At 41.1% G+C, this 70,255-nt stretch overlaps 5 protein-coding genes across 7 annotated transcripts in view; 3 read left to right on the top strand and 2 right to left on the bottom strand.

Moving 5' to 3' along the window:
- Window positions 1-9,913: 9,913 nt before the first annotated feature.
- Window positions 9,914-27,112, top strand: LOC139303115 (rho GTPase-activating protein SYDE1). The gene is made up of 14 exons (XM_070926832.1): window positions 9,914-10,114; window positions 16,353-16,639; window positions 16,923-17,436; window positions 17,618-17,959; window positions 19,203-19,398; window positions 20,127-20,290; window positions 21,740-21,859; window positions 21,991-22,079; window positions 22,336-22,473; window positions 23,091-23,217; window positions 23,660-23,835; window positions 23,985-24,243; window positions 24,397-24,690; window positions 24,955-27,112. The coding sequence occupies exons 1-14, from the start codon at window positions 10,030-10,032 to the stop codon at window positions 25,140-25,142; spliced, it is 2,979 nt and encodes a 992-aa protein (XP_070782933.1). The 5' UTR covers window positions 9,914-10,029; the 3' UTR covers window positions 25,143-27,112.
- Window positions 27,113-29,265: 2,153 nt separating this feature from the next.
- Window positions 29,266-33,154, top strand: LOC139303620 (protein phosphatase 1 regulatory subunit 3C-B-like). The gene is made up of 3 exons (XM_070927464.1): window positions 29,266-29,467; window positions 30,048-30,484; window positions 31,956-33,154. Exons 1-3 carry the CDS (start codon window positions 29,454-29,456, stop codon window positions 32,540-32,542), a joined length of 1,038 nt encoding a protein of 345 aa, XP_070783565.1. The 5' UTR covers window positions 29,266-29,453; the 3' UTR covers window positions 32,543-33,154.
- Window positions 33,155-39,896: 6,742 nt separating this feature from the next.
- LOC139303579 (ankyrin repeat domain-containing protein 1-like) lies at window positions 39,897-48,754 on the top strand. The gene is made up of 10 exons (XM_070927430.1): window positions 39,897-39,910; window positions 40,590-40,641; window positions 41,943-42,014; window positions 42,736-42,867; window positions 43,542-43,649; window positions 44,699-44,797; window positions 46,725-46,823; window positions 47,139-47,237; window positions 47,645-47,743; window positions 48,671-48,754. The coding sequence occupies exons 1-10, from the start codon at window positions 39,897-39,899 to the stop codon at window positions 48,752-48,754; spliced, it is 858 nt and encodes a 285-aa protein (XP_070783531.1).
- A 2,032-nt stretch (window positions 48,755-50,786) lies between these two features.
- On the bottom strand, window positions 50,787-63,088 carry LOC139303384 (rac GTPase-activating protein 1). Its single transcript, XM_070927173.1, has 16 exons — window positions 62,998-63,088; window positions 61,672-61,874; window positions 59,990-60,129; window positions 58,173-58,245; window positions 57,666-57,719; window positions 57,465-57,563; window positions 55,688-55,832; window positions 54,838-54,980; window positions 54,004-54,165; window positions 53,347-53,442; window positions 52,874-53,072; window positions 52,350-52,455; window positions 51,950-52,082; window positions 51,699-51,813; window positions 51,407-51,518; window positions 50,787-50,832 (listed from the first exon to the last, which is right to left on the bottom strand). Exons 1-16 carry the CDS (start codon window positions 63,086-63,088, stop codon window positions 50,787-50,789), a joined length of 1,917 nt encoding a protein of 638 aa, XP_070783274.1.
- A 5,061-nt stretch (window positions 63,089-68,149) lies between these two features.
- The window catches only part of dpysl4 (dihydropyrimidinase like 4), a 14,439-nt gene continuing 12,333 nt past the window's right edge, over window positions 68,150-70,255 (bottom strand). For 2 of the 3 annotated variants that reach the window (XM_070927490.1, XM_070927491.1), the window contains exons 12-15: window positions 69,215-69,300; window positions 68,935-69,114; window positions 68,432-68,597; window positions 68,150-68,241 (exon numbers count right to left, since the gene is read on the bottom strand). In XM_070927490.1, coding sequence (XP_070783591.1) covers window positions 68,150-68,241; window positions 68,432-68,597; window positions 68,935-69,114; window positions 69,215-69,300 — 524 coding nt within the window. Of the gene's footprint in view, window positions 68,242-68,426; window positions 68,598-68,934; window positions 69,115-69,214; window positions 69,301-70,255 lie in introns of all 3 variants that reach the window. The other variant, XM_070927492.1, reaches the window with a different exon arrangement.

The raw sequence follows: 70,255 nt of genomic DNA, 5'->3' as shown, positions 1-70,255 counted from the left end.
CTTCTTCCGTGTTGTTTAACATCATTGTGCCATGAAACCCTTGTATCTCAACAATTAAAATTATAACATTAATTTGGAAGAAACTTCTTCAATCAAAACCACAGAAGAAGAAGAAGAAGAAAAAGAAGAAGCTAAATGAGCTCAGTTCTGCAGTGCAATGTATCTCATGTACATATTAATGTATACCGCTAATTTCATTTCCATATATATATGTATATATACATATATATATATACATATATATATGGAAATACATTCGTGCTTAAGAATTTCATCTAATTATTGACACAAAAGCCAGAGAAAGGGATAAATTAAAAAATCAATGAATCAATTTGTGCCGGTAATCGATACTTACAGGTTTGGTCTGTTCGCACCTTTATGCTGTGTGTTAATTGATTTGAAGAATATTTCAGTTTACTTCAGTGTTAAAAAGGGAAGAACACGTGAGGGCAAAATAAAGAAAAGATCGTCCTGCAGGTCGTTTCCTCTCAAACCTTAAAAACATTCAAATATTAAACAGACAAACTGAATTCAGATCAGTTTCCAGGTGAGAAACTGATGAACTCCTGTTTTTATTTCATTGTGGCTTTTGGTTTAAAGCTGCCGCTGCTCTTCAGATCTGATGTGTTTTATGATTTGATGTCATTTACATGAAGACAAACTCAGTTACATTCAGCTGCGTCTTTAAAACTCGATCCATCAGCTGCAGCTGATTGATCAATGTGACATTATGGGATGGACGTGATGAATTATCCTCATGTTTATTTGCCACACTTTTACATGGGAATGTAGATTTATTATTTTATCGTTTTATCAGATTTTATTTTTGTCCTCTGTGGTTATAGCCTTAAAATAGATGTTTTATCTATGAGATTCTGGATGAGTCGAGTAGAAGAACGGAGAAAAGATTAAATTGAGTCTCTACATTAAAACATTTTGTCTAAATTATGAATCTGAGGGTTTTCAGTTAAACACAATTTTATGAGCTATGACATTTTTTATGAGGAAGGAAAAAGTATTTTGTGAACTAAAAAATCCAATAAATTGACATTCAATCCACCTTAAATTAAACCATTTAATGCAACAAATTAGAGGCCATATACAGGTTTTGGACTGTTTTAGGAGCATTTTAACACAAAATCTATTAAAATGTATTAAATGTATTTCATCATCGTTTCTGTTTGTTAAATTGTTTTTGTTTCTGTGTCTTTTATTTAGTTTTAAAATTGAAAAGGTCTCTTTTCACAAATGTTGAAGGTTGAATAAATTACAGTTAAGTATATTTTCTGTTTTATTTGACTTTAATTTAAAGCCTTAAACCTGTAAACGAACAGAAGGTTGATGTTGAACAAAATAAGTCAAATTATAATAAAATGAAAACATTTATGTCACATTTCTTATTATATAAAAAACTGATGACAAATGAAGAAATATCATTTTTAATTGAATTATTGTTGTGTTTTTCCACAGTTTATCATCTGATTTACAGACGAGTCGAGTGGCAAGCGAACGAGTCACAGTGCTGCAGAGTGTGTGTGTTAAACCCTCCTCGTCTTTATTGTGTGTGAAGTGTTTCCTTTTGTGTGTGTGTGACAGTGCGAGCGCTCAACACACACACACACACACACACACACACACACATTTGCATTTAAATAGCGACATCAACCAGCGTTCGCGACGGGTTTCCCAGATGTCACGGCAAAGTCAGATGGGCCAGCTGTCACACACACACACACACACACACACACACACACGGCTGACTCGGTAAAAAACATTCATTCATTCATTCATTCAGTCAGTCAGTCAGTTTAAACTACAGGACCGTTTAAACAGTGAGAAAACACACAGCCAGTGTGTGTGTGTGTGTGAGAGAGAGAGAGAGAGAGTATAAAACACAGCAGAAACACGAATCACCAGATCAGACCTCTGTTGAACACTGACGTGATCTCAAACCTTCATTATTTAAAACTTTCAACCAACACACTCAACAGATCGACTCTGGTTCAAAACAGACAAATTGAAATACAATTCAATCTGCCCCCAAACCAAGTTACAATACAGAGTGACGTCACCTCACCTGTCATTTTTCAGCCAATAGTAACCATTTAACAAGGTCAGAGGGAGGAGCTCAGGTAGGAAGAGTAAAAGGTTCAAAACTAGCAGAGCAAAGAAAAGGAAGCTGGCCACAGTGGCGATTGGTAAAAGTAGTGACACACCACGACACCAAACATTTTGAGCCAAACTGTCCCGAGAGTATGGAAGTTAAAAAAAGAATAAACGTAAAATGAACAAGACCAAAGCAGTGGAATCGACATTTTAAAGCATGACTACAGTGATGAAGTCACTAATGAACGCTAACATCAGTGTCTTTTCTGCTCCAGAAAAGCTTAATAAATCCAACAGCCGTCAACTTTACAATACGACCTCTATGAGTTCACCTATTTCATGTAAAAATGGTCATCTTGTCTAATCCATAAAAGTGGTTTCATTCACACTTGTCAGGAAGACTGTTTTTTGTCACTCTAAATGATTTTGTTTCTGTTTACTTCACACATTCTCCCTTTGATAAACATTATCAGTGATTATGCAGATGACACAACTGTATATCTCTGTTTCACCAGATAACACGAGAGATTTTATTTGTAGGATCTAAAGTAGACTATCTGGCTGACTATGTAGGACTATGTCAAATTATAAACAAATTCTCTACATCCATGTTGTTTGCCACCTATACCACCTACATCAGACCTCCATCATCTCTGAAACACATCCATCTCTACCCTTTATCATCTCTACTGCAAATCATCACTAAAATCAATGTCTGACCTCCGTCACGTCTGATTCTAGATCTCATGTCTCATTTTGTATTTTGAGCTAAACCTGCTCTCCACCCTACATCCTCTGTAAATTACATTATTGTTATCTCTAATTTTAATGACTCCTCTCTTTTCTTTGATATTTTACATCTCCTTTTTTATGTCAGACCTGCAGGATGTCAAACTGTTTACATCATAACCTACATCATGCCATTTACATGTTAGTCAAACTATGCTGTCTTAAAGTCACTTTATCTCACTAACGTCTGGCCTTTATCTTCCCAAGTGTGATTTAATCTCTTTTTACATTTTAAAACACGATTTCAGATCTGATGTTTGTCACGTTCTTGAGGAGAATCAGACTTCAGTCGGAGCTCATTGAACTTTACAGGGACGCAAAGCTCGGTCACCTTCAGTCTGAACAACACATCAGGTATAAAATCAGTCAGCTGGACTGAAATAAATTAGACATGAGGCTTAATAAAGTTTATAATCAATCACGTCACAAGGATAAATGTTAAATAAAATCAACTCAGTTTTGAAATCAATCAAATCACAACAATAAGTGAAATCAATCCAATTCATCTGATTTCAATCTGGTTCGAAAGGAATCACAATGGAAATCAGCCAAATTACTAAATTCAGGTTGTAAAATCTCCTTCTGAACGGCCACATTCGTAGAGGTCGGGTGAACAGCCAATAGGAAAGTTCTCTCTCTGAAACGACCTGCGATTGGCTAAAATCTCCCGTCATGGGGGAGATTTTCTTAGGCCTGAAAACAGCCATGAGGAGGTGCAGAAGTCTAGTTTCCTCTCAGACCGCTTGAATTACAATATACTGAAAGCTTATTATAGATTTTCTGCCCAATGAAGCCAAAATAAAATAAAATAATAAAAGTAAAACTGCTTAACCCAGCTTTAACTATTAATAATTGTAACCACTCACATCATTAATAAATCATGCCTGAAATAAATCAAATTAAAATAAATGAAACTAATTGAAATAATTTCATTTCAATAAATTCAATATCCAACATCCAACAGTCAGTTAAGATTTAAATTGTTTAAATCAGTTTCAATTTTAAATAATTTAAAATGTCACGTTTAATGATATTGACATGATGTGTTGTGTGTTTAAATATGAAATTGAACCAGCTGTATTTAAAGTGAAGTCTGGTTGAAATCAGTCTAAAATCAGCAGATTTATCATTACATCATTCCTGACGTTGTCACAACTGAACTCAGATCAGATTCATTAAATCAGATTCTGTTTGTCTCAGCTGTCAATCAAACTGTTTGCTGTGTCTCATTGGAAGGAGACTAACCGGTTGATGCTGCTGATCAGTCATCTTTTTTATTCTTCTGGTTCTTTTTTTCTTTCATTTTTCTTTTCTATTGTTTGGCTCTAGTGTGATTCATTCTGTTCTGAATTTTTCTCTTGTTTCTTTTATTGTTTTACTCTACTATCATTCTATTTTACATCATTTTATCAACTCAATTTTCTTTTATTTGACTGGATTTGATTCATTCTCTCTGTTTAATTTGTGTTATTCTATATTTCACTGTTTTCATCTGGTTTCTCCTCATGTTCTCGTTTCGTCCACTGTATTTTACTTTAATTTGACTCTATTGTTTGACTCTACTGCAGCTTCAGTGGGACTCAGCGAGCGAGTCAGTAACAAAAAGAAGAAAAACAGACAAGAAGCCATAAAAATGAAAATAAAATGAAAGGAAACAAAGCGGTCGACCTTCAGCTCCATACAGGAAAACACTTTCAGATTCAGCGTGTGTGTGTGTGTGTGTGTGTGTGTGTCTGTGCGTGTGTGTGTGTGTGTTGCAGTGGGATTTCCAGTCGTCCCAGTTCGGGGAATTCCCTCCATCCCAGCAGAGAGACGGGCAAGCGAGGAAAGAGTGACACCAAGAGGAAACAGAGAGAGAGTCAGCAGCTCTGATCAATGATTCATTTTTATATTTTATATGTATTTATTATTATTATTATCAGAATGAGATTGAAACTTTAGAAAAAAAAGAGAGAAGAACTGGATCAGAGTTGATTTTATTTCTACAGCCTCAGAGGCCTTTACAACATGTGACTCCTTCTGTCCTCAGTCTCGATCAGATAAAGAAAAACCTGCTGTGACTGTACAAACTGTGGGTGTTTAAAGAAGTAGATATATGAAGATATAAGATGTATATATGTGTAATAAATAGAATATACGAAATGAATGAAAGTATGATTTTATCTCTCTAACAAGTCAAATCTCATGACCTTATTGAAGTAGTACAAGAACTCAAATCCTCCAGCTGCTCTCTTGACTGCATCCTGGTTAACATCTCTACTATCTGGGACTTTGCAGATCTGTGGTCTCCAGTCAAGAATAACAACCTGGATGCATCTGTAATAAGCAACCTTCCTTTGGTGTGGTAACAATATCTTTCATATGTACCAATCAGGTTTTAGATGACATCATAGCACGAAACAGCTCTAGCTAAAGTTCTTGTGTTACTGGACATCAAAGCGGCCTTCGACACCGTAGACCATGAAATCTTAATTCACAGACTCCACAACACCACTGGATTATCTGGCTGGGTGTCATCCTGGACCTAAACTTTGAAAAGCACATATCGAATATTACAAGATCATCATTCTACCAGCTGAGAAATAAATTTTTTTTTAAAAAAAGTATAAAACGATTCATATCACTAACCGATTCTGTGAAACTGCTTCATTCATTCATTTTGAACAGATGCGATTACTGCAGTGGATAAGACTTCATTAGTCCAATGCTTAAAATCACTTCTCTGGCTTCCCATTCAACAGAGAATTCACACAATCCACCTACTGGTTTTTAAGGTACTACATGGTTCAGCTCCCCAGTATATTTCTGACTATGCCCCCATCAGACCTCTTAGGTCTCCAGACGGTGGCTTTCTGGTTGTACTAGGATACGATTAGGAGCTGTGGACTGTGGAGCCGCCATCTGGAAGGCAGAGATGATGAGCTGCAAACTATAAAAAATGTATCTACGTTTAAAGCTCAAAACCTTCCTTCCTTCCTTCCAGTCTGGTCTGGCAGGCTATTGAGCCCTCAGTCGGGTCTTCCAGGCAGAGACCCCGCCCTCCAGTTTGTTCTCTGTGATGCTTCAGAGTCGATTAAAGTCATTCCGGCTCTTTAATTGAACCTGACATATTTCTAATTAATTAACAGAGGAGGTTAATGAATTCATGTTTGACTGGTGGCTCCAGATGTCCAAACCTTGTTTGTCCTCTATTTTTAACCTCCAGACTTTTATTGTGAAAGTGACAAACGACAACGAAAGGACAACAAAAAGTTAAGAAAAAATAAAAGAATCTGTTCTCTGAAACTGAAATCGGATGACAACTCCAGGAAACAATAAAGACAAATAAACGTCTCTTCAGGACAGACAGGAAGTAGACGTGGTCTCTATAGAGTAAACAGCTGTGACTGTATGAAGGAAATAAAGCACAGACATATGATATGCTATAAATATTAAATAGATGAATTTTATTTTGACAAGAATGATAATAAGAGAAATAATATTCACTTTGGTTCGGCCTCGTCTTTCTTTATACGTCATCTGTGCGACCTTTATATCATTCTATTCAATCCAATTCAATTGGAATGATTTTGGTGAAATAAAACTAATATTTAGTTGTAGTTTTTTTGTGGTTTTATTTGATTCAACACAAACTTTTCTTTTCTGTTCTTTTCCTGTGAATCACCTCTTCTTCTTTTCTTCTCTCCTCTAATCCTCTGACAAGCAGTAGGGGATTATGGGAAGGTTTAACACCAACATGGTGACAGGAAGTGGAACCTTTTCACATTGAAATAAAAAGTAAACACCATTTTAAAAAGAAACTGGAATGATTAGTATCAGCTTAAAGTTTTTAGAGTTTTAACTCAGTGATTTCTATTTATTGTGTTGGTTTGTTGATCTCTTTCCTTCCTGAACATCAGTGGAAACAGGTCCTGGACTTCTGTGGATGTGAGTGATTTAATCCTTTTTTCTTTTCATAGAGGTGAGTGTTTGTAATAATAAGACAATCAAACAATCAAATAAATAAAAGATAATACAAAATAAAACAGATAAGGTATTAAAGACATGAAACGTGAACATAATAAAATAAATGATTCAATAAAATAAACAATGACCATAAAATATTTTAATCAAAAGTATGAAGAGGTTTCAAGTTTAATTACTGACCTCATTATGTCAAATGATGTCAAAAGTAAAAATACTACATGTATACTGCATGTATTATAAACTCACACACACACTTTACAGTATTATACTAACAGGAAATGACTCAATATATTTAACAAATATAAAATACGTCATATTTTATTTATGTGTTTCCTGAGATCCTCATGCAGCTGTTCAAATATCTGTAATTTACTGCTGTGGAGGATCGTGTCTATCAGCAGAAACTGCCTTCAGTGACCGTCATGAGTGTTTGCTGGTGTTTGTCTCCATCTAGTGGACAAACTGCAGGCATGATGAAGCTGCCTCCTCCTCCTCTTGTTTAACTCTTCATTTCTTCATGGGTGTTTTACTTTCTGATCCTTTACTGGTGAAACTTCCTGCCTCCAGAGTGACATGACAACAGTGAGACACGAGATCAGATCCTGCTGAGTCAGATAAAGCGGATGTTTGTATTGTTCTCTGCAGAAACAGGTAGTGAACGCAACCATAACATATCACCAGCTTTAAAGTGATGTTTATAACATGTGATCATCCAGCTTTTTCAGAGCAACCCAATCCGGCACGGTGCTGCAGTGGTTAGCACTGTCGCACGGGAGGAGCAGGGTAGGGCTGGTTCGGGGTTCGATCCCTGGCTGGTTCGGGGTTCGATCCCTGGCTGCCCTGTCATGTCGAAGTTTCCTTGAGCAAGACACTGAACCCTATGTTGCTCCCGATGGAGACTAGCACCTTGCATGGCAGCTCTGCATGGCACCTTGCATGGCAGCTCTGTCGCTATCGGTGTGTGAATGCACCGTGCACTGTCGCATGGGAGGAGCAGGGTAGGGCTGGTTCGGGGTTCGATCCCTGGCTGCCCCATCATGTCGAAGTTTCCTTGAGCAAGACACTGAACCCTATGTTGCTCCCGATGGAGACTAGCACCTTGCATGGCAGCTCTGTCGCTATCGGTGTGTGAATGGGTGAATGTGATTTAACTGTAAAGTGCTTTAGGAACCATGAAGGTTGAAAAGTGCTATATACACACGCGGACAAAATTGTTGGTACCCTTCCGTTAAAGACAGAAAAACCCACAATGGTCGCTGAAATAACTTGAAACTAACAAAAGTAATCAGACATTGCTTTTGAATTGTGGTTCAACAGAATCATTTTAAAAAACAAACTAATGAAACTGGCCTGGACAAAAATGATGGTACCCTTAACTTAATATTTTGTTGCACAACCTTTTGAGGCAATCACTGCAATCAAGCGATTTCTGTAACTCTCAATGAGACTTCTGCTCCTGTCGACAGGTATTTTGGCCCACTCCCCGTGAGCAAACTGCTCCAGCTGTCTCGGGTTTGAAGGGTGCCTTCTCCAGACTGCATGTTTCAGCTCCTTCCACAGATGTTCAGTAGGATTTAGATCAGGGCTCATAGAAGGCCACTTCAGAATAGTCCAATGTTTGGGTGTCTTTAGCTGTGTGTTTTGGGTCATTATCCTGTTGGAGGACCCATGACCTGCGACTGAGACCAAGCTGCCACACTGGGCAGCACATTTCGCTCCAGAATGCCTTGATAGTCTTGAGATTTCATTGTACCCTGTACAGATTCAAGACACCCTGTGCCAGATGCAGCAAAGCAGCCCCAGAACATAACGGAGCCTCCTCCATGCTTCACAGTAGGTACAGTGTTCTTTTCTTTGTATGCTTCATTTTTGCGTCTGTGAACATAGAGCTGATGTGACTTGCCAAAAAGCTCCAGTTTTGTCTCATCTGTCCAAAGGACATTCTCCCAGAAGCTTTGTGGCTTGTCAATATGCATTTTGGCGAATTCCAGTCTCACTTTTTTATGATTTGCTTTCAACAGTGGTGTCCTCCTCGGTCGTCTTCCATTAAGTCCACTTTGGCTCAAACAGCGACGGATGGTGCGATCTGACACTGATGTACCTTGACCTTGGAGTTCACCTCTAATCTCTTTGGAAGTTGTTCTGGGCTCTTTGGTTACCATTCGTATTATCCATCTCTTCAATTTATCATCAATTTTCCTCTTGCTGCCCCATCCAGGGAGGTTGGCTACAGTCCCGTGGACCTTAAACTTCTGAATAATATGTGCAACTGTAGTCACAGGAACATCAAGCTGCTTGGAGATGGTCTTATAGCCTTTACCTTTAACATGCTTGTCTATAATTTTCTTTCTAATCTCCTGAGACAACTCTCTCCTTAGCTTTCTGTGGTCCATGTTCAGTGTGGTACACACCATGATACCAAACAGCACAGTGACTACTTTTCACCCTTTGAATAGGCAGACTGACTGATTACAAGTTTGAAGACACCTGTGATGCTAATTACAGGACACACCTTAGTTTAACATGTCCCTATGGTCAAATTATTTTCAATCTTTTCTAGGGGTACCATCATTTTTGTCCAGGCCAGTTTCATTAGTTTGTTTTTTTAAATGATTCAGTTGAACCACAATTCAAAAGCGATGTCTGATTTTCATTGGTTAATTTTCAGTACATTTTTATTTATTATCACTTTTGTCAGTTTCAACTTATTTCAGTGACCATTGTGGGTTTTTATTTCTTTAACGGAAGGGTACCAACAATTTTGTCCACGTGTGTAAGTGAGACCATTTACCATTTATTTTATTCCTTCAAACAAAGAATGAAAACTTAATTAAAGACAGAAAATAACCTTAACGTGTTTCTGTGATTTCATAACATTTAGGACTCAGGACTACATTTCCCATGAGTGCTCTGTCTCCTTCTCTCCCTGTGGAGGGAGGAGGGTGGGAGGAGGATCAGGGGGAGGAGGAGGAGGAGAGGGGGAGTTTGGGAAAGAATGTGTGGAATTCATTTCCTGTTCTGCAGCTCTCAGAGTCAAAGTGAACGAGGAGTCGGAGACATGAACTGAAAACTGTGATCTGAGCATGATGAAGGAGCGCTGACTCCTCTCTTCTCCTGCTGGATTCTTCTCCTCTCCACGAGGACTGAGAAGGAGGAGGGGGGTCCACCATGGCCGAGCCTCTGCTGAAGAGAACTTTCTCCAGACTGAGAGGCAAAGACAGATCCAGGAGGAAGACGGATCCCAAACTGAGCGGTGAGCAGCTGCAGACGTTAAACAGAGTTAAAGCTAGTGTTTGTGAACGCTGCTCAGTGTGAACAGCCAGTTCACTAGACTGTAACTTCACACGTTCTCATGACTTAAAGTCAGATAAACCAACAAGTGACAGATCGGTTCCTCAGTTAGTTTGATACTAAAACAAAAGAAGTAAAATGTTGTTGAACACAAAACATCGATCGGCTCCTGAAGGTTCTCATGTTTGAAACTGAAGCAGTTTATAACTTCATGTTCTCACTCTGTCAACGTCTGTGTTTCCACGCTGACCTGAGAGACAGTCTCATGTTCTCAGCACTTACACACAGGTGTAACTGTAAACATGAGTTCTACTTAGAACATTCATTGAAATCCTGGAAGGTTACAACACCTGTTTCATTCTTTTACTGCATATATTCTATTATAGAAGCTTCATATTATATTAAAACATATTTACTGAAGTCACCAGACAACTGTGACGTCCTCCAGGACACCTCAGCAGCTCAACAAGTGACTGTCGTCCTCTTTAGAATTCAACTGCAGAGTCCTAAAGACAAGACAGACAGTCAGACAGACAGAGACAGACAGGCAGACGGACAGACAGAGAGACAGACACACTCACAGACACACAGACACAGACACACCTGTGGCCAACAGGTATGTTGAAAGTAGCAGTGTCCACCTCTGTAGTTTAGCTTCATCATTCCTCATCAGAGGTTTTAGTGGGAGAGTTGAAGGGAGGTGTGAAGGGACAGAGATACTGTCTTTCTAGGTCTTTGTAGTCTCGCTGCTGATTGGTGATTGCTGATTTATCACCAACATGGTGAGCAGGTGAAACTGCAGCAGTGACACACAATTCATGGTTCAAAAATCTTCCTCCTTTTCTGTTTTAGTCACACCACTTATTTTTGTATTTAATTCCATGTCACTGTGTATGTAAAAGTATGTACATTTATACTGTGTATGTGATTACCTCAGTGAATAGATGTAGATGGGTTATGGAATGTCCATGAATGTAAGGAAAAAAGGTAAACCAATAAAAAGTTGGTGACAAAAAAATCGCACTCCCTCTCAGAGTCAAAATTCAGACACAGACATGAAACACACGTTGAATCATTCAGTATGATTTACACTTCCTGAGGAGACATTATCTCTGATGTCCATCCAAAGTAAACCTCCAGAAATACAATTAGAAATCAGAGAAAAAAGATGCTGCAGAACCTGCCTAAGAATTATCCTGTCAAGTTTCAATCAAGTTTCCTTCAGTATCACAGTGATCCAGTGAAAATTGTCTGTACATCCATGGCTACACTGCAAACAGGAGCTGCTAACAGCTAATTCAGCATACTTACAGTGGGGGTTCAGTTGTCATGGTTGTGTCTGAACCACAGTTGATCTGGAGACGGACTGAGACTTTTTCTGCAGCGGCGTTCAGGGAACGTTCACACTCAGTCAGTTTAGTTTGAATCTGGAAATATTTCCTCTAAAATTTGACAATATAAACTGTTTTTGTTAACCAGAGACCTCACCAAAAAACTCAGATCAGGTCTATGACATAATTTCTTGTCGTTTTCAGGAAGATTTTCCATTGTTATGTTTATTTTTAGACCTGATTTGTTTTGGATCAGAACTTCAGGGTCAGAGCCTGTTCAGGTTCAGTTCAGGTTCATTCAGCTTCAGTGTTTCTCTGAAACACAGACAGAGATGAAGTTGTTGTTTTCTAATTGTGTCTATAAGAGCATACCCTAACCAATACACAAAATAACAGCCTACACAGCTGTGTGGTAATCTGTGATGTCACTGCTGAGTGCTGATACTCTCTGGTACTGTGAGCGTCATCAGTAGAAGAACACATGATCCAGTGATGCTGCAGGTTCAGATCTCTTCTGTGTTTTATCAGAATCACACTGAACAGCTGCACTGAGACACATTTACAGAGAGTGGGAGGTAGCATGATGCTAGGCTAACAGTTCCCCCTGCTTCCAGTATTCGTGCTAAGCTAGGGTAACAATATCCCCCTGTTTCCAGTCTTTGTGCTAAGCTAAGCTAACCATTTCCTCCTGCTTCCAGTCTTTGTGCTAAACAGTGCACTAAACTAAAAAACACAGGATTACAGGATCCATAATGTTACAGGTCAGAGGTTACAGGTCATCATTCTGTTTAGTCTGTGAGTCTTTGTCCAGCATCTGACTGTGTGAGTCTGTGTCCCAGATCTCTCCCTATTTACTATTTAGTGAGTCTACAGGTTTGTAGTACTGAGCGGTCACATGTCTGCTAAACTTTGTCACACAGTACTGAGTATCACTGTTTAAGTCTGTAACATATTTGGTAACATATTAAGACGAGGAAGTGAAGGTTTTTTTGTAATGTCAGAGTGCGAGGATATGACTATTTCCTGGAGGCAGTGCATACCAGTAGCGCATGTAGTGGAAAGCAATGGAACGTAATGGCACGTAATGGAAGGTAATGGAACATGATGGCACGTAATGTAATGTAAGGCAATGGTACGTGAGGGCACGTAATGTAAGGTAATGGCCCCTAATGTAAGGTAATGGAACGTAATGGCACGTAATGTAAGGTAATGGGACATGATGGCACGTAATGTAAGGTAATGGCACCTAATGTAAGGTAATGGAACGTGATGGCACGTAATGTAAGGTAATGTAAGGTAATGGCACCTAATGTTAGGTAATGGCACGCGATGGCACGTAATGTAAGGTAATGGCACGTAATGGAAGGTCATGGAACATAATGGCACGTAATGTAAGGTAATGGAACGTGATGGCACGTGATCGCATCTAATGTAAGGTAATGGCACGCGATGGCATGTAATGTAAGGTAATGGCACGTAATGTAAGGTAATGGAACGTGATGGCACGTAATGTAAGGTAATGTAAGGTAATGGCACGCAATGGAACGTAATGTAAGGTAATGGCACCTAATGTAAGGTAATGGCACGTGATGAATCAGAAATCAGAATCAGATTTCTGATGGCACGTAATGTAAGGTAATGGAACATGATGGAAAGTAATAGAGTGATGGAAGACAAAATCTACTGTTGTCCTTCTGTGGGAAAATATATTCTACAGTTTATCAGAAGTCAATATGAGACTGGGGGTGGCAGTATCTCAGTCCGTTGGGGCTTGGCTTGGGTGGTCGGTTCAGTATAGAACGAAGCAGAGAGGTTTCAGATCACCTCCTAACTGAGGAGTCCTTGGGCAAGGCACCAAACCCCTAGCTGCTTCACCCACGGAGAGAATTTAATCTAAACAGATCGTAACTTTGGAGGATTTCCACCTGATTTGTTAAAGAATTCACATATTTTCAACATGTCAGACGAATGTTTCTCAAACCTCCTCAGTCACAGTCACTGATTGTCTGTCTCTCCTTCTATAATCTACACGTGGTTTAATGTTCAGCTTCCTGCAGGCAAACTGGGTCAGCTGACCATTTCCTGTCATTAGACCTGTATGTATGTGTGTGTGTGTGTGTGTGTGTGTGTGTGTGTGTGGTTACTTCCTGTTTATCTCTTTCTGTTATGTCGCAGTAAGTTGGACTGAGTGAAGATTTTTGATATAAACTGTTAAATCTCACACACACACACACACACCTAGTATTGACGGTGTGTGTGTGAAGCAGCAAATATGAACAGAAACACAAATTCTTTGAGATATACGTTTTTCAGAGCACCTCAAGTACAGTACAGTATAAAGTATACAGTATACACCGTATACAGTATAAAGTATACAGTATAAAGTACTTGATTCTCACTAGAGCTAACTAAATTGACTGAAAATGTGTTTCTGTAGGACGTCAGACACATCAAGTCTTAAAGCTCGCCTTGTCTCTAGATCATACTGTGTGTGTGTGTGTGTGTGTGTGTGTGTGTGTGTGTGTTGCTGACTGCAGGCTTTGTGTGTTTTTGTGTATTTTAAGACTGATGAATAGTGAATAGACAGCAGTGTGTTTAGCCTTAAATACAGAGAGTTCATTGACATCTGCACAGTCACAGCTGTTTATTCACCCCCCCCCCCCTCCTCTTTTCTCACTGATCAGCATTTCTCAGGCTTCTGAAAAATTAAAAACAGATGGTTTATTATTATCACACACACACACACACACACACTCGCAGTCCTCTATCAGGTCCTCTATCAGGTCCTCTTTGGCTTCATTCAGATGACAGGAAGTGGAGGCCGACCCCCCGGAGTATATCACTTCCTGTCTGGTCCTGTATCCAATCAGTTAGTAGTTTGAGTCTCAGAGAGAAGCCACTGTACACGACCTGCTCAGCAGGAGACAGCAGACAGACTCAGGTAGAGACAAGCTGCTGAACATAGTGGAGCATTTAGCAGCTAAATAGCCAGATATTTCCCTCAGGAGGTGGTGGAGACCAGAAACTGAGCTAACAGAGAGTGAGGACTGGACATCATTCATCAGGTGACACAAACACAACTCCACATGAAGGGTCATGTTGCTCTGTCATTGAACAGGTGCCGTGGGTCCTCGAGAAGTTCTTTGAGAGGTTTCATGGTTCCTTGAGGTCGTTCAAATGGTCCTTGAGAAGGTCTCAGGGTCCTGGAAGAGGCTACAGTGGGTTTTGAGGTTACATTGGGTCATAAAGAACTCCCAGTCAGTTGTCTTTGATGAGGTTGGAGAGGTCATCAAAGACCTTCAAGGGATCCTTGAGGAGGTTCCAGGGGTACTAGAGTGAGTATCAGTTCCGTTGTTATGGTTACCTGCAGGTTACCACACCTTTAAGGTCTGATTTTGTGGTTGAACTTTTGACCTGAACTGTAACTGATGTTAATAGACATCTGCCAGAGGGCAGGATTATCTAAAATGATCACCTGTATGATCTTAAACCAACTAACAGCTTCTGTGGCCATCAGATGAATTAAAGTACAGAGCAACGTCTGACACAAACACACACACAGAGGGTTTATTCATGCAGCTCAGTCAGATACTCAGCATACTGTGTGTCATGAGGATCACACACACACACACACACACACACACACACACACAGGAAGCAGAGAGCTGGAAGAGAGAAATCCAGATGTTCAGGATGTGAGAGAGAAAATCTGTGGTTATAATTAATGAAGTGCTGCTTTAAATTTTCCAGTTTCTTTCAACAGCAACAGCTGATGTTATTATAGAAGATCAATAATGACCAAAGTGTACTGCAGGACAGTCTGATGTCTCAGACCAGAGTCCAGACTGATGCTCCATGTGCTAAACCACCATCTGATTATGAGTATGATTTGGTGTTCAGTTGTAACTCTCTCTCGTTCTAAAGAACGTAAGAGGACTTCAACATGACACATTCAAATCTACCTGAAAATGCAACAGCTTGTGGAGCTCACTTTCCTGTCTCTAAAATCAACAATGGTACCAGGTCCTTGGGTGCTCTGGACCTCCAGCATCCACGTAGAAATCAGACTGTGGGGTCACTTAAAGATGATCTGAGGAATGGATGTGCCAAAGAGTTTTAACTGTGAGATAAACCTGAGTTGATTTCTGTGTTTGACTTCCTTGGTCCAACAGTCGTCAGTACTGTGGTTTCATACATGCGACATAAAGAGCATAATTTCGTATCACCGAACTGCAGCCAGGAATGTGTATTAAACACTAAGCTTTCAAACCGAGGCTGGACCAGTAACACATCCTGTTCATTTACAACAAGTATTTAATAAAACATACAGACAGAGGTGGAAGGTACACAGGTAGAGGTTGTAGAGACTTGCAGTGGTCACTGACCAGCAGCACTGGTTAGTCACAACAAGCGAGTGATTCTATAATGGATCTCGCTTTGTACTGATCTGAGCATGTGTGTTTGTGGGTCGACGGATGTGAGCTTGAATTGTTTCCATTAAATATTTTCTTTGTTGATGACTTTTACTTGGTTGGTAGTAGTTTGGTTATCTGCCCCAAGGTGTTTCTTTTGACTGAAAAACTGATTAACCTGATACTATATGTTGAGGCTTCATGTATTTATACATTCTTCGGTCCCAAGGGCATCATAGTAGTTTTGTAGTTTTGTCTTTAACAAACTGCCACATAGAAACCAAAAGACTGAGACAGGAACAAAGAGCCACAAAATAACTCACCACTGAATTCCTTCTCTCTCTCTCTCTTCTCGAATTTCTTAACACCACATGCAGGATTCAATCCAACCATGAGAATGCTAATAACAGCTGTGTGTGTGTGTGTGTGTGTGTGTGTGTGTGTGTGTTTCCTGCAGATGTTCCAGTCAAGGCTGACACTGTCCTCCAGACTTCTTCATCACCATCATCACCATCAATGACGACAACAAGAACTCCAGCAGTAGCAGACCCTGATCCCCCCTCACCCCCACATAACCACATCACAGTTGCTAAAAAACAGTCATGGACACGGCAGGCCTCTGTGGCTCCGCCCAGCACCCTGCCGTTAGGCTCCACCTCCAGAACCTCTGACCGGGAGCGACCATCAGGGATATCCCAGGATGCATCTGGGCAGGCCTGGAGTCAAAGGCTTGCACAGGATAAGGTACAAGATAGAAGGGTTGGTTTAATTTCCTATGTAAAACATAATGATTACAGTGTGTTTATTTCATGCAAATATGTGTCACATCAGTCCAGTGATGACTGAATTCTCCTTCTTGCTCTGTTCTTGGAAGTTTTAGAAAGCTTTATTTCTACATGTGCTCCGTCCTCCCTCCCCCCGTCTTCTTATCCTACTCTTAGTGGTTTAATCACTCCTTTTTGTTCTCGTCCTGGTAGTTTGACCCCTCCTTTCGTACTTTGACTCCCACTTCTTATTCTACTCCCAGACAGAGCAGTGCGGCGACAGGATGTGCGTCAATCTGGCCTGGGATATGATGAGCACCCCCTGTGCTCCTGTCAGATCTACAACAGTCCACCAAGAAGCCCTCCAGCCAGCAGGGGGCTCCCCTGATGTGCCCGCCACCTCCGTCAGCACTAAGTCTGGCCAGCGTGCCTATCTGCAAAGCCTGGATCGCAGCAGCCGAGCCTGGGTGCTGTCCTCAGGAAAGACCCAGGCTTTAGACGAGGCCTGTAGGCTGCAGGAGGACAGCGTCAGCAACATCTGGTATAACCCGATCCCTGAGGAGGAGGACGCAGGAGGTCCACGCAGGAAGGAGGAGATATGGAGGAGGAGGGATGAAAGGGAGGATGGAGGAGCAACAAAGAGGCCAGGAGATACTAGAGCAGAGCTCGAAGGAGTGTTTGTCGGGTCAGCAGAAAGTCGTAGAAGTGACTGTCCACTGGAGGGCACCAAACCAAGTGTTAGCCACTACACTGATGACATCTCAACAGAGAACACAGGTAAGAAGACCTGACTCTACCTGGTGATTCTGCATTTCTTCTACATTCTCTTACATACTACACCACACTGTACCAGGTTTGCACTTGAAAACACATGGGTCAATTTGTGTTTGCGACCGGTTTCAGGAAAATAGATCCAAGTGTGTCTCAGTCTTTGTGTGTGTCTCTATCTCTCCCTTAGACTGCCCCCCCTCAGACTCTAGCCCCACCTCACTAAAGAAAGGGGGCATGTCCAGCAGTGTGATTGACAGGCTTAGATCCCCTGGTACAGTGAGGAAACTCTCCCTAAAGATGAAGAAACTTCCTGAGCTGCGCCGCAAACTCAGCCTTCGCTCCTCGTCTCGTGCCCATCGCCAAGGAAACCACAGCAGAGAGGGTGGGGACGAGTCGACCAGTAAGAATGCAACATCATCATCAGCCTTGTCCAACCAGAATGTGATCAGCAGATATCACCTGGATAGCTCCGCCCCTCCAGCCAGACCACTGCGACGATCACCGAGAGGACGCTCTGCCAGTAAAGGAGGTGAACATGTTTATAACAGTGTCAAGAGGGACATAATTCCATTGATTTTTTCAGTTAGATTTTATTTAAATAGCACCAAATTGAATTTATGTAAGGGCCCTTTTCATAGAGCAGGTCTAGACCCAACAGGTAGAAGCAAAAACACAGCCTTTACTTGAAACAGGCAGGGTTTGGTACACAGTAAAGCAGATGATACAGGAGGGAGTAGGAAGAGACGTAGTCAAAAAACCAACAGATATCAAAAACACAAGGAACTCAAGGAAAATCGCTGGAACGCTTGCACAATAGACAAAGACAAACTGGCACAGAAGGAGGGGAGAACACAGGTTAAATACACGCAGGTGAGAGACTAATGAGGGACAGGTGAAACTAATCGGGGCGGGGCAGGTAATCAGGAAGGCAGGAAACACACAAGGGCAGGAATTGAAGTGTCTGAAACGTGAGGAGAGGTAGGTACTACAAAATAAAACAGGAAATGTGCAACACAAAACATGAAACATGAACAAAATAAAACAAAACAGACTACCACACAGGACGAGACATTACACCAGCCTCTGGGTGTGTGATCAAACTAATGCTGCCACGGCAACAGGCCCCTCAAGAGAGAGGGAGACGGGGGGCTGGAGGAAAGAGAACATACAGTAGCACAATGTAAGTTAACTATAAGCTTTATCAAAGGGAAAACTCTTAAGCCTACTCTTGAATGTGGGGAGGGTGTATATATATATATATATGTATACACACACACACACACACAAACACACACATGTATACAGTGTTATTGTATATATTTTTATTTTTCACGTAAATATTGTAAATGTATATATTTTATTTTTATTTTATATCTATTTATGCTACTTTTCTACTCTTGAATGGGAGCACATGTAACTTTATAATTTCCCCCCGGGGATCAATAACGTATTTCTGATTCTGATTCAGCAGAATCAGTCATAATTTTCAATTATAAGAAGTCATCTGATTTGGATCAACATCCAATGCTAAAAAATATCCAAACAGGCTTAGATTTTAGATTTCCACCTAGTTTGACTTCCAGTTGTTCTCAGTAGTTGTTGTCTCCATCCTTGTTGTCTCTGGAGGAATCATCTTGTCTCAGGCCGGAGGTTTGAGCCTGTGTGTCCCTTGAAATTCACAAGCAAGTGAAGCATGAACCTGCTCACCTATATCCAAAGTATAAACCCATCAGTTAAACTACCAGAATGTAAAGTTCATGTTTTCCTTTTAGGTTATCTTAGTGATGGGGACTCCCCCGAGCTGCTGCCACGGCAACAGGCCCCTCCCTCTACAGCATCCCAGGAAACAGCATGTGACATCAGTTCTTTCCGATTGTACGTGGGCTCTGATCCACAGCGATGCAGCCAGCGGGTGACAGGTTTACTGACTGTCCATCTTCTGGGCCTGGAGGAGATGAAGACCAGCAGGTAGGAACACACCACCAACACTAACACCTGGAGCTAGCTAATGGCAGCTATTATAAGGTAATACTTGCTTGAAGATTGCTGGTGATTAGCAGGGTAACATTTTTTGTAATATAATTAGATGAAGAAAAGTGATCTACTGAGAGCTGAAACTCTACTGACTTTGTATTTGCAGAAATAAGTTGGAGGTTTTCCCATTCACTTCAATACAGATCACAGGAGCATCTAGTGGACATTAGAGGAACTGATTGTTTCCTGTAGAGCTGCTATAGTAAATGTATAACGAGTAGAAATTGATTGTGACCTCTGAGTCAAACAGCAGGAGAGAAGTCAACAACGCATCACAGAGAGCCTTGCATTAGTTAATTTCATAAAAGAACCAGATATTTATGCAGCTGTTATTGTATTGATGATTCAATCGAAAGAGTTTCATTCTGATCCAAGAGCTGCAACTGTGAGTCACTTAACATTGTCCATGAGAAACATTTATGGGGACTTTACTGCAGGATCCAGAGCCGCCTGAAATAGCTCCTCCTACATTACAACTCTATTATCTTCACTGGAAACTTAAATATTTCTTTGCCACAAAGTTATGTTCAGGACTTTGACACCAGAGACCAACACTGTCTCATCTGTTGTTGGTTAAGATACCAAAACATGTTGGTTAAGGGTCAGGAAAGTGACACAAAAAGTGACTCCCTATCTTTCCCTGTGGATGTCTCACCTCTCAGGTCAGAGGGCAGTAAGGAGGTCTTCCTGGCCATCCAGATTGATGGGGTAACAAGAGCGAGGACCGCCCTCCTGACCCTGCGAGCCTCTGCCCTCTCGTTGAACCACGCCTTTCACCTAGAGCTGGAGAGAGCCCGGCAGCTTCGCATTGTGGTGTTAACACCAGGTACTACTGCTGTGTGTAAATTAGTTTTATTAATGCTACTTATCCCACCACTGCAACTATGAATACTGCCAGTACTAATAATAGTATTACTACTAGGACCAGATCACCACAACCAGCAAAATATCTCAGTAATTATACGTCATGAAATGTCCTGATCTAATTTCTGTTCCTCAGAGGATGAACCCTTTAGATTTCAGTGACCCTGGAACATTTCCTCTAGCGCCACCCTCAGGACAAACTTTACATTTTTAGCTCCACAGCTGGTTACTATTTTGTTCCAGTTCTTGGTTGGTAAAATGTATCATCTGCTGTGATGAATACATTAATGCAACAATAATTATAATACAATATTACAATATATATTATTCTGAAATTGCCATTCTGCACAATGAGTGCTTTTACTTTTGGTACTTAATTGATGCTAATGCTTATGTGCTTTTACTTGAATTTTGAATGTAGGACTTTCGTTTGTAAGTATTTCCACACTGTTGTACTGTTACTTTCTATGAGGAGTTTTCAGGAAGTGACATACAACAGACTGATTTACTGTGATTTATAGTCATATTTAGAATAACGTTACTATCTGTAATGTTCCTCCTATATTTTATGTGGACCATTGGGACCATTATGACCATTACGAAGCAACCAGATCCATTTACATCATTTATTGTTGGCTAAAATCAATGCCGTTTGTCATAACATATCAGTTAGTATAATGGATCACATTAGCTGGTGAAGTAATTTGGCAAACTGGCCAACTGATAGATCCACTCAGTATTTATAAGGTTAGCCAGCTAGCTGTAACTTAGCTGCGCTGCATGGATCTGGCATTGGTTGCCTCATAACATTAGCTGATATGAAGTAATTTGTAAATGGCAAGCTAGCCAATTTACCAGCGAGATCAACCCCAGGAGTCTGGATGAATTAGCTGATGTTATCCACTTAAGACAATATTTTGCTACGTTAGCTAGCTAGCAATTCGTCCACGTTTGCAAGTAAGCTACGTGGATTTCCATAGTGCATGCATAAGCACATGCATGCATAAGCGCGTGCATGTGCGCATGCATGGATATGCGGTACACTTCAGGGTCCCGGTTTGGAGGTTTGAAAATATGATCACCCTACGTCACATCCAACCGAGAAAGTCGGGGAAATATCTTTAATAATTTTTAAGTTTCGTTACAATCCATTCACACATGGCAATAAAAAATGATTAATACATGTAAATTGTTACATATAGTACCTTTCAGTGAAATATCTGAGTACTTCCCCCACCTCTTACTTTAGTTACTTGCAATGTAAATGAAAGTAATGAATGTAATGAAAATTGCTTGGGGATTTGAAAGGAGCCAGATTTGATAAATGTTACTGTACTCAAACTACAACTAAAGCTTCTTGAAATCCTTTGTGTGATCAATCTCAGTGTTTTATCTATTTCTGTCTCTGCAGCCAATCCACAAGCAGTGGGCGGGTCTAAATCAGGGACAGATCAGAGTCAGACTTCAGGTGGTCCATCCAGAAACAGAGTCTGCTGTCTGGGTGGAGTCTCCATCCCTCCACTCTTTAAAGGTTCACTACACTACAGTATTTTACTAATTAACCATTATTGTTTGGATGTATAATAATGGTATTCTGGGTAGAAAGAACAGTCAAATTCTGCTCAAGAGGCACAAATATTAATGACTATACTTTTCTCTCAGGGAGTCGAAGTCAGCAGCTCTGTGTGAAGTTGGAGCCCAGAGGGCTTCTTTATGTCAAACTGTCGCTACAGGAAAAATGGGACACACAGGTACACAGTAATACTACTAATATTGCTAATTTAAGTGGTAAAAACAACAGTTCAACAGCTCCACCAAACAGCTCTCAATCATGACTCCACAGTATGATATGATGGCCCAAACAAAGAAGACATTAGTGAGGAAATACGGAAGTAATCAGATTCAGAGTTTGATTTCACCGGTCCTGAGCTGTGGAGTCCTTATCACAACGGTAACTAACATATTTGAACTAATCCTTATGGTAATTGTATTACTTTCTCCCCACAGCCTAGCAGTGACACATCAGTGCCTGCTAATGTGTTTGGGGTTGAACTGCACCATCTGGTGGAGAAAGAAGGATCTGCATCCCCAGTCCCTCTACTGATCCAGAAATCTGTGGCAGAGATAGAACAAAGAGGACTGAAGGTATCTGCTTACTTATAGCTATCTATTTTTTCCCATGTTTAGCTCCACTACTGGTAAGATAAATCATCATAGACCTTGTTTGAAAAATAAACATTTGGTTGTTTGTTCTGTCTGAAATTAAGATGTGAAAGAAGCTTAGAAGTGAACTGTGGAAAAAATGTGCACAGAGACAATTTGGGGTCACAGACTTTTCATGTAGCAACATTAAATGTCCATTAGAGGAACTTAAAGTTAGAGATATTTCAACTCTTCAACGACTTCAACTCTCACATTAACAGTAGGGGGGGGGGGGGGGGGGGGGGCCAATCTCCCATCCACCCCTGCAGAGATCTGGTGTTCCAGAGGTGACAAATCCAGGTAGCAGTACCAGGATTTGTTGGTAGAGGTGACTCCCTCTTGGTCATGTTTTACAGCAAACACAATTGGCTGTGGTATCAATCCATTTTATATATTTGAATAAAAAGATAAAATATTAACAGTAATAGCACTTAATTACACTGCATTGTGTTTATGGTTGATTTTAACTGGTGAACACTTCCAAGGTGAGGCAGAAGGCATTTCTGCAGAATTTCACCACCTCTGACTGCTGCTCAAGACCTTATCTGTCTGTCTTTCAGGTGGTGGGTCTGTACAGACTGTGTGGTTCTGCTGCGGTGAAGAAGGAGCTCAGGGATTGGTTTGAGAGGAACAGTTCAGCTGTCTGCCTCAGTGAGGACCTCTACCCTGACATCAACGTCATTACAGGTCGGTAAATACACAACTGGGTGACTTGCACCTGACCCTAATGACTTAGACTTAAACTTAGGGGGTGTGGTTTAGTATGGCTCGTGTCAGAGCCACGATGGTCTTTTCCAAGTCATCAAGTCAGCAAGGTCTGACATTTCCTCAGTGAATGGGACCTGAATGGGACCAGTCTCAAAAGACCATAATAATTTGTACTTCACCTCAATGACTCAGGCCTGACCTCGGTGTCTCAAACACGATTAATTAATTACTGCAAATACTGCAGGCGTTGCTGGTATTGGTATGGTCCCTTGGATTTGTGCTTGATCATTGCAACATGATCGTGCACGACATAAACTTGATCTTCAAGACTTGAACTTTAACTTTACGACTTGGAACTGAGCCTTAATGTCTCCGAATGACACTGATGACTGATTGTACTCAGTACTGTGTGTTTTCTCAGGTATACTGAAGGACTACCTGCGGGAGCTGCCATCTCAGCTCATCACCAGGACTCTGTACCAGGTTGTCAGGGAGGCCATGACCCTACGACCCCCACCTGCCCCACCAGCGACCCCTGATCCTCAGCTCGCCCAGAGCACTGTGGAGCTGCTGTCCTGTCTGCCGCCTCCAGAGAGGGTAACACAGAGTACAGCTACGGAAGTACTACTGCAGTACCACAATACAGCATTCTATTATGTCCTACTGTAATACGGGGTTAAACTGTAAATGTTGTCAAAGCAGGTTGTTCTTTGGCCACATTTGTATATTTCGGTCTCTCTGTATAGGCCACCCTGTCACTCTTGCTAGACCACCTCAGCCTGGTGGCATCCTTCAACTCGTCCAATAGGATGACATACCAGAACCTTGCTGTCTGCTTCGGCCCGGTGCTCCTCACCCCAACCCAGGAGGCCTGGAGGGGGGGAGGGGGAGGGAGGGGAGGAAGAGGAGGAGGGAAAGGATTTGGTCATGGTGAAGAGATAGCAAGTGCGGTGGATTTCAAACGACATATCGAGGCATTGCACTACTTGCTGCAGCTGTGGCCAGGTGAGAAGGGAGGTGCTACAGAGCAGGAGACAGTGGCAGAAACAACCTCATTAACCACAGGCTCCACTCACTTTTATACTCAAAACCACCTCACCTTTAACAGATGTCACTTTGCTCAACATCTTATTTTGCTGCTCATATCTTCTTCCTCAGTGCCGACCCATCGAGTCCCAGCAGATGACCACATTGACGTCTCTCCACCTCTATCCCCTGGCTTTACCCATAACCCCCTGGGCCAGCAGCAGCGGCATCCTGCACTGCGATTGGCTCAGCCACAGAATGCTGAGGAGGTGGTGGTGTCACGTCGAGGTCGAGTTGGTCTGGCGCGGCTGGAGAGCCCACCACCGATCAATCGGTACGCTGGAGACTGGAGCGTCTGTGGACGAGATCTTCTGTCTGGACAGGAGGCCGATTATGATGAAGTGGCAGGGAGTGAGAGTGATGGAGGTAAACAGATAAGCAGGACAGTTTATCAAATGCATTTTGACCCAAACCAAGATGCACCTTACAACACTGGAAACTATACAGTAGAAAAAATTATTCATTCCGGTAGTATAGAGGAGTCAATAGAGTTTGTAAACAAAGTTTCAAACACTGAAACACAGAGAAAAATTGACTTCATCCACATTTTTGGACTTATTCCTATAAGATGATCCCTGTTGTGGTCCTTCCTTTCATTCTCACTCCTTCTTGTTGTTGTTGCTGTTTCAGGCACCGGGGATGAGGAGGAGGAGAAGAAGGAGGTGTGGTCTTCAGGAGTAGAAGGAGGAGGTTTGTACGTGGACGAGTTCATGGATTTTGATGCACCATTTAACTGTCGACTCAGCCTGAAAGACTTTGACACTCTGATCCACGACCTGGACCGAGAGCTGGCCAAACAGATCAATATCTGTCTGTAGAGGAAAAGGAGGAGGAGAAGGAGGAAGAGGAGGATTGTTCATCAGTCTGCCATGTTGAATAAAGTTGAGGGTGACTTTAAAACATTTGTTTCAAAGTCTGAACTGAATTTTCTAACCATTTAATTTGACCTCAATGAAGTTCCAAAACTTTACGAGTCTAAATTATAAATAATTATTTTTGTCCTGCCCAGATTTAATGCAAAGGTACCTCAACAGTACTGAAGATTATCAAACAACTACAACAGAATATAATTATTATATCTGATACAGCAGACTGACCTCAGTTCAGCTGCTAGTTTGATCTCTGACCTCCTCACAGCTTCCTCTGATCTCTGCAGCAACTGAAGAGACTTTTTCAGCAACATAACTGTCATCAGGAAATTAGACTGAAAACATCACAAAGAAAAAGTATGTTCATATTTTATTGTAAAAATGAGAAAACTTCAGATATAAATGTTTGAAACTGTTTTCAGCATCACAATTTTCTTGATGAGAAACTTTAAATCCCATAAAAATGAGAATTGCAAGATATTAAATCTCATATTTATGGGGTTTTAAAAAAAGCTGTTACTTCATGAGATATATGAGATTTGGAAGATATAGTTGGTCAATGCCTTTAATGCACTTCCATCAGCAACGAGTTGGAGGAGAGTGACTGTTTATTCTGAGCGAGCTGTATACCTGAACGCTCTACGAGGATTTTAAACTGTGTTTCCTGCGTCTCTGGATGTTCCCTGACTTTTGCTGGTCATCATGGAGGACGAGCTACAGTCTGTGCCAAAAATCTAAATCAAACCAGATTAATTTATTTCTCTGATCCAAAGATACATGCAGCTTCAGTGTTAATATGAAAGAGGAGAGTTTCCCTCAGAGGAACGACAGGAATACAAACTTTAGAGAACCACACTGTTGGTTCCCTCTTTATAATTGTATTATTATTATTATTGATGTTCAGATTTTCTAATGGTAAAGACCCTCTGAAGTCACAGAAGTGAACTGAACTGTGTTGTTGTTGTTCTGGGTATCAGGGTCGGATCATGCTGGATCCAGTTGAATCCTGTTGGACTGTATAGGGGCTGTTTGCACTGTTGAAGCCATAATTTCACTTGTTGAAACTTTAAGTCGAAGAGCACAAACTGCAGAACTCATCACTCTGCTGCTTCATCCAATCAGAGGTCCCCTCATCAGCTGACATGGTTTTATATTTATTCCCTTCTTTTGAGAGACTTTTGAATGTGATGTGATGTGACATCTCCAGAGCAGTGGGAATGTCTGAACCTGGTTTTTCTATCAGATATGACCGATATTGCATGTTGAGCTTCAAACTGATCAGAAAAAACCCACAAACAAAATCACAAAACTTGACTTGTGCAGAAACAAAGTTTAGATCATGTTCTGTTACATGGTTACTATTCATGTAATAACCTCATGGCCTCAATGCCCCACAGCAAGCGCCCCCTGCAGGTTTCTGTTGGTCCAGCACGTTTTTGTCGCTCCCTGAAGGTTTCTGTTGGCCCCTGCAGGTTTCTGTCGCCCCTTAAAGGTTTCTGATGATCCTGCATGTTTTTGTCGCCCCCTGAAGGTTTCTGTTGCCCCTTGCAGGTTTTCGTTGCCCCTTGCAGGTTTCTGTTGGTTCTGCAGGTTTCTGTCGGCAGGTTGAGCAGAGCGATGTGAGCTGCAGTAGGTCTTTAGTATTTTCACGGTACAGAGTTTCTCACTGTGTTTGTGAAGCCACAGAAGGAAAATTATGCCATATTCAGTGTTAATTATGATGTTGTTTTAATGTTTTCTGTGTTTGTTGTCATTTGACAGTATTATTTGTTTTGCACAACTTCAATAAGCACTTACGTTTTTTATTGACGATGACGATGTTTCTATGCAGATGATGTAACCAAAGTGTTGAAGCACAGTTCCTGCTGGAACAGAGTCTGCTTTATTAACCTGACCAACTATTAAACACATTATTATTATCATTATTGTTATTATTATTATTAACTGAATGACCAGGCTGTAATTATTAATAGCTGCACGACAAAAACCCAATTTCTGTTTGATCTCTTTGCACAGTTCAAACCCAAATGTGTTCGTTATTATTTGAGAGATAAAGTAAGTATAGTATGAGGATGTGGAAATATATTTCATAATTAATTATATGCCAATATGAAATTAATTTGGTGCTTTGAAAGCACAACAATTCTATTGCTGATGAATATTTGGTAAGAAAATGCAACATTTGCCTGATTTAATAGTTGGGAGAAGTTTGCCCTCAGTATTTTCTGCCAGAAAGCCTAACCAAGTAGTTTTGGTGGCTAAACCTAACCAAACTGCAACTGTTTCAGAAAGTCAACTTCTGGCTTCACACTGGACACAGACTACTGTGTTTGACCCATTTAATTTAGTTTTAGTTAGAAGATAAAATCCTCCATACAGGACAACACACAATAATGATAGGAGGTATTACATTAGATTTTAACATGTGCTTTATTATTATTGTTATTTATTTCCTTGCTTTATCCTCGACGGATGTCCTTCTGACTGACTGAATGGATTCAAACAAGTGAATGAATGATGAAGCTGTAGTGATCAGAACAGAGTTCATTCTTCTTCATACACTGAAATGTGACACAAACAACTTCCCAATGATGAGAGAATGATTAAAATGATCAAATGTTGTAGAAGCATAAATGATAAAAACAGACTCATGAATTTGTCCAACTGAAACAAATCTCCGAACAGCCTGAAACACTTTAACATCATGTCAGTTAATGAGGGTTCACAGCAGACCAGTTCAGGCTGCAGCACCTTAAAAGGCACTGTGCTCCAAAGAGTGGAGTCTTTGTGCCCTCAGGACTGTCTGACAGGACTCTCCACCGTTTCCGGCTGTGGATCCATTAAAAGTCTTCTCTGTAGTTGATGCGGTGAGACTGTGCCATCCACAAATGATTACAAAGCTTTTATTTTGGTGAGTAGTTTTGATCAATCAGACAGTATTTATTTTAACAGGTATGTTTGAACAGGTGTTGCACTCAGGGAAACATGTTTTACTGTTGTCTGGCTTCAGAACTGCAGAGTGTTTTGGACAGGACGTGTACAGGTTTAATCCTGGACTGGCAGGAGAAACATGGTGAGCAGGTAAAGCACACTGCTGGTATACAACAGCAACCAGCAGTGGAAGAAGTACTCAGATCTTTTACTTCAGTAACAGTATTAATACCACAGTTGCCCATCAAAATCTTGAATCTAAGAAAATTTGTTGAGACAAATGTTTGGGAACCTCATTAAAAACATTTATAATATCAACATTGTACTGTATTGTACAGTACTGGTGCTCCCATTCAAGAGTAGAAAGTAGCAAAAAAATTAGAACTAAAAGTATGTACAAAATATAAAAATAAGAAATAGAAAATAAAAAATATACACATTTACAATATTTAAGTGAAAAATAAAAGTAAAAAATATATACAATAACAATGTATATATATACACACACACATATACATATATATTTACATACATATATATATACATACATGTATGTATTGCACTGAAAATTTAAAGAATAAATCATAATGAGGTAGTATGTGTAGGAGCAAATATCAAAATTAATAATTTAATAAATTATTAAGAAGTTAATTGTTACATGTTTTCATATTTTATTTTTCTACACTTTTGTATTCACTGACAGTTCAGCCTGTCAGTCAGACCCAGGGTGTAAACCCAGTGCGTCACTCGAGAATAGGCTCCACCCAGCCGTTATGTGAATGTGCGAAAGCGCTGTATTTTTTTTGGCTCCTCTCTGATTGGCCGAGAGAGTGAACAACTGACGGTTCAGAGTGCTGATTGGCTGGTCTGTCTGTCTGTCTGTCTCTCTCGCTCTCTCTGTCTGTCTCTCTCTCGCTCGCTCTCTCTCTGTGTCTGTCTGTCTGTCTCTCTCTCTGTGACTCTCTCTCTCTCTCTCTCTCTCTGACTCTCTCTGTCTGTCTGTCTGTCTGTCTCTCTCTCTCTCTCTCTCTCTCTCTGACTCTCTCTGTCTGTCTCTCTCTCTCTCTCTCTCTCTGACTCTCTCTGTCTGTATCTCTCGCTCTCTCTCTCTCGCTCTCTCTGTCTCTCGCTCTCTCTCTCTCTCGGGGGGCGTGTCGGAGCGCTTTGACAGGGACAGCGGCTTCTTCTCCTTAAAATGGCTGAAATATAAAACCAAAAGAAATTAAATAAAGAAAAGAAACAGAAGCAGAAACACCTCGTGCTCGCTGTTGTGGTTTGTGTTGGACTGAGGCGGATTCTACTGGATTCTCCTGAGATTGAAACTTTTCAATGAATTGCACCAGGTGAGAGTCCGAGTCCGATATGAAACTGCGCCACAGCAGCTTCCGGTACTCTCAGTCAGTTTGCTAGAGTCTCTGTAGTCTCAGTCTAGTATAGTCTCTGTAGGGTCAGTCTGTTAGAGTTACTGTCTGTTATAGTCTCTGTAGTCTCTTTCTGTTATAATCTCTATAGTCTCTGTCTATTATAGTCTCTGTAGCCTCAACCCATTGTAGTCTCTGTAGTCTTTGTCTGTTAGAGTCTCTGTCTCTTAGAGTCTCAGTATGGTAAAGACAGCTCAAACAAACTGACCTGAGAACAGAGAAAAGTTTAAAGGAGCTCAGAGTGAAACAACATGCTAAACTACCTGTAGTAGTCCACCTGTAGTAGTCTAACTGTATCCCACCGGTAGTAGTCCACAGGTAGTAGTCCACCTGTAGTAGTCCACCTGCAGTAGTCCACTGGTAGTAGTCCAACTGTAGTCCACCTGCAGTAGTCCACCTGCACCTCTCCTCTCCTTTCCTCTCTCTTCCTCTCCTTTCATCCCCTCTTCAAACAGCACCAGTTCTTCTTCAGGTCTTACCCATTGTCTCTCTCTGTTTTCAGGGTCCTCCACATCCTGAGCCCTCGCCACGGGGGTCCATCTCCCATCATGCCCGTCGACATGGCCATGAGGATCTGCCTGGCCAGCTCTCCTCCTCTGCGCTCCTTCCTCAGTAACTACGACAACCACTGTTCTTCATCAGCAGCCACTCTGTTGAAGCGCTGTGAACCGTTGCGACCCTGTCTGTCCTCCGGTCGCTGTGGCGACACCTTCAGTAACAACATCGCCACAGCGACCTCGACAACAGCGAGCTCAGAGATGGGCTCGTCGTGGCTGAGGAAGAAGAAGAAGAGTGTGGTATTTGCAGACTCTCGGGGTCTTGCGCTCACCGCCATCCACGTCTTCAATGAGGCAGAGGACGACCCGCTGACTGAGCTGCAGTTCCACCTGACGGAGATTCAGGACGCCACAGTCAGACGACATCTGGAAGACAACAAAGGTGACTGAACTGAAGAGCAGCTAATCATTGATACGCAGCAAGTAAACTTTATTAGAGCTGAAACGATTAGTCGATTCATCGATAGTCTCGCATAGCCAGAGCTATCTCCACACTTTGGAGAAACCCGTCGTCATTCTGGGATAGAGAAAACGCTCTGGCTTGTTTGTATTTCTTTGAACCAATCACAATCATCTTGGGCGGCGCTAAGCCCAGAATGCAGCGACGGTGCCCTTGCAAAATAGTGTCGGGGGGGAATTTTTGCACGAGGGGAGGTGAGCCACGCACAAGAAAATGCCACATAAAATAGTAAACGATGTATGTGGAGTATGTGATACAACTTTTAGTGTTAAAAAAGACAAACATATCCTGATCATCTGTGTCCTAGAGGTGAAGCCTACCTATACTTTAGCTCTGGAGTAGCTCCCTGGACCCGTTAAACCCACAGATGATCCAAATCTTTTTCATTTTCAGCATGTGGGCTGCTAGCTCAGAGGTTGTTGATATTGTTTCACTTAGCGATGGGGACTTTGAAAACAGTAATGTGCAGATAGCTGAATGGGAGTAGAATGGCAACTGAAATAGTCACCAGACTTATCCCAGCAGCCTACATCCGGTGAGTCAAACTAACAAGTCATGAACGGAAACATATTCTGCAACCAATTTGATTTGTTATAAGTTATATGTTTCCTCACTCATTTGCTGTTTCTCCAATTTTATAGTAAACTGGATATTTTTAGGTTTAACATTTTTATTTTATTTATTTGAGGCCTATTTGAGGACTACACGTTTCCGTTCTGTTAACCTGTTGGCTGTTTTTGAATGGGAGATTTGGGCTATTACAGGGTGGTCCTTAAAAAGTCTTACAATGTTTTAGCTTCACATTTACTAATAAAATGCCTTTTAAAAAGAATTAAATCGTCTTAAATTCTGCATCATCTCCATTCTCTAACTAATTACCAAAAATCAAAAATCGTAGTTCTGTCTGTCTGTATTTACCATAGATGTTTTATATTTACACATTCAAATAGCCTGATAAGAACTACCTGGAACTATCTGAGGTCTTGAATAACATGACGATCAAGCATTTTGAACTTCCTTGATGCAACTCTCTCTCTACATGGCTCTGCTGTAGCCATGGCAGTAGCCTACTCCGTCGCTATGGTTGCTCCCCTATTCAGTTCTGGCAAACCAACTCTGATAGATTGCTACCTCGGACCCCTGATGCTGATGTCAACATCCAACCAGACTCTGGTCCACGGTGTCTCTTGTCAAGCTGGTGTTGTTGATGTTCTTATTAATTCTGTAATCTGAATTAACCCAGGATAGATTTGCCCCAAAGAATGTAATCTGAAATCTCTCTTGATCAAACAATGATTAAGGCTCTTGAATACTGTTAATTATTTAGTTGGTAAAATGGATAATAATGTATTTTTATACAAACTGACCCTTTTCCCTTATTTTCATCTTCCAGACGCTGCAGATTGTGGTTCAGGCCTGGTTCTGGACTTCACCCAGCCGGCAGCCGACTATCTGGACCTGAGAAACCGGCTCAAAGCCCAGCAGGTTTCTCTGGAGACCTGTTCTGTCCAGGAGCAACTACTCTCAGGCACTGTTCAGGTTCGAAACCTCTGCTTCGACAAGTCCGTCTCAGTCCGAATCACCTTTGACTCGTGGCGGACCTTCCAGGATGTTCCATGTCTGTACTTGAACAACGTTTATGGCTGCCCCGACACAGACACCTTCTCATTCTCCGTCTCGGTACCGGAGGTCCGTCAACCCTCCAACAGAGTGGAGTTCTGCATTCAGTACCAGACTAAGGACCATACCTTCTGGGACAATAACCACGGGAATAACTACCGGCTGGCAGTGGTGGACCCAGACAGCAACCTGACTCAGATCATTGAGAGTACTGCAAGGCTGGAGATCCAGAGTGACCGTGGCAGAGAGAAGAGAGAGGAGATGAATTTTGATCCCTTTGGAAGTCCCAGGACGTCAGCAGGGATCTTCCCTGAGTGGCAGAGCTGGGGCCGTGTGGAGACCAGTGCCCCCTACTGGTGATACCACCACAGGACAGGTTGTTTATGTTGCAGTCACTCTGATTTTGTTCCTATGTTATATGAGATTCACAGGACCCTCACAGCACAGAAAAGCCACATTATATCCTCTGGAGGTTATCCAGGATACACTACGGATTGTTCCAATTGAGTCAATTTAGCAGCCCCAATATGAGTCTGTCTTGACAGAGAGTGGAAGGAAATCTTTAAAAAGTTACAAAGGAATTTGTCGATGCCATTCCAAGAAGAGTTTGCAAGGCATAAGAGAGCGTCACATTTTTAAATATGCAAGTATGACAATGAAACTGAGTAGCATAAAGATATTCATAAGAGAATCAGGAGTCATAAGAGCTTTTTAAAAGCATCCAAAGGATCTACAAGGTGAACTGTAAGGCTTTAGAAGTCACACGGATTCATAAGCGCGCTCTTAAAACCTCCCAAAGTCCATGAGGGGTTCAAGGCCACGTGTTTTAAAAACATCCACAATGCTTCATTATAATTTGTAAAACTTCACAACATTCGTCTCCGTATGGCTCCACAAGGCCTCTTTCATTATAAGCTTTTCACAGGAGTTTCATTGCATTGCATGCATTCACGAGTGGTTTGTATAAAGCATTCAAAGGATTAATTAAACATTGCAAGACTTCATGTTCTTCAGCATCATAGTTGAGAAAACAAGTCCTGTTTCTGACAAGTCAACATGAGGATGGTTGATTGAATGAGGATTTATATACATTCGGGTCCAAGGATGTGACATCTTCCTCGGCTATGTGGATTGCATTTCCTGCAGTTTTCTCTTTATTTCCTGCATTTTCAAGTGCAGATCTTTTCCACCATGACAGCTGATGCATCATTTTCAACAGAAACCTCTCAGGACGTTCAAGTCCCGAAACAGCCCTAAGAGAAGACCAGCAGCATGACTTTAAGTCCTGCAACACTATGTTCAGAAGACTCAAGATGCCTAAAACCAGTCCCACATTTAGGTTTTTTGAAGAGCGAAAAGTTTAACAATTCCAACTTCTAACATTTATGAATTTGTGCTGTGGACTAAATAATGACCTCCTGCAGAGTCTGGGTTAAGTTTGTGACACAGTCTTCAATCCTGTTTGTGTGTTAAACCTCAAATTTTTCAGGAGCAGTTCACCTTTGATTCAGTTCAAGGATCTTTAACTTCTAGACCCTAATGCGAAAACCTAACCTGACCCAGGCTGGGTCTTGAGCAGTGCTGAATCTAATTGTCTGGGCTTCCCCACACTTGCAGACTCGAGTTCTCAAGTGGACTCTGCAGGCTTCCAGAGATGGATTGTAGGGTCAAGATCTCAGCATTAGTTATATCCATGGCCATGATTGAGATCTGAAGTCTCTTACACCGCTGCAGACTTTTTGTGATGACTATAAGCACTTCAGACAAATGGTATGACCAAAGTCCATGAGGTCTCAGTCTGCAAGTCCAGAGGGTGCTACTTTTGGGATCATTTCAGGAACAGAAGATATTTTAATACCCCTGAAATCCAGTCTTAATGTGACACTAAACAGACCAAAACTCTTTGTGGGAGTGTTGACTCAGACTTTTCAGAACTTTTGTTTTTAATCTGATGTCTTTTATCCTCTGCTTTGACTCAGACCCTGTTCTTACTGTATGTTGATGTTTTGTTTCCTGAATCATGTGAATGCACCATGAAGAGAAATGTAAATGGAGAGGTCAAAGGTAACTGCATTCTGAAAGTTTTGATTTTTTTTGCTTTGTTTTTTCTTCCTGTTAGCCTAAAACACTCTTGTTAGCAGAGCAATCTTTGCTAAAGAGGTATTTCTGTTCCCCTTGTAACGGGTAGTTAATTAGGCTCATGTGCCCCTGTTTTTTTCTCGGCACTTGGGAGTTTTCACTCAGACTTGTCTCGGGCACTTGAGAGTTTTCACTCAGACTAGTCTTGGGCACTTGGGAGTTGTGACTTGGAATTGTCTCGGTCAGTTGGGAGTTTTTATTCCAACTTTTCTCAGGCACTTGAAAGTTTTGATTTGGACTTGTCTGAGTCACTTGGGAGTTTTGACTGACATGTCTTGGACACTTGGGAGTTTTGACTAAGACTTGACTCGTGGGAGTCAAACTGGAATCTGTATAGTGGGAGTTTTGCACTTGTTTTTAATTGAATGTCTTTTTGTGGGAGTGTTGACTCAGACTTTTCAAAACTTTTGTTTTTAAACTGATGTCTTTTATCCTCTGCCTTGACTCAGACCCTGACCTCGTTTGGTCTTGTCTCAGACTCAAGTGGTCTTGACTGCAGCACTACCTGGAGCCATTAAGTTATTGTTACATTGCAGTTTACTGATCTCCTTCTTCTAATATTTTTTAGTAGCGTCAGCTGCAATATCCCCACCCTACCTAACTTCTATTGTTGATATTTCTCCAGACCTCCCCTAGTTTGACGAAACACCATAACCAGTAAAAAAAAATAATCATCCTGAATTGAATGTCACAGACACTAAAAAATTAATATAATTTTAATGTTTAATGTATTGACAGTGACTGACGGTGACACTGTGTTGAGTAATCTTTGTGACCAAGGCTGGATACAAACCGGTTGTACACTGCCCCGGGTCCCCAGACCCTCAGGGTCCCCAAAGGCTCCAGTCTTACACTGTGGCAGTTATGATGTGTTTGTTAATACTGTATTCACAACTAAAGCACATTATAAACAGAGTGATGGGGCCATTTGGGTGTTATTATCTGAACTTGAGGCATTTGTCAAGTAAAGTGAAAACTACTCACTAACTAATACAGTTACAGAGATTGTGAGGAACTGGCAGCCATTAGGTGCCAACAGTTCATTTTGTTGGTTGGTGGTTCTGGGGTGTAGCAATGATTGACATAGTAAAGAGAACCTTGCTTATTTTTATGGAGGGACTTTCCTGATATATTCTTGAATGTTAAAGCGAAATTCTGGTATTTTTCTTCTCATAAGTCAAGCTAATTTTGCACCCGCCTCCTTTGTTGTAGTGATTCAGGAAGTGTAACTAAAGCTATGGGACGGCAACACGACCCTCCTAAAGCTTTCCAAATGAATTTATAAGGGATCTATTGACGGGGAAACTCTTAACTAGCTGCCTCTGTTTCATTTATAGCATGATTCTTCTTCAACAGAGTTAAACACATATTACAGAAATGTTGCCCCAGAAGTAGATTCCTTTGCAGTTACCATCAGCAGCTAATCCACATGGCTAATTTATGTTTATGTTTATATGAGTATTACCATCATCAGAATGCACACAAACATCAGAAAAAATACCAGAAATTCCTTTAAATAAGCTTTTATTTTATTCGTCCACTGTTTGAGCTGTCTGGGGTCATCATCAGTTGCCAGACAGTCATAACAGCATTGGTATGATTGGAAATTAAATAATTGCATTCAGCTCATACAGTGAAGCCACAAACATACTGTTATTACTGTATGTTGATGTTTTGTTTCCTGAATCATGTGAATGCACCATGAAGAGAAATGTAAATGGAGAGGTCAAAGGTAAATGCATTCTGAAAGTTTTGATTTTTTTTGCTTTGTTTTTTCTTCCTGTTAGCCTGAAACACTCTTGTTAGCAGAGCAATCTCTGCTAAAGAGGTATTTCTGTTCCCCTTGTAACGGGTAGTTAATGGTTCCAGGATGCATCCAGCTATGCATTTTAGTCTCCTGCTGTAGTCTTGTTGTCATGGTAACTGCTGTAGATGGAGAAGATAAACCTGCACGTCGTGTTAGCTCCTTTAGCCATAAAAGCCTTTACTAAGCTAAGAAACACTTCCAGTGCTCTTACCCTGTGTGTGTGTGTGTGTGTGTGTGTGTGTGTGTGTGTGTGGCATGTGACAAGTAATTTTGGACACTGAAGAAAAATTTAAAGTGAATCTGGGAGGTTGTGATGTCGACCTGCAGCTTCGACACAAAATAATTGAACACAAATCTTGTGGTCAGTTTTTGTCTATCTGTCAGAAGTTGAGATGTTTGATGAACGGCTGCTGGAGGCCTCATGCTGCGTTTACGTCACGTTAGATTTATTGTACCAATTGTAGATCTGACAACTCACCTATTGTCTTGTGGTGATGATGACAGGTGGATGGGTGGGTGGGGCTCTTGATGGACCGCTACAACCTGCAAAATGAGGCTCATGTGACTGCTAGTGAACTAATCTACTAACATCATTCGAGCTATTATTAGGTTCTCTTATACACAACGCTGGCTGTTTATTTGATCATGTCATCGCATGAGTTTTTATTGTAAATGTCACGATGGACACTTCAGTATGAATTGATTTCCTTGTCATCGTTAGCTTATTTACTGGATACTAAAGGCTCAGTGACGCAGCTGCAGGAAGTTAACCAGATGTACATACCAACCAGTGAAGGTTCATATCACAGAAGAAAAACAAGTGTCTTGTTCTGTGTGTTCCTCGTTGGTCGCTGCAGTATTTACCTCTCCAGACCTCCTGGGGGCGCTCTACTAAACAGAGCCACCTTAGCTATAATGCTAACGTCGCTGACAGTTGATGGGTACGTTTTTATAACACACCTGGAAGCTGCGTCTGTATGCTGATGTTTCACCAAGTGAATATCTTCTTCTTCTCTGATCTGGTCTGAAGTCAGTTTGTTATTTTACTGCTCTGAAAACACAAGTCATCAGTGTTTCTTCCATCTTTCAGTTCAAGCAGTGCTCAACAGTGATTGGCTGAGCCCACAAAGGTCAGAGCAGCTCGGGTCAAAGTTGAAGATTATTTCTGCCATGACTTGAACGCAACATTTTAGCGAGCCAGCGTTAGCTCATGCTAACCTAACAGATATGATGAATGGCATTTAACTTGACTAGCCAGCTGCTAGCGTTAGCGACTCTAGTGTAAGGCTGTATTGTAAAGTGCAACATAACGATGATGTCATGATGTTCTGCTGAAGCAGAAAGTGATGTAAGCAGTAAGCGATTAACTGTTCCTTTTGTGTGTGTCCTTTCAGAATAAAAGTCTAATGTTTATAGTGTTTATAGTGTTTAAAGCTTGCTCTCTTTTGTTTCTTTCTTCTTCCAAACTTTATTACATCATCAGAAAATTTGACATCACATCAACTTATCATAATCACCGAGTTTCAAAGAAATATTAAATAATCTTTTAATGTATATATGTATCTTTCTTAGTTTTCAATTTAATTTCAGTTTTTGACTTAAATACTATTATATAGAATATATATAACGCATAACATAAATATTCAAGTGAAGTGAATATTATATTTTTATTTTAAAGTTCATAACTAATAATTAAGTTAAAGGTTATGTTCAGTAGAGTTCAGCTGTGTGCTTGTCAGAGAAAAAATAATAAAGAAATAGTTGAAGTGAGTTTCAGCAGCAGAGGTCAGACTGAGGAGAGCTGACAGAGAGAGATGATTAACATTCTTCTTTTTATCTCTCACATCAACGTCCAGCTGACTGAATCTACTCTGGACACATGAGGAGACTACGAAGCTGAATTGTTCCAGAGCTGCCAGCGCTCACAGACAGAAAACTAAAACCAGCATAATGTTAAACAACATAATAAAAGCCAATATCCTCAGTATGTTCATGTGTGGGGGCGCTTCAGGCAGACATGAAATACGATCGTCCAGTTTGTAAAACGGAGTTGAGAGATCCAAGGACGTGTGTGTTTGTATAATTGAACGCAGCCTGACACTGAATAGCCTCTGAGTGAAGTTGTCTCATGATGTGAACAAGTCGACAACATCACATGACGTGAACGCAGCATAAACACACAATGTCCACTTCCTGTTCCAGTAGGAACTGAAGTGTAGGTTGTTGTTTCTCTCTGGTCAGTTATAGAGGAGCACAGAGTGTTAGCGGCTAGCTGTCTGTACAGATACTGAAGTTATTCCTTTATATTAATATTGTTAGATGTCACATTCACAAACTGTTTATAAAGAAACTGGTCTGAAAGAAACTTGTTTCTATAATCCAGAATATAAACGGAGGGTTTCCATGCACAGATTATACAGTTATGTAATAGGAAGTGACCTAAAACTACCGCTGAATCACACACACACTGTACTGCCATGTTAACTCTCTACACATGAAGATTAAAACGTCTACTGTTGATCCACAAACACTGACGATCAGCTGACTGTAGTCAACCTAAGTGGACGTTATGACATCATATCAGTATTATGACATCATTGATTTTATCAGTTGAGATAAATAATCAGGAGGCTTCAAACAATCTGACATGAAACAGACATGAAGGCAGAATGATACACACTGATATACTCTGGTCCCACTGGCCAAGACACTGGTCCTGCTGGACAAGACACTGGTCCCACTAACTGACAGCATACACACTGATGCTGCTAATGCAACTAAGACAGACAGAGAGACAGACAGAGACACAGAGAGAGACGGAGAGACAGAGAGAGACAGACAGACAGAGAGAGAGACAGAGACAGACAGAGAGACAGACAAACAGACAGACAGACAGTACTGTAGTAAATCACTGCAGTAGTAATAAAAAAAACAACAACCCTCTCTGACAGCTGATCATTGATCAGTTCTGTATCATTGGTGATCAGTTCTCTATCAATGTATTGTATAATAAAGTATTTTCAATTCAATTTTATTCATATAGCGCCAAATCACAACAAAAGTCATCTCATGACACTTTACAAAAAGAGCAGGTCTAGACCGACTCTTTATAATGTTATTACAGAGACCAACAGTTCTCACCATGAGCAAGCACTCTGGCGACAGTGTCAAGGAAAAACTTCCTTTAAGAGGCAGAAACCTTGAGCAAAACCAGACGAGAGTATTTCTGATTGTGATTCTGACTCTGATTCAGTTCTGTATCGATGACGATCAGTTCTGTATCGATGATGATCAGTTCTGTATTATTGGTGATCAGTTCTGTATCGATGACGATCATGATATTGCGAACAAAAACACTTAATACATGTGTTATTTTAATACTTTCTGACTGTTATTTGTACTAATGTTGTAGAATGTAAGTTCTACTTTACTATAACTGATTGTACTGTTACTAGTAGTACCTCTACAGAAATTAGAAGAAGTTGAATGTCTACCAGTACTACTGCTACTGTTAGTACTCTGAGTACTACCACTAATAAAACTAGAGTACTTCTTCTTCTTCTCTGGTTACTGAGAGGTCAGACAGGGTCAGCAACTGTCTCCTACTAGTTCAGGCTGCGAGATCAGAGGTCAGCACACAAACACGTGTGTGTGTTACTGTGTGTGTGTGTGTGTGTGTGTGTGTCTATATTAGGAGGACTAATGAAGCATCTCGTCACCAAACTGGAAACACAGGTCTTTTCTTCTTCTGCTGCTGTGAACGCTGTCATGGAGCTGCAGAGGTGAGCTGATTATTGATTATTGATAACAGTGCTGTGTGTTGTTAATCGATGATGTTTACTTTGATAATCTGGTAATAAAAGTAGTTTTTCAGTTAAACACCTGCAGTGTTTGATGTACAGTGTGTACTTTTACACACAGTGAGTATTCTGACGCAGTAACTGACCATGTTTCGTGGTTAAACACAGAAATGATTTCACTTGATGTCTTCACAGCGGGACGTTGTTCATATGATGAATGAAACATTTTCATTTCTACAGTAACTTGATGTTCTGATGTTCTATGACGTTCTTGTCTTGTTTACTGAATAACAGGCTGCTGTACAGTAATATCAGGGTGCTATATGCTATTACATTATATATATGTATATATTATTGATTATTTAAACCATGTGAAAGGAATCTGTTCAGGTTTATTAGTTCTGGGAAGAAGCCGATGAGGAGGTGATTGAAAGCTGACCACAGTGGGTGCCTTGAGAACAGCTGACGACTTGCTCTGATAACATTTTATCGTTTCATGTTTCATGTTCGGACATCTCAGAAGAACATTTCTTCCTCATGAGACATAAAGATTGTTCACAGATTCAAATCTTTATTGTCATCTGTGCTGAGAACGTTTATTATCAGAATCTGATGAAAGTAGAAACTAAAAGATTGTGTTTGTTCTTCTTGATGCTGTCAGATCTGAGCTGATCAGCTGGGAGGAGGAGGAAGAGGAGAAGAAGATGATGATGGTGAGAGGAAAATATTATAATACTGTTCAGCTTCTTTTGGTTTCATCTTCTCGTCTTTCCCTCTTTTCTGTTTTCATGTTGTGTGTGTGTGTGTGTGTGTGTGTGTGTGTGTGTGTGTGTGTGTGTGTGTGTGCTGCCTGACCTCTGACCTCTGACATGTGATTGGTGGATGATGAAATGACCTCAGCAGTAGGTTAACGATTGGCTGCAGTCCACCTGTCGCCGTCATGGTCTGTCTGTTTGTCTCCCTGAAGAACTTCTTCTTCTTCTCTCTTCATTTTCTTTTTATTCTCCTCAGTTTGACTTTCACATTTGTTTCTTCTTCTCTGGTTTCTTCCAAAAACCCTCAGAAAGATTCAAAAGGCTTCTTTTTATCTTCACTTTATTTAAATGATTAAGTCATAATGTTTGTGAAAAGTCTCATTTCACATCGTCACACAGTTCAGTTATTCGTCATTTATTATTTATTTCAGTTATGAATCTGATTAGTTTAGAGTTTAGTTTAGTAAACTTTGTTCGCTATCAGAGACCACGTGACCCCCTGCTAACCTCTGACCCCTCCCTTTTGGGAAGTGATTGGCCAATAAAATGACACCAGAGAAGGTCATGTCCAACACACACACACACACACACACACACACACACACACACACACACACAGAGCTGTAAACTGAGGCTCCTCTTTAGGCTGCTAATAAAGTTTTATAAGAGAGCGGCAGACCTGAGGTCAGAGGTCACGTCTTGGCTGTTGGTTAATCTCTATATTGTTTATTTCTGTTCTGGTTATTGGACTCAAGTTTCCTCTTTAAGACTTTAAATAACGTTTTATGATTCAAAGTTACAGTCAACAGAAATCAGTCTCAGTGTGTTCATACTTTATTCCACATCTGTATTGATGATGGACAAACTGAGCATGCTCAGTCTCACTGACAAAACAAAGAATGAGGTCTGGTCATCTCTCATCTTTAATCCAGCAGATTGTTTTCAGTTTCTAACTTGTAGTCTTCAACCGACGCTGACTCAAGTGACATCACTCTCACAAGGACATTTATCAGACTTCAGCTCCTTCTGAGTCACTGAAGGTTTTATACTACTTTAAAACATGCAGGAGAACTCCAAACACCTGGAAACACCTGGAAACACATTGAGGTGGTGTTCACCACACTGAAACTCTCTGAAGCAGAAAACATCTGGAAGTTTCGCATGTCGGTGCAAACGAGCATCTGATGAGTGAAACATGACTCTGAATGAGTCACATGAACATGAAGTGAGAGACATTTGTCTCTGTGTGTCTTTAGCAGGTGGAAGACGGAGGCTACGAGTCGTCTGTCTCTCAGGAGAAGCAGGACTCTGACTGTCCAATCAGCCTCAAGGTCAGAGCAAAACACACGTTATCTGTTTGAATGCAGACTAATGAAAAATGTTCAAGTGGCCAAACATTTAGTTGTAAGGCTTTGTAATCTGTGTTAGCATTGCAGCTGCTGGGTGGCGTCATATTCACTAACTGGGCCTCAGATTTACCTGCTTTTAATAAATATTATAAAGAGAACGGTCTAGACCTGCTCTATATGTAAAGTGTCATGAAATAACATTTGTTGTGATTGGGTGCTGTATAAATAAAATTGAATTAAACGACCTCTGAACAATGTTTTTACTGGTTTCCAGCAAGTTGCTCCTTTTCTCAAAACTGAAAATGTCAAAATGAAAGTTGTCTTGTAACCACATTGACAGGTGAAATATTAAGCATGACACGGAACAAAAAACGAAATAAATTAAATATCTAACTTAATGGCCTGCTTTTGTTTTCCTTTGGTTTTGTTTACCTTTTCAATGACATTTATCTGAATCTTTGGATATAAGCGCTTTATAAATGCAGCCATTTACAAGGCAGAACCTAGAACCTTACTGGTCAGGTTCATTTAGTTCCTGTATTTGAGAAGAGCTACAGTAGGACTGTCTGAGCAGGAATAGTGTTCATTCTGGCAGCAGTAGTATTAGTACAAACAGTATTTGGAGTAACTGTACTAAAGAGGTTCAGATGGTGGACCCTTTGATCCAGTCTCTTTTCCTTTCTGTCTTTCTGTCCCGGTTCAGACGGACAAATCGGGTCGTCTCCTCCTGGAGACTCCTGCTGACCTCCAGAACCTTCTGCTGCTGAGAAAGACCAAGAGAGAGCAGAAAGCTGTCAGGAAACCTGCTGCTGCCCGCCCTGCTGTCCAGACAGTGGTAAGACACACACACTCACCTGGACAGGTAGCCAGCTGGACATAATGAACCACACACAGACATACATGATAAAAAAGTGAATAAGTGAAAAGTGAATAAAAGCAGCAGTGAAAGTGAAATCATACAGAGCCACAGATGAATACAACATTTCATTTATGAATTATCAGTTTTATTGACACAGGAAATCATTCCTGCCTGTGGTCATCAAACTGTTCAACTCCTCCCTCTGAGTGTCAGACACTCCGAAGAAAGACACTGGAAATCTGGATCTACTTCACCTGTTCATATACTACCTCACTATTTATTCTTAAATGTTTAAGTGCAATACATATATAGGCATACACTTCAGTGCAATACATACATACATATATATATGTATGTACACATATACATATACTTTGTTATTTTTACTACATTGTTCACTTAAATACTGTAAATGTGTATATTTTTTATTTTCTATTTCTTATTTTTATATTTTGTACATACTTTTAGTTCTAAATTATACTACTTTTTACTCTTGAATGGGAGCACCGATACTGTACAATTTCCCCCCGGGGATCAATAAAGTATTTCTGATTCTGATTCTGATTCTGAAACAGAACATCAGCACTGCAGAAGTGACAAACTTTATGTTCTTGAGTTCATGAGCATGTGACTGTGTTTGTGTCTCTCAGCCTTATTATGTGGACGAGGAGGATTTCTTTAAGGCCTGTGATCAGAAGCAGCTGCTGGTGATTGACAGATACCTGTCGACAGGTGGAGACGTCAACGCCTGCGACGCTGTGAGTCCTCGACACCTGACTGCTTGGCTGTGGTTTGGACCCAGTAGAGGGCAGTAAAGCCACACAACGGTAGAAACATTATTTATGATGTTGTTCTGTCTGATGTGAAGCAGTCATGAATGGACAGTTATTGTATCACAGCTCTGAGGACAGAGGAGGATGGAGGAAGGTGGAGGAAGTGCGATCAGCCTCCATCTTCTACGTCTGAGAGAATTCAACATGTCCGACTGTGTTTGTCTTTCAGCCTCCTTCAGACTGAAAGACATATAAAACTCATTGAAACTATGTTCTGTTTTATAAATCTGAACCTGCATGAGCCCGCTTCACCTCCCACAGTCAGAGGTGAGTTTATATTCATATATCGATCCTTTACTGATCATATCATCCAGAGATGCTGTCACTGTGAGTGGCTGTTTATAACGCTCATGTCATTCATTTAATTAATGATAAGGACAGTGACATCTCAGTCATCAATATTACACATCAGCCATATGATCAGTGATCAGTCATTAATATTGAAATAGACTTTACAAACTGCTTCACAGCTCAGCATCAAATGAAAAGATCCTTAACAGGGAAATAATGATTCCTGTGAATGAAAATAAAGAATACATTCAAATTAAGTATATAAATGACAGCTTGATTGACATTTTACAGAAAAAAATAATAACTCAGTCAGTGAAATTACAAACAACCTAAACAAACAATGGTTTACTGTTTACTGTTTCGCCTGCAGATATCTGTAGAAAACTGAATGCTGGTCTGAAGTCTGTGTGAGGTGACACACTCTGCTTTTGTAAATGTACAGTATGCAGGGTTTTTTGACACCTGGTTTAAACGTCTGACCCTGGTCTTCATCAGTCTGACGCTGTGCAGCTGTTCTGCTGCAGACAAACACATTCTCTGAAAGATTAATACTTAATAATACTTAAATACCCAGCAAGTGGTTTAACAGCATTTGCAGAATCAAAGAATATTCTGTCTGCTGCAACATTTTTAACATTTTTATACATCTGAATATACTGATATCTTTTTGTGTTTGTGTTTAGTTTGAGCGTACAGGTCTGCACAGAGCAAGCTCACAGGGCCACACAGAGGTCGTCACGAAACTGATGGAGGCCGGAGGGAACGTCCACAGCAGAGACAAGGTGAAGTTTATGTGTGTGTTTACAGCTGGTGTGAACCCATCGCAAGGGGTCTCTAGGTACCAGCCACAACAGTGTGTATTAGAACCAGTTTTAATCAGATTAATACTGGTTAATACTGGTTCAAGGGGAGGCTTTGGCCCCTTGAACCAGTATCCCCAGCTCCTCCTGTCCACGTGTCAAAGTGTCCTTTGACAAGACACTGAACCCCAAATTGCTCCTGATGTTCAGGCCAGCAGCCTGTATGCAGCTCACATGTACAGTGCATCCGGAAAGTATTCACGGCGCTTCACTTTTTCCACATTTTGTTATGTTACACCCTTATTCCAAAATGGATTCAATTAATTTTTTTCCTCAAAATTCTACACACAACACCCCATAATGACAATGTGAAAAAAGTTTTTTTGAAATTTTTGCAAATTTATTAAAAATAAAAAACTAAGAAATCACATGTACATAAGTATTCACAGCCTTTGCCATGAAGCTCAAAATTGAGCTCAGGTGCATCCTGTTTCCACTAATCATCCTTGAGATGTTTCTGCAGCTTAATTGGAGTCCACCTGTGGTAAATTCAGTTGATTGGACATGATTTGGAAAGGCACACACCTGTCTATATAAGGTCCCACAGTTGACAGTGCATGTCAGAGCACAAACCAAGCATGAAGTCAAAGGAATTGTCTGTAGACCTCCGAGACAGGATTGTCTCGAGGCACAAATCTGGGGAAGGTTACAGAAAAATTTCTGCTGCTTTGAAGGTCCCAATGAGCACAGTGGCCTCCATCATCCGTAAGTGGAAGAAGTTCGGAACCACCAGGACTCTTCCTAGAGCTGGCCGGCCATCTAAACTGAGTAATCGGGGGAGAAGGGCCTTAGTCAGGGAGGTGACCAAGAACCCGATGGTCACTCTGTCAGAGCTCCAGAGTTCCTCTGTGGAGAGAGGAGAACCTTCCAGAAGGACAACCATCTCTGCAGCAATCCACCAATCAGGCCTGTATGGTAGAGTGGCCAGACGGAAGCCACTCCTTAGTAAAAGGCACATAGCAGCCCGCCTGAAGTTTGCCAAAAGGCACCTGAAGGACTCTCAGACCATGAGAAACAAAATTCTCTGGTCTGATGAGACAAAGATTGAACTCTTTGGTGTGAATGCCAGGCGTCACGTTTGGAGGAAACCAGGCACCGCTCATCACCAGGCCAATACCATCCCTACAGTGAAGCATGGTGGTGGCAGCATCATGCTGTGGGGATGTTTTTCAGCGGCAGGAACTGGGAGACTAGTCAGGATAGAGGGAAAGATGAATGCAGCAAAGTACAGAGACATCCTGGATGAAAACTTGCTCCAGAGCGCTCTTGACCTCAGACTGGGGCGACGGTTTATCTTTCAGCAGGACAACGACCCTAAGCACACAGCCAAGATATCAAAGGAGTGGCTTCAGGACAACTCTGTGAATGTCCTTGAGTGGCCCAGCCAGAGCCCAGACTTGAATCCGATTGAACATCTCTGGAGAGATCTGAAAATGGCTGTGCACCGACGCTTCCCATCCAACCTGATGGAGCTTGAGAGGTGCTGCAAAGAGGAATGGGTGAAACTGCCCAAAGATAGGTGTGCCAAGCTTGTGGCATCATATTCAAAAAGACTTGAGGCTGTAATTGCTGCCAAAGGTGCATCAACAAAGTATTGAGCAAAGGCTGTGAATACTTATGTACATGTGATTTCTCAGGTTTTTTATTTTTAATAAATTTGCAAAAATCTCAAATAAACTTTTTTCATGTTGTCATTATGGGGTGTTGTGTGTAGAATTTTGAGGAAAAAAATGAATTTAATCCATTTTGGTATAAGGCTGCAACATAACAAAATGTGGAAAAAGTGAAGCGCTGTGAATACTTTCCGGATGCACTGTACCTTTGGTTCTAATGTTGTGGTTCTGTCCAGCTGTTGTCCACTTGTGTCCACTCTGCCTGTCGAGGAGGACATCTGTCTGTACTCAAACTACTTTTGAACCACGGAGTAGACATTACTGCAACAGACAAGGTAATACTACTGACATTACTACTATTACTGCCAATACTAACTGTTACTAATAACACTGCTACTGTCGCCAGACATCTCAACCTCCACATTTTAAAAACACATGATGTAATAAGATCTTATATGTGCTCAAATATCGTATTGTTTTGTTTCAGAATAAATCACTATTTAAAACACATCTAAGAATGTTAATAACTAACTGGTGTATCAACAATATGTTGCAAACACATTAAAAATATATATATTTATATATTAGATACCCACACGTGGACAGTGTCACTGTTATACTGTATGTGCGTGTGTGTGTGTGTGTGTTAGCTGGACAGCACTCCTCTTCATGTCTCTGTGAGGACCGGACACCACGACTGTGTTGAACACCTGATTCACTGTGGAGCTGAACTCAACACACAGGACAGGGTGGGTTTAAACACACACACACACACACACACACACACACACATACATACATATGGGGGACAGTTTAAAAGTTCCTAAACAAAGACAAATATGAATGCAGAGACGGTCTGCAAACATGAACCAAATGAATTTGAACTCCAGAGTGCGTTTAAAACACAGATCTGATATTAGACCAACAGTGACACCCTGAGGTCAGCTGAGGTACTGCACCCAACTCTTTCACTCGTTACAAAACACTACTTTGTAAAGTAGCTGCTTGAATTCTTGCAGGAACCAAATAATGTAAACAAAGAACCCACATGTTCACTCAGACCCCAGAATGGTGTTTCATTAATAATCAATAAGATTAATAATCAATATATTGGTGTCAGAGTGTAGAGCTCAGACCTGTGTGTGTTGTGTTTCAGGAGGGAGACACTCCTCTTCACGACGCTGTTCGACTCAACAGATTTAAAATCATCCAGCTGTTGTTGCTGCATGGAGCTGACACACACATCACCAACCAGGTAACACTGACCCGTGAGGTCTCCAGGGGCTGTGAAAGCTCCAGTCTCACTGTGTGTGAGCTGTTTAGTGTTGACTTCATAGAAAATGCATTAAATCACAATATAAACATGATGATGACACGACGAAGGTCTCTCTGTGGGGTTTCATTTAGTTTTTGTTATTTTGATGTAGTAAAGACGACACAGAGATGTTGATAACATCTTGTCTGTTTTTGATGAGATATTAATTATGAAGTCTATGTTCCTTGTTTGGGTGCATTCACTGTCATTGTGTTATGTTCCTGTAACCTCACATAATTACATGTAAAATTAAATAAAAAATTGGACCCACTCATCAAAACATTTCCCCACAGTGCTGCTAATAAAACTCCACAGGGAACCTTTAAGTGTCTATCACCTGATCTTCAAATATCCAGTTTTCAGACCTTCAGTTTGAGTTCTTTCGTCACATTTTACTCCCACAAATGACAAATCAAAGTGATTTTATGATGATGATTCACACTGTATTTATCATTTATATTGGCATATAAACATGTAGTGGAAAGTCCAAAAATGTAAACATTAAAAACCTCTCTTGTGGAGAAGTGGAGGCTGCTGTATGAACATGTGCTGAATATAGTAATTGTATTGTATACAATTATATATGTATAGTATGTAATTATTACACATGATGAATAAACCAGTTATTACATCTTTAAACCTGCCTCTCTCTCTCCTGCCTGTCTGTCTGCCTCTCTGTCTCTCTCTCGCTCTCTCTCTCCTGCCTGTCTGTCTGCCTCTCCCTTTGACCTCTCTCTCTCTCTCTCTCTCTCTCTCTCTCTCTCTCTCTCTCCTTCTCCTGCTGCCTGTCTGTCTGCCTCTCGCTTTGACCTCTCTCTCTCTCTCTCACCTGCCTGTCTTTCTGTCTGTCTCTCCTGTCTGTGTCAGGATGGACGTTGTCCTCTAGACGGGGTGCTGGAGTGGCAGAATGAAACAAAGACACTCCTCATCGAGCAGAGTGACAGGAAGTGATGTCACTGACAGCGTTACAGATTGACCAGTCACTGCTGACTTCTAGGCTTCTGAGGCTACCTCCTCAGTGAAGTAGATGATGAATACATTTCAGTGTTGACACCATAGATATAAAATATAAGCTGCAACATGACATCGTAACTGATGGGAAAACTGTTGCACTAACTTAGAGCTTAATGTAACGTTTAGCAACGTAACATGGAGAAGAGCTAGTCTTCACTCCTAAAGCCCATGTCAGAACATCTTAAGACAAATCCAGCTTGCCAACTATGTTATAATGATATTGCTTAATGTAGTATATTAGCAGTTCAGAATACCAAAGACAGTTATTACATATTAAGTACAGGAAAAACTGAAAAAATAAAATCCTTGTCTGCAATTTAAATGCACAATTATGAGATTATCTTCATGATTAAAAGCATGATTTGTTCTCTTGGAGCTATAACAATCACAAATCTACCAGAATCTTTGTTTTTTTGGTTAATTCTAGAGAGGCACAGTTGTCTTACACTAATTACTTTGAATAAAAACTACAAGGATTAAAAAGACAACATGAGCCATGTCACCATAGGCTCCATTAACAGCAAGTTTAAAGCTGGACCAGGTAAGATGGCTGCCATTTTGTCATTACAACACGTCACATCTATATTTATGGTTAACACTTTTTAGTGTTTTGTATTTTTACCCTCAAATATTTCAGCTGCTGCTTTTTCTTCTTAGTTTTCATTTGAAAACATATTTTTCTTTGAAGGTGATGAAAACTTTATTCACTCTGTTCTTTTGTAAAACAGACTTTATTAAATCAAGAGTCCTGATCAGTTGACTCAGAACCTGCATGTTGTGATTTATTTTATTCAAAACCCCATTAAAACTATGTACAATTAACTCAAATGAACTTGGTGTAAAGATTTCAGTGAGTCTTCTGTCTTATTGACTTATTCAAACTTGACTGTTTGAATAAATGTCCTCAGTTTGAGCAGCAGGACCAAGTGTAAAGAGTAGAAACCAGAGCAGTAAACATGAATCTAAATCTGGAGTCTGACACTTTCAGAGTGTTTCACTATAATATAGTAATTCATCGATACATTTGCATTCAGATGGAGTCAAAGAAATAATATCGCAAAAAATAAAAAACATAGAAATATCACAAAATAGGCAGAGTAGTTGTTTTCTTTGTCAGCAGAAACATGAATTGTCCAGTGACATTATTATCTAGAATATCAATATAGAACAAACCTATTATTTGGTTTTAATAAATCACTTGACAGTTTTGAAGTTTGTCCTGACGGTGGCGATAGAGAACAGATCATGGAGTCATTAATATTTACAGATGACAGTTAATTGTTGAGATGTCTCACTGACAAAATGTTTTACAGATAAACCTCAAATCAAAACAGCAATCATCTGTAGTCAAATATTTTATTTCAAGTTTCTTACAAACAGAACATGTAGGTGCTTTTATTTTTCACAGTTTGAACCCAGAAACACCCCAGTGAGTCCAATTTAATAATAATAATAATAATACTACATTTTAACGCTTCTACAGCTGACACACACACACACATCTGCCAGTTTCCCCACATGTTGAGGATGTACAAGTATGAATTAGTGACAGGTAAAATTATCATGTTATTTCATGTTTACTGTGTTTAGATATTTTGTGATTTCTGTTCATATGATGTTTAACAAACAGAAAACTTTTTCCCCATTTATATTCTTCATAAACACACACACACACACACACGTCCTAAAGTCTGACTTCACACTGATGAAAAACTGACTAAGTGAAAGAATTTTTGAGTGCGATCAACACTTTTCTCCCACAATGCAATGCACAGAAGAAATGGAGCAGCTGCTCAAAGCTGCCAAGTGTCACGTCTTATTTGTAAAGTTTTATTTTCTTACAGAGTCACAGTTTCACATATTATATCATTTCCTGTTGGCATAAAGAGGTAAACTATGTTGAGTTTTTGTATACCAACAGTGTACTCTGTGTAGTACATACTGTCTACAGGATCTGTGTGTATTTGGATCAGCTGGGTGATGTGAAGAACCGTCTCCCTGGTTCTGCTCGACCCCTGAAGAGAAAACAAACAAAGGAGAGACAAGATACCATAAATAGCAGCCTCCCAGTGAACACAACCGGACCAGCATCAATGGAGTCAGCACCCACCTCTGGAGGCCAGAGCAAGGGTTACGGTGGGGTCTGCCCCGAGGTGCCAGGAGCCAAACCCAGCAAGAAAACCACGTCAGTCAACAAACTGTCAACCACAGTTATTGTTGGATTCATTTGTAAGTAAACATGTCATCAATCGTGTGGAAAAGTCTGCCAGTATTTGTTTTTGTTATTTATTCCCGAGATGTGTAATGGCAGCGTTGATATGGACCCACTCATCAAAACATTTCCCCACAGTGCTGCCAATAAAACTCCACAGGGAACATATACACACACACACACATACACACACACACACACACACACACACACACACACACACACACACACACACACACACACACACACATATATATATATATATACACACACTTCAAATAACAATCAGTTATTTCTTTATTTAGTGGTCTTTAATAAATGTAACAGGAGATGTTGGTAGTGGACTGAAGGTTGGACCTGGTCTGTTGTGGTCTTACGTGTTGGCGAGAGTGTTGCCCAGGTTCCTGATCCTGCCTCTTAGAGATCCTCTGCTGGGAGTTTTGTAGTAGCTGTTCAACTCTGGAGAAGTCAACGGTTTAAACAACCGACCTGGAAACACAAAAAGACATCAGGAATGAAAACAGGGCGACGTGACACTTCAAATGGTCCCACCCAGTAAAAACTACAGAAAACCCACACAGTCATTCGAAAAAAGGACTTTCCTGTCCCGTGAACCGCCAGCTAATTCCACCAATGAGATGGCCGGTGCTGTTCACTAATAAGACTTACCGTGGCCCTCATTCTGGCTGTAGGTCGGAGTGGTGGAGGACGAGATTTGATCCATGTGGACTGCAAGGACACGTCTCCAGTAGGCTTCAGGGAGGGATAACATGTGGCAAATAACCTGAGACAAGAGCAATAGACTTAATGAACTTCTGAGGGTAAAGATGGACATTATTAGTCCACATAAACACTGATCAGGGTCCTTTACTCGATGATATCCACATGCTGTTGAAGAATACATTTAGAAAGAAGCGAACCTTCGGCTGAGTGTTTGTGTCTCTCATGATGGTTGTTGGAGATGGCTCAGACATCCCATGTCCCACTATAGTTGGTCCAAACACCCGGGCCAAATTATTCTGGTCCATCTGACACTTAGGGCTCTTCATCACCCTGAAAATGCAGAACATTTGGACATGAAAACAGTATATTCATCTGTCACCTACTGTCATGAAGTATTTGATATGTAGACCATTTGTCCTCCACTTAAGCAATAAGACGACCACAAATTATAACTAATTTATACTGTGACAAAATGTGCAAAACAAAGTAGCATGTGATGATATTCATATATAATATGAAAACAATAACCTTTACAACAAGATAAAATACAGCATACTCTCCATCAGAAGACTTCAGAGAAAAGTTGAAAGCTCTTACTTGTGTAAGTGAAGCATGAGAAAGGCCAGTGTGTCTCTGTTGGGCTTCGGCAGCTCTGCGATGGCCTGATACATGACTGCAGAGCTGTTGTCTTCATCAGCTAGCTCTGAAACACCACGATCACATGATTAATTTAAGTGACTTCATAGTGGGAGTAAACATTTTCATTTCAGTATTTTTATATTAAAACACTTTAAACACTATTGTCTTTGTTTCATCCACATCAGACATTCAAAGACGTACATACGTCTGTCTGTCTAGTCACTTTTATTCATACAGCCCAGATATCACTAATTTACAGTTTGTATACAAATATATATACACACACACACACACACACAATGATTATTTTTAGTCGTTAAATGAAATGCTTTGTACAGAACACGGATTTGAAAATATAGGTATAGAAGAATTCTAACGTTTGTTTTCTGGAAAGCGCAAAAATGTAAAATCTAAAGTTTTCTTCTTCTTTCGAACAAACTCTTCCTGTGAGTCTAAATAGTTTCAGATGTTACTCTTCATACCTGAAGCCTCCATGAAGGTCCTGTGCAGTCTGAAGGTGATGAGAGGCTCTTTCAGTTTCCTCAGAAAGTCTTTCAGAAGACCACAGACCACGTGGACGTCATGTACTTTACTGAGCATGAGTGGAGTTTTCCCCTGGATGAATCGATCTCTGAGCTCCTTCACCAGACGCTCCCCTCCAGGAACTCTGTACAGTCCTCTCTGCAGACAGCAGGACATCAGCAGGTTAAACTAGGGAGTTTTATAGTGAACTCTGGTCTGAATGAGTTGAACTTGTTGGGTTTTCCCTCTGTGAACCAAAATGCATCACTAAAACCAGGTGAGAACGTTCTCTCCTCTTTGTTTGATGTGTCTGGAACAGGAAAGTAAAAAAGAAGGTCTTGAAGAAGCTCTTATCTGTCCAGATATGAAGAGGCTTGTCCAGGTCAGACCTCAGATTTGAAATCAGCCTTAAAGGCTGCGAGGACGCGCTCACCTCCTCCAGTCCCCTCCGCTCTATCTCAGTCACACAGTCCACGATCAGGAGAGGCACTCTGGGATGGATCACCGGAGCAAAACCCTCCAACGAGTTCTGAAGTTAAAAAAACCCCCAACATATTAAACCGTATGTGGGTCTCTGCTGGATTCATCACTGGATTACTGTGATACTGAAGAAAACTTAAAACATGATGATTCTCAGTTCTGCAGCATCTTTCTTCTCTGATGTCTGAGTGGATTTCTGGAGGTTTATTGAGGATGGACATCAGATATAATGATATCCTCAGGAATTGTCAGTCACACTGAATGATTCCATATGTGCTTCATGTCTGTATGTTCAGATCTGACTGAGTTATGACTCAGGTATTGCAATTTTTAACTTTGCCTCCACTTCAACTCTTCGGTGCTCCCCTGGGGAGGCTTTAGTCTTTTGTGTCTCTGTCCTGCTGAATGTCTATTACAGAGCAGATCCTGTCATTCACCAGGGTTAAAATGTCTTCCTGAACGAGAACAGTGTAGATTTCCTCCCCACCAAGTAATATTCGTCCTGTCTAAATGGGGCTTTATTGAATATGTAGTTGAAACATTAATAGAACTGCACTGACTTTGGTTCTGGAAGATCTGATCTGAAAGCCTTAAATAACTCTGGGGGTACCTGCAGTGCTGAACTTCCTGCTGTGGCGGCGGCCGAGCAGCCGTCAATGAATTTCTGTTTGCACTCTGGATGAGCGGCCGTGCGACAGTTTCTGCACTTCACCGCCATCTTCCCAAAGCGGATTCTCTTACCGCACGGCGAGCACGTCTCCGGCCGAATCACCTGGAGGGAGACAGATAAATTACACGGACAGACCGGATGTCAGTCTGTGATCCTAATGTGAGTCAAGCACACTTACCACCTGTAATGGGGTGCCACATTATACATAAATAACATTAATCCTTCTAATCAATACTTCAATATCCATTTTTTTTGCAGAGGATACAGTTTTAGATTCCACAGGCTCTCTGAGGCTGCATTCAGACCAATCAGGTGATCAGCAGGGTTGTGCAGCGGCGTGGGAGCTCTGGAGCTCCGACGTCGAGTTGCATTTCTCTGCTGCGTTTTTTTTGGCACCCCCGAATTAAATGGGAGGACTGACATCTGATTTGGTCTGAATGCACCCTGACTCATCTTCAGTCTGCCTGTGATGTTTTCCAGTTATTACTTCTAAATCATAGACTCATAAATCTTGTTACTACACGATCCAATAACTACGTACCCTCAGATGTTCCAGATGTACTCTCATCTTGGCAGAACTACCTTCATGTACTCTGCACCTTTTAAACAAGCTGGATTCAATCATTCCCCTTGGAGGTATTAAAGCCTTATTATCTGATGTTTTTTATGATTAGAAATGTTTCTTGTTGTCAGGCCTCTCTTGAAAAAGACATCTAAACCTCAACGTGACTACCTGCTTATGAAACATTTCAGTGGAGTTCTGTGGGTTCGTACTGTTTTAGAAAGAAAAACATGTTTCAGGGTTTTCTCAGCTCTGCAGGAGGAAGACGTTCTGATGGCGGTGCTCTCCTCCGTCTTTGCTTCAGTTTCAGGCTTCACCACCATTTCATCACACGGGAACCACACTGAGGTTTGGTCTGAGGAACAGAAGTGATCTTCATGGTTTTCATAGTTTGAATATCACAGAAATAGAGTATGTGTTTAAAGTGACTGTGCTGGATTTGAATCAGTCGTCGGTTTGTGATGTTCTAATCCAGTGTTACGTTTTTGAAATACTACAAACAGGGGACCTACTCTCACTCACTGTGCTGTTGCCAGTTTTGGCAGCAAAAGTTCTGGTGGGCGAGTAAATAAATGTTGGACTGGTGCACCATTAAGAAAATGAAATATATACAGTAAACTGCACTATAAGCATTCTACCTGTTCATGTTTATTTGGGCTTTTACTAAACTAAATATTGCTATTGAATTAAAGGAGAGGGAACTGTCACTGTAACTGTATAGTGACCTCTACTGTCTCATGCTAGCTAACATGTGCACAAACAATAAAAATGGATTTCGCATCCAACAAAGTCACAAACCAGATGAAGACAAGTGTTGAGCTTCAGACTGCCGCTGAACAAAGATGAACAGAGGAAATGTCACTATTAAAACTGTGTGGTGTTTGATATTTGATGCAAACGAAGTGAACTGAGTCCTGCCAGTGTGGCCTCCATAGAACAAAGAGGCTGCTGCTCTAATTGATGAGTAACAAACATCCAGAAATACTGAGCGCTAATAAGAGAGCAGTTTTTTTTCAACAGTTATCAATGGAAACAGAAATAATCAAACTGTTTTAAACTCACCTCCTCCTATGATTGAAACAGCACACTCCTGGGTGAGGGTCCTAGCTGGGTTTTCGGGGGTCTCCTGTGTGATTCCCACCACCATGTGGATCTGACCTCCAGTCTCAGGAGTCGTCACAGACGCCTTCACTATTGTCTCTACCTCCTGAGTCACACACAAACGTAAATTTGGATGAATTTCAGATGACACCACCCTCATCGGACTCATCTCTGGAGAGGATGAGTCTGCCTACAGGTGGGAGATTGACCATCTGGTGACCTGGTGCAACAGCAACAACCTGGAGCTTAACGCTTCAAAGACAGTGGAGATGGTTGTAGACTTCAGGAAGAGCGCAGCCCCACCCGCCCCCATCACCCTGTGTGACTCTCCAGTGGACACTGTGGAGTCCTTCCGTTTCCTGGGCTCCATCATCAGCCAGGACCTCCGGTGGGAGCTGAACATCAGCTCCCTTATCAAGAAAGCCCAACAGAGGATGTACTTCCTGAGGCAGCTGAGGAAGTTTAACCTGCCACAAACAATGCTGGTTCACTTCTACACTGCCATCATAGAGTCCATCCTCACCTCCTCCATCACCGTCTGGTACGTTGCTGCCTCCACCAAGGACAGACGCAGACTGCAGCGTATCATCCGCTCTGCAGAGAGGGTGATCGGCTGCAACCTCCCATCTCTTCAGGACCTGTACTCCTCCAGGACCCTGAGGAGAGCAGGGAAGATCGCTGCCGACCCCTCCCACCCCGGACACCATCTGTTTGACCCCCTCCCCTCTGGCAGGAGGCTGCGGTCCATCAGGACCAAAACCTCCCGCCACAAAAACAGCTTCTTCCCCTCTGCAGTCAACCTGACAAACTTACATTGACCCCCCCCCCCGAACACAAACACTAGTTATACGTTATATTAACGTACATCACCCCTGTCCCCCCTGCGTTACATTAACGCACCCACCCCCTACTGGACACTTTACCTGGACACTTTACTTTATTCTGGTCACTGCACTGTTGTTATTTATCTTATCTTATTTTTATTCTTATTCTTATTTTACCTTTTATATTCTACTTATTTGTTATCAAAACAATAGCACCTTCAGACCACAGCAAATTCCTTGTAATGTATGTTACTTGGCAATAAACAGTTTCTGATTCTGATTCTGAAATTCAGCCTTCTACTGCTTTGAGTTTTTTTAAGATATTTTTTATTTTGACATAGTGACAACTGGAGAGAGAGAAAAGAGCCGGCCTGGACTCGGACCCAGCTGCAGCACATGGCACCAGGTCTACTAGGTGAGCTACTGGGGCGCCCCATGCTTTGAGTTTGAGTTCTTTCAGTCTCTGACTGCATATGAACAGTTTCATTGTTAAAGATGCACGATTCTGGGATGCAAGTCAAGTGCTGCTGGTTGGAAAAATAATTCAAAATTTTAAAATGTCATTTTAATGTCCATTAATTGTCCTGCTTTTCTATAAATTTTCAATCTAGAAATAAGAAATATACATCTGTCTCATCTTCACAGTTCTTCAGATGGAAACACTGACAGGAACACACATCAGGAACTTTTAATTCCTCAGTTTCCTGGAACATTTGGGTCCAAAAGAGGCTCTAGATAATAATGATCTTTCCTACCTCATCTTTGACTGATGTTTGATTCTAGCATCTCTTAAAAACTCTAAATAAAATATAGAAGTACTTTTTCAGCCCTGAGTACTGTCTGCAGGCGTCATCTCAGGCTACATATAAAATATTACAGTTCCTTACAGTACAGTCATTTATGGATCCACTAACCTTGTCCACAGTTTTTCTCTCCAGCAGCTCTGCAGACACGTTCCCGCCTCTTCCTCGCTTCCCAATTGGAGCGCCAACAGCCGGTCCCATTGACGAGCGCTGCAGAGAACCAACAGAATTTTACAACGTCAAACAAATAAACCACAAGCATGCTGAGAAAAGTAAAGGTGTAAATGGGACGGATGGTTTAGTCTCACTAACCCTTTTCTCTCTGGCTCGAGATCTCAGGGGTTTAATCACAGTTGTGTCCAGGTCCTGAAACAATATGAAAACACAAACTACTATCACATCACATCAAGCTGTTGTTCTAATGGAGAGCATGTTTTTCATTTTTGTGACAACAGAAGCTTTACATATTATCAGGTTTTTCATTGATTTATTTCGTTTCCTCAACTGAAAGAAAACCTATAATAGATTTTATATCTTGTCTTGATGCTCTTTGATGGACCTTGTTGTTATAAAGATGCTATATAAATGAACATCCCTTGCTATTTGCAGCAAGTTTCAATTGTCTACAAGTTGATTTTAATAAGAATGAAGTGAAATCAGCGGATGGCTGGAAGTATGATTTGACTTGAAATGATCTGCTGGGATTTGAAGGATACTTTAACTGTAAAAATTAACAACCAGCAGACTGGTCCTTTCATATAGTATATCCTGCAGTCTGTGTTACAGTTTAAAGAACAAACATCTTTTCAAGTAATGTACCATGTCATCATCTGTCCGATCATAGCTGATATCAGAGTGAGACAGGAAAGACGATTCGTCAATCACAGACAATCTGAAGGAACAAAGAGAAAAAGTTTAACTTTTACTCCGAGCCTCCAAAGATTCAATAACAGTAAGTCCTGACACCTTCCCAAACTACTCTAAAACAACCCAGACAAAACCCTGGAACCTTCCAGAATTTCAGAAACTTCCAAAATGAATCACTGAAACCTTTGAAATAAATCCTTCCAGACTCTTGATAATGCACTGTTTTGTGGTGGACTGAGACCTGTTATCTGGACTGCACCTGAGGATCAGTTTTCACACTTCAAATATAATGAACTATCTGGAAAAACAGTCTCAAGTTCTTAAAAGTCTTTCTAATCAGCTGGAGTGTGAAAACTCCTCTAATGGTCAAGCCTGAAGTTAAAACCACTGAAAGGCTGCATGGACGTTTTACTCACGTGGCGGCTAGAAACGGTTTGTTCCTTCCATCCAGCAACACCTGACAGCTGATGGAAAGTTCTTACTGTATATCAGAACCCAGACAGATGGCAGAGGAGGGGAGGCAAAGCCCATCAGCAGAACGAGGAAACAAGTCAGCTGGAAAGGATTCAGAGAAAGATCTTCTCTCTTTATTTTTTTTCTTACATTCAGACAGTGGAGGCCATCAGGAAGTTCATCCTCCATTACATCCAAGACCATCTCCCTAGTCCAGCCAACTTTGTCCTGTGGAGACTACAATAAGGCCTAAGCTGCACACTGTGTGGACAACCAGCCACTCTGCAGCACATCTCATCATCAGAAAGCACTGACAGAGTGAAGGTGCAGATGGAGGCACAACAAGGACATCTCAGCCAAGAATGACATGCTGAAACAAAAAGGACTGACATTCTTCCACTTTGTCAAAACAGAAAGCAGCTGGCACCTATGATGGTGGTTTACTGGGACCAGCAACAGACTGACAGCTGAGAGGAGACCTCAGAGGAGGACTTTGAGGACTTTGAGATTACCATTACATCCCTCAGGCCAGACTTTTTGGGTCTGAAAGCACAAAGAAAAACATCATACTTGAGTTGACGGTCCCGTGGGAAGTGAATATGGAGGAAGTCTTCAAGTCAAAGTTCTCAAAATACCAGGCGCTGGTGGAGGAATGCACTGACAACAGATGGAAAGTTGGCATCTAAATGTGGAGGTCGGAGCAAAAGGTTTTCCAGAGCAGTCACTGTGCAGGGAACAGAGTTAAAAAGGAACACAATGGAAATATCTGCTACACAGCAGGACAGGAGGCTGAGAGATCATTGGCTGAAGATGGAGTAGCATGGTTGAAGCATTGGGCCTAATCAACCTGATCGAAAAACCAAAACATGAAGAGGGGACCTCAGCTAAGGATGAGCCAGGAGCAACATGGCAGTTGTATACAGGTAAATATGTTTAACTGACCACAGCACAAAGGTGACTCTCTATGTACAAAGTGATGAGCTGGCTTCGTGTAACTTTAACTTTATTTTAAACCTTTAGGGCTTGTGTCTACATAGTGCTTTTTTCAGAGCACTCCACCTTTTTTGTAGTTGAAAATCTCTGAACTTTTCAGAAAGGCGCTGAGAGACAGTTTCTTGTAGTTTTTAGAAGCACATCGGCCGGACACTGAGCTTTTATCACCCTACATGTTGTTAGCTTGTTGTTAGCTGTGTAGTAAACCCCTTATTGTTGTCATTAAAACAAAACCGACACACAGCAGTTTCTCTCACCCCAGCACTCATGTGAAGATGTGGACACAGACCCTTGGTGAACTACATGATTGACTCGTCTCTCACCGCTTGCTGCTCCTGTGCAGAGTCATATTTGATCCTTTGCGTTCAAACGTAGCCAGAAGAGATTTCTGTTCGTCGTTCAGACAGGCGCTGGACTTGCTGTCATGGACCAGGATGTCACACATGAGCTGCATCTGCCTCTGCTGGGAGTCATTAAAGACAGGAACAGTGTTTAAGTGCTGTCGGCACCCCCTACAGGCTACCATAAATATACATTTTTAACTCAAATTGATGAAACTGAATGTCCACTGACCAGGTAAATGATAATTAAATTTAATTAATTTTTACTTTATCACAGTAATAGTTAAATAAATCAATTGCATTTTGATCCTGAAATCCACCCTTAAGCTGGGATCAGAATAATCATGTTCTTTCGGATCAAAGTGATCCCAATTCTACTAAAAGGATCTGAACAACAGATTCTCCGCTGGAGAGCAGGAATGGAATCAGGACATTTGATGGAAGAGAAAGTTAAATGAGGAATAATTCACATTCCTCTCTCTTCCCGTTTCTCTAATCAGCTGATCAATGGCATTTACTCGTTCACTATCCAACCAGATTTTGCCACAATCTTCATCAGCCAATCATTGCTGCTGCCAAAACTTAAATCTGTTCTCCTCCTGCTTGCTGCATTTGTTTACTCATTTAAGTCTCTCCTGATTGAATTATGTTTCTGTGGCTTTAAGAGTTAAATCGGTAACATTGACCAGATTAAACCCTCGGCAGAGCTTTGGGTTTGTGTCGTGGGAATTTCAGGAAACAGAAGACTGGCAACAAGGGAGTAGTTCTTGTGGTTTTATTCACGTCTGCAGACGGACGGCCCCGACAGCAACTCAGTCGCTACTGCCCGGCTGACCGTACTGCATCTCAGAGTGGTCTGCTTTTATACAGCATGTACAGCAAGGAATGTGAACACTCGTAAGACATATATCACTCTCGTTGACAATTATTACCTTGGAGGAAACAAAGCCACAATAAGATAGCTGATAACACACAGCTAAGAAAACGTAAAGAAAGCAATGCAAATGCAATCCTGTGACCATAAATGAACTCTTAAGGGTGGGAAAGGAATGTGTTGTATTTTCCCACTACAGTTTGTGACGTAGTTTCAGCATCTTCTTTGTCTGCAGTGAAACTATCATAAAGATGAGCTTTACTGAAGTGATGAAGCTAACATGGCTGAAAGACATGACGGATTTCTTTTTCTTGACCTAGAATATCAAAATCCATCTGAAATCACATTTAGTTGTCCTTTTTGTAGTCAAAAACAATGTTAACATGTTTTTTTTTTTTATGTATTGTGAACAGTTTTTTATTACTAAAAACATCAGAAATGCTCCTTTCCATGGAGGATGAGGGGCGTGTCCCTGTCTGTGTTTGATTGACAGGAGCTGGCAAGCTTGGTCTGTAGTCTGTGGCTCCTGTGTTGTGTAGCAGGCTGCTGATTGGCTCACTGTGACCGTCTGCTCTGCCTATGATCCTATGCTGACATCACTGCTCTGTGCAGGATTTGATTGGCTGTATGGACATAACCAAAACATATCAAATATAAATGTCTCCCTTTTGGTTGACTTTTGTGCTTTCCTCTCCTGCCCTGGATGCACTGAGTTGGTCCTCGCTGGAGGCAGCAGTTGTAGTTTGAACTGAATCTAACTTCTTCTTCTTGTGTTTCCATTGGGACTCACCAGGTACTGATAGTCGCCTTCGATCTTGTAGCGTTTCTTCATCTCCACGTCCAGCTGGTTTCGAGCGTGTTTCAGTTTGACTTCCAGAGCAGCTTTGGCCACGTCAGACTTCACCAGCAGCTCTTTGTACTTCTTCAGCTCGAGCTCGGAGTGCAGCCATTTCTTCCTGATACTCTCAAAGTTTTTCACCACTTCAACAAACTCTGAAAGAGCCGCAGAAAAAAACCCATCAACCTGAGTCAGTGCAGAAAACATCTTAGGATGGGCATCCAGTGGTTAACATCACATCCTACTCCTCAACACTTCCTGTCTGTATCTCCACTGCCTCCAATCCAATAAAAAGGAAACATCTCAGTCCTTCAGCTTTCTGTTGAATTACATTTTAACTTAATCCAAATTTCAATTCAATGAAACCATTGAATTAAACTCAGGACTCTCCTGGATGATGGAACCATTGTACAGGTTTATGGTCTGACCACCAGTTTGAATTACAGTACCCATGAGCCTCAGCTGCTGTTGCTGCAGAGAAGAAGACAGTCAGAGGTGTGAATAGGATGGATAGGATAGATGAGGGTCAGGGTGAAGCTCTGTGATTGAGTCTCTGTACACTTTACAAGTCAGTAAAGAACAGCAACAAAAAGAAAAGTATCCCATCTTGCCCCCCAAATGTGCGCAGTAGAATATTCCACAGAAGTGGAGTTCGGTGGGAAAAGGCTCAACCACCAAAAAAAGTTAACCGAGGAATAGTTAAGTAACCGGCATCAAGGGAACATAGAGTACGTGATGGAGTATATGGAGAAATAAGGCTGGAGATATATGCCAGTCCATTTAAAGCCTTATAGGTAAGATGGAGGATTTGGAAATCTGCTCAGTACTAGGCCAGAGAAAAGCGCATTACATTCTAGATTAGATTATGAAGGCATGTACGAGGACACTATCACTACTACTATTACTACTACTACTACTACACATCGTGGACTTTTTACAGTTCTTTACTTTTTAATTAAGATGCAGACGTGTTCTAACTCAGTTGTTCATCTTGTTTCATGGTGATCACAAACTGTCAGTCAACGAACAGACGGAACATGTTCCTGCTGGAACCTTAAATAACTGAAATAACTGCTCACACAGAACTGTTCTGTTAGAACCAAGTTTGTGCAAAACATTTGGAAACATGAGAGAGAATTAAAAGACATCTTCAGGTTCAGCGTCAACAACTTTCTGTTTCTTCATTCTCAAGTGGGTCTCAAGTTCCTTCACACAGATGGTGTGTAAACTGTTCCTGGTTCAGTGTTGTTGTGATGTGTTATAATGAATTGCTCTCACCCAGATCAGTGTTGACTGTGTTTTCCTCCATAGTGATCCTCTGAAGACAAAGAGCCAGCAGCTCCTCCACGATGAGCCGAGACTCCCCCATCACTCTCCAGTCTGCCGATTATTTTCACACTTAATCATTTAATCTGTAAAATGTCATAAATTGTCAGACCTACAGTCCAAAACCCAAAGACACTTCATTTACTTAATTTCTTCATAAACGACAAAGAAAAGCAGCAGATTCTGACATTTAAACAGCTGGAGGCAGCAAACGTTTGACATGTTTCCTTGGAAAATGACTGAAACGATTCATTGATTATTAAAAGAGTTGGCAATTAATTTTCCTTTGATAGATTTATCGATTAATCGTTGCAGCTCCAGATGTGATTAATCAAAAGAATGGGACCTGGACCCAGACAAGCAGCAGGAAATGGATGGATGGATTAACCAATTAAAAATAATGAATCACGCAAAGTTGAGTAAGTATTTGCTAAATCTAGGGCTGCAATTACAACAGTTATTTTCCTGATTGATTAATCTACAGATTATTTTCTCTATGCATTAATTATTCGTGTGCTTTATAATTTATTCAATTTACTCCTTCAGAACATTTGATTGAGAAATGACCTAAACAGTAGTTGCTTATTACTTTTCTGTTGATCAATTCATCGATTAATTGTTTAAGTACTAAAACTACTGCAGTGAGCGAAGGGTTAGGGTTAGGGTTAACCCAAACCCTAACGGACAGATAGACAGGTAGGCAGACAGGCAGATAGACAGATAGATAGACAGGCAGACAAACAGACAGACATACAGACAGACAGACAGGCAGACAGATATACAGACAAACAGACAAACAGACAGACAGATGGACAGACGGACAGGTGAGTGGGTGAATAAAGAGGTGACAGTCTGAATGTTAAACTCACCGCAGGTTGAAGGTGAAGCTGCAGCTCTTCAGCTACTTCATTTATTTGTGCTGCGTCTGTAACCACGTGACCTCACCTGCTCTTCCTACTGGTGGTGATGTCATCGACGCGGCTGATTCAACGATGGCGTAACGATCGCGAGAGCAACATGAAACTTCTTTCACGGTGCAGATATTATAGTGCAATCAGTTAATAGATCCGTGCTGCAGAGCCCGTAGAGGACGGACGGTGTCATGTTGGACAGCGATGTATAAAAACCGACATCTCACTCCGCTGTGTTTCTCTTCAGTTTATTCATGCAGCTTTCATCACAACTGGAAATAGTTTCACATTCACTACAGGATCTACAACGACAACAACAGATGCACTGTCGCCACGGTGACTTCTCTTCATACACTGCCATGACTGCTCCGGGATCACTGCATGTAGAAAGAGTTCGTGTCCAATTTGGCTCCAGTGCATCTGTGAGGACAGAAGAAAAAACGACTGCTACGGAAACAGTTCGGTCTGAACGGCCGCCATGTTGGAGCTGAATCTGTACTACAGGGATTAATACGGACGCCACGTTGGCCTGTCATAGTGGTTTACTGGAGTCTTGCTGGTTGCCTAACAACCTCATGGTGAAGACAGGATTCCAGCTGTCCCCCCCTGTTTAAAGTCTATATGATACCATGATAGTGGTGTTACTATAGCAACAGATTGGCACCAACATGGCTGCCATGGACTGCACGGTGGCTGAACTGTGTGTGAGTACTACGATCACTGATGTTGGGATACAAAAACTGTAAAAGATACAAAATGATCATGGTATCAAATGAAGCCTTTACAAAGCAAATACAGTTAAAAGTCCCTTCAGAGGTCATGGGGGGGGGGGGGGGGGGGGGGGGTTGGCTAACAGCTGACAGCAGGGCCAGACCATGGATGTATTTAGGGATGTCATGCAGCACCATTACCCAGTCTTGCTGTTAGTTTGTCCCAGTGGACCCTTGCAGTACTGCAACACAAGATTCCCCTGCAGGTTAGAAATCTGTCTGGGCGGGACCAGTGGGAGAAACACGAATGAGCATGTACAGTGGGCCACACAACAGACACAAACCTCAATGCTAGAAAACGTTTTGGCTTGTGTGCTCTGCGAGAAATTTACATTGAAATGAGTGGGCGCTAATACACCCATGGTCAGAGCAGGACTTGTTTGTTTACATCCTGTAAGGGTCGTGGTATTGAAGGGATTGCTACTTGCAGGCTGCCACTGGATTTATTAGCACCATTTATGTTTTGAAGTTCACAAAAAGTCTGATGGTGTTAGTCTGAAAGTTTAATTCTCGACTTGCGTTCTGAGAACACTGTTAAATGTATCAATTCGTCCAGCTAAATTCAGACAAAATCAGAACAATAGAAACACTCATCAGGACTGAATACGACACTCTACGACAGAAATTATACCAGAACAATATGGATTATTATAATGTTCTCATAGTGATACAGATTTACATGTAATTTAAAGTGGTTCAGATATAAGATATAAGAGTGATGTGGACCTGGAATAAAAAGACCTTCAATTAGATGAAGACATGAAATATTACAGACCTAATATTAATATTGACCTTAATGACTACAGTGAAGTTATGGCAATATGAATTTAATTTACAATGAGTAGAATCTGTTTATGGAAAGAATGGAAGAAGTGTTTTGATGAGGACAGCTGTCAATAACAACCTCTGGGAACAACCAGCCACAGCAGGTTGCAGCTCTAACAAAGAAAACCCTGTAGACCCAGTTTGAAAAGTGTACTGGTTGTGTTTTCTTATAATGAAGTGATGAGGACACGTCTGTACTGTTAATGAAATTGCACGAAAGGAAACAGGAAGTATGTTCTGGGGTTATAATACTACTACTAGTACTACTACTACTGCCTTTATCAGAGAGCACTGAGCAAAGAGAACACGATGGAGTGATGATTTTAGGACAGATGAGATGAAATGTTGGTGAGTACACATGTGTAAGGATTGGAGTACTTCAAATGACTGATTCCAAGAACCATACCAGTAACATTCAGTACTAGTTAAAGTACCATTGTTTTAGGATTTAGTAATAGTTGTTGGAACATTCAGTACTACTTCAGTTTAAGCACAGTAGGTTTAGGATTTAGAAGTAATTGTAGGGGTCTTTACTTTTTTACTAGTTGTAGAATTGTTGTAGTGTGTTGGAGTTGAAATACTATTATTTTAGGGTTTAGTACTTGTTGAAGCACTACTCTCATGTGGTTAAGTAGTAGTTGTAGGATAAAGTACATGTTGTATTGTATTTCCATTGTTATTCAGTACTAGTTGAAGTAAAATAGTTGTAGGATTTAGTACTAGTTGTTAGGTGTTTGTATGGTTTTGTAGTATTTGTAAGGTTGTAGTGCAGTTGTTGTAGGGTTTTGTCCAATTTGGATTACCATTATTTTAGAATTTAGTACTCAAGGTTTATAACTTGAGTTGCAGGGTTACTAACTGTAGGGCTTTGTACCAGTTAAAGTACTACTGCAAAAAGGTTAAGTAGTAGTTGTAGGACAAAATTGTTGTGGGGTTGTAATGCCATTGTTGTAGGGCTGGGTGATATTGCTGAACATTTTATCACAATAAAATCTTTCATTTCAGTCGATATCGATAGTTGTTGATAATTTTGCAAAGGCCTATTTTTAAATAAAGACCAGGAGAAAAAATGTAACGTCTTTATTTTAAATGTAACCACCACACTTTGAATTTGCAATACTTGCGAGCTAGTCTTGCATAGCCAGACCTCACATCTCCACACTTTGTGTTTGTGCTGGAGAAAGTGTACTCGTGAGCTGACCTGTCCTTTATTATTTCCTCCCCGTCTGCACTAATTTTCTCACTCTACGCTGTTTCTGTTGTTGTGTAACATGTCTATGGTGCAACCAAACAACACACCCTTTAAATGATTGGCTGTTTGCGTGTCACTCGTAGCAGCAGCTTGACGACGGAGCTGGTACGAGCTGTTTATGAGCCAGGTCATATCCGTTATGTGCTTTCATGGTGGTTTGTATTTAATGCATTTAAGTGAAACTATCAAACATTCTATCGAACAACTTCATTGCTACTGATTAAGTGTCTATCACCGGTACATATCGCTATTGTTTTATTGCCCGGGCCTACATTGTTGTTTTAGTATAGGTTGAAGTACAATTGTTGTAGGATTTCATTGTAGTTGTTGGGTGTTTTTAGGGTTTAGTACTTATTGTAGGGTTGTTGTACCTTTAGCCTCATTTCCACTGTATGGTAAGGCTCGGCTTGACTTGCTTTTGGTACAAGGCACTTTTCTTGATTTCTTTTTCACTGGATCCTTTCAACTGCAGCCAAACAGAGGAACGTCTGCCTTTCGTCAATTGACCACGGTTTTGCGGGCTGCCATGGCAGGTTTGTGCAAGATGTCCCGTTCACGCCAGTGATGATTCTCTCTGACCAATCAGTGGTCTGTAGTGTTTTAACTCGCTCTAAACCTTGACCGAGGTGATAACAAAAAATGTACCAGGTACCAGGTGCTATCCACAGCTTTTGCCAATGGAACACCAAAAAAATGGTTCTACGCAAGTTGAGTCGAGCTGAGCCATTCCATGCAGTGGAAATGAGGCATTTGTTTAGTAGGGTAGTGTAAGCATGGTTTAAGTATTTCTAGAGTTGTACTACAATTGTTGCAGGATTTAGTACTAGCTGAAGTATCTTTTCTTTAGAATTTAATAGTAGTTGGATGGTTGTTGTAGGGTTTGATACAAGTAGAAGTACAATTATGGTAAGATTTAGTACTCATAGGGTTTATAACTAGTTGTTGAATTGTGGGGTTCAATACTAGGGTTGTTGTAGGATTTATACTACTTAAGTACTTAAGTTGTAAGGTTTAGCACTATCGTACAGTTAAAGGGTTTGTAAGGTTCAGCACTAGTTAAAGTACTGTTATGGAATTTGTAGTGTTGTAGTAGGGTTAATGTTAGCTTTGGGGTTGTAGTAGGGTTTTGTTCTAGTTGCAGTACTTCAGTTTTGACGGTTAAGTACTAGTTAAAGTACTACCATTGTAGGATGTATGAGGTTGTTGTAGGGTTCAGTAGTCGATAAAGTACTATTGTTATAGGGTGTAGCACTAGTTGTAAGCTTGTAGTAGGGTTTGGTCTTGTAGTAAAGGTGACACTTCAACTTTTTGTTGGACCAAATCAAAGTGACAGTTTGATTCTTGTTTCAAGATAAGGATGTAATGTTGGATCGTCCACCAGGCGGCGCCACAATCCTCTGGGTAGAGCGACGGGGTATGTGGTCATCAACCTGAGCTCCTGGGAAGATGAAGAAGATCTGAATCAGTGATGGTAATAATTAGATTTTTTTCTTCATATTTAACTGCATACTCAGGTGCTGTTTGTATAAACTATGTGTGGTCTAAACTACAAAATGTTTACCCAGAATGCTCAGATTATTTATCAGAATACTGCAGATACGTGTGTGTCCTGCATGTATGAACATTACCTGCCAGGGTGAATCCTGATTGGTGGAGGTTTCGGGGACCAGTCTGGGATTTCGGACAGGGGGGGCCCCTGGTGGTTGGAGTGGGTGGGACTGATTTAGTCATACTGATGACATCATGGACCGGACCATCGTAGTTTCCACGAGGGACCCCGCGAGCCTCGGCCATCTGAGATGAGGAGAGAAAACGTCTTTGATTGATCAGTTAACTAGTCAATTAGTTTACTGATCAAGTAGTTCATCCACCAGAGGATAGAGGCTAAACCTGTTAGTTGTTGCTTGTTGGCCTCTATCTGTAAACAACTTATGTTCAGGTGGTTAACTAGTTGGTTGGTAGTTTAGTTACCTTGCTGCATGCTCTGATCCTCTGTCCAAGTTGTATATAGTTAACTGGTTAACCAGTATGTAAGCTGGTTTATTTGTTAATCAGTTGTTTAGTTATCTTGCTACCTTGTGTGATCCTCTGTCAAAGTTTTAGGTAGTTATCTGGTTAACCATTATGTTACCTTGCTGCGGGCTCTGATCCTCTTGTAGACGGCATCGGGGAAAGCCTTCCTGGGGACGAAGCGTCCTGAACCTTCAGTCACGTTGAGTTTTCCGTCCTCCAGAACGACTCGACCGCCGCTGATCACCACTGACGCCACGCCTCGAAACTCCAAACCCTCCAAGATGTTCACCTCCACCGTCTACACATAGACGGGCAACATGGTTTGGAAGATGATGATCAGTTTATGATGATTAATGATGAATTTTGATTATGGATGATGCAGATTGATGTGTTGTTACCAGGTTGTGAGTCTTTGCAGAAACAGTTCGTGTCTCCTTGGGGTTCCAGACTACAATATCAGCATCTGAGCCTACAGCGATCCGTCCTGAACACATTGAGGACAGATACCAGATAATAGTCTACTGTGTTACAGATATCTAAATATTGTTTTAAACAAAACACTAACATCACTGCTGCTGGATATTTGCATGAACCAGTGGCGGCTGGTGACTCCAAATATTGGGGAGGACTGGAGGAAACCAACCCAGTGTGACAAACTGGCGGTAAAGCAATATTCACATAATAATTAAATTTTTATTTATATAGTGCCAAACCACAACGAAAGTTGTCTCATGACACTTTACATATAGAGCAGGTCTACTCTTAATAATATTATTACCCAACAGTTCCCACCATGAGCAAGCACTTGGCGACAGCAACAAGGAGAAACTTCCTTTTAACAGGCAGAAACCTTGAACAGAACCGGGTTCTAGGTGGGCAGTCATCTGCTTTGACCGGTTGGGTTTTCATATTGCAAACTACTTCAAACACATCACTAAAAAATGTTTGAAAATGTGTGTAGTTTCACCTTTATCTAGTAAAGTGATCCCAAAATCCTCAAAGTAACAGTAAAACAGTAAAATGACAATAAATGGAACTAGAAAATAATGTTCCCTTTCACTTTAATACCCTTTCATAATGTATAGCCTTGTAAATCTCACCCATACCGGTGTTATACCAAATTCTGTGACCCATGAGATTCTGTGTCTATATCACATACTTTCTGCCAGAAAGCCTAACCAAGTAGTTTTGGTGCCTAAACCTAACCATGTAGTTTAAAGGCTTTCTGTCAGAAAGCCCTGACTTGGCAGTATAGTTTAACTTCCGATTTGGGTCACAGAATTTGGTGCTGCTGTGGGTCCAGTCCGGACAGCCAAGGCCTGATGCTGCGCCAGCAGAGCGGAGCTGTCCATCCACTCCCTGGTGGCGTGCTGCCGCCCCCCCCCCAGTCCAAGTCCATTCTCGCCGTTAGCTTAATAGTCCTCCAGGGCTGGGGGCTG

Source organism: Enoplosus armatus, chromosome 20, assembly GCF_043641665.1.
Source record: "Enoplosus armatus isolate fEnoArm2 chromosome 20, fEnoArm2.hap1, whole genome shotgun sequence".
NCBI lineage: Eukaryota > Metazoa > Chordata > Actinopteri > Centrarchiformes > Enoplosidae > Enoplosus > Enoplosus armatus.
Note: the sequence above shows the minus strand (reverse complement) of the source record. Positions and strands in the feature narration are given on the sequence as shown.

Excerpts from the sequence above, each read along its gene's own strand:
- LOC139303115 (XM_070926832.1), top strand. The coding sequence starts at position 10,030 with ATGGCCGAGCCTCTGCTGAAGAGAACTTTCTCCAGACTGAGAGGCAAA. Across the intron at positions 17,960-19,202 it reads ACGCTCTGCCAGTAAAGGAG|GTTATCTTAGTGATGGGGAC; the intron begins GTGAACATGTTT and ends TTTTCCTTTTAG. Across the intron at positions 20,291-21,739 it reads CATTGTGGTGTTAACACCAG|CCAATCCACAAGCAGTGGGC; the intron begins GTACTACTGCTG and ends CTGTCTCTGCAG.
- LOC139303620 (XM_070927464.1), top strand. Across the intron at positions 30,485-31,955 it reads ACATCTGGAAGACAACAAAG|ACGCTGCAGATTGTGGTTCA; the intron begins GTGACTGAACTG and ends TTCATCTTCCAG.
- LOC139303579 (XM_070927430.1), top strand. Across the intron at positions 43,650-44,698 it reads ACGTCAACGCCTGCGACGCT|TTTGAGCGTACAGGTCTGCA; the intron begins GTGAGTCCTCGA and ends GTTTGTGTTTAG. Across the intron at positions 47,744-48,670 it reads ACACACACATCACCAACCAG|GATGGACGTTGTCCTCTAGA; the intron begins GTAACACTGACC and ends TGTCTGTGTCAG.
- LOC139303384 (XM_070927173.1), bottom strand. The coding sequence starts at position 63,088 with ATGGGGGAGTCTCGGCTCATCGTGGAGGAGCTGCTGGCTCTTTGTCTT. Across the intron at positions 60,130-61,671 it reads AAGGCGACTATCAGTACCTG|CAGAGGCAGATGCAGCTCAT; the intron begins GTGAGTCCCAAT and ends AATGACTCCCAG. Across the intron at positions 57,720-58,172 it reads ATCGGACAGATGATGACATG|GACCTGGACACAACTGTGAT; the intron begins GTACATTACTTG and ends ATATTGTTTCAG.